The 67,382-nt window shown below is 60.6% G+C and overlaps 4 protein-coding genes across 5 annotated transcripts; 3 read left to right on the forward strand and 1 right to left on the reverse strand.

Moving 5' to 3' along the window:
* Positions 1 to 493: 493 nt before the first annotated feature.
* CALR (calreticulin) lies at positions 494 to 10,284 on the forward strand. The gene is made up of 9 exons (XM_065419169.1): positions 494 to 644; positions 4,010 to 4,111; positions 4,696 to 4,899; positions 5,627 to 5,721; positions 5,823 to 6,032; positions 6,280 to 6,393; positions 7,381 to 7,524; positions 8,012 to 8,104; positions 8,946 to 10,284. The coding sequence occupies exons 1-9, from the start codon at positions 557 to 559 to the stop codon at positions 9,144 to 9,146; spliced, it is 1,251 nt and encodes a 416-aa protein (XP_065275241.1). The 5' UTR covers positions 494 to 556; the 3' UTR covers positions 9,147 to 10,284.
* Positions 10,285 to 11,349: 1,065 nt separating this feature from the next.
* RAD23A (RAD23 homolog A, nucleotide excision repair protein) lies at positions 11,350 to 28,138 on the forward strand. Of its 2 annotated transcripts, none has more exons than XM_065419280.1 (9): positions 11,350 to 11,514; positions 16,033 to 16,194; positions 16,543 to 16,745; positions 18,282 to 18,337; positions 19,290 to 19,417; positions 19,840 to 19,915; positions 20,259 to 20,389; positions 20,736 to 20,900; positions 25,051 to 28,138. In XM_065419280.1, exons 1-9 carry the CDS (start codon positions 11,443 to 11,445, stop codon positions 25,162 to 25,164), a joined length of 1,107 nt encoding a protein of 368 aa, XP_065275352.1. In that variant the 5' UTR covers positions 11,350 to 11,442; the 3' UTR covers positions 25,165 to 28,138. The 2 variants fall into 2 exon arrangements, with proteins under 2 accessions (XP_065275352.1, XP_065275353.1); XM_065419281.1 differs by having other exon boundaries at positions 11,354 to 11,514; positions 20,259 to 20,314.
* Positions 28,139 to 30,350: 2,212 nt separating this feature from the next.
* LOC135891744 (tetratricopeptide repeat protein 39A-like) lies at positions 30,351 to 50,851 on the forward strand. Its single transcript, XM_065419397.1, is given in 19 exon segments — positions 30,351 to 30,376; positions 34,441 to 34,542; positions 34,810 to 34,941; positions 35,516 to 35,586; positions 35,939 to 36,006; positions 36,338 to 36,402; positions 37,573 to 37,672; positions 38,489 to 38,554; positions 39,072 to 39,180; positions 39,374 to 39,441; positions 39,809 to 39,868; positions 40,456 to 40,617; positions 40,976 to 41,067; positions 42,207 to 42,327; positions 42,784 to 42,895; positions 49,257 to 49,371; positions 49,955 to 49,989; positions 49,992 to 50,016; positions 50,734 to 50,851. Coding segments are annotated over 19 exon segments (1,647 nt in total).
* Positions 50,852 to 57,178: 6,327 nt separating this feature from the next.
* GADD45GIP1 (GADD45G interacting protein 1) lies at positions 57,179 to 58,945 on the reverse strand. The gene is made up of 2 exons (XM_065419521.1): positions 58,602 to 58,945; positions 57,179 to 58,152 (listed from the first exon to the last, which is right to left on the reverse strand). The coding sequence occupies exons 1-2, from the start codon at positions 58,943 to 58,945 to the stop codon at positions 57,825 to 57,827; spliced, it is 672 nt and encodes a 223-aa protein (XP_065275593.1). The 3' UTR covers positions 57,179 to 57,824.
* Positions 58,946 to 67,382: the final 8,437 nt, after the last annotated feature.

Consider the following 67,382-nt stretch of genomic DNA (forward strand, 5'->3'; position numbering starts at 1 on the left):
ATGTCACGGCGCCGTATTGTGTCACAACGCGTGGCATCACCGTGACAATGTCACCAGGTCCCCTCCTTCCCCCACTTGGGTTATTTTATCACCTCCCCCCCTGGTGGTGGTTATGGGGTGGGATTGCCCCCCGCACTGAGCCAGGGTGGTGGAGAGGAGGGGGAACGAGCCTCAGCACAATAACTATGTGCTGGCCCTTTAAGAGAGGCCGAAAGCTCACGTGACCTGACAGGCGGCGGTGACACAGCCAGCGAGGGGAGGGGGGCGTCTCCCCCCGAACGCGTGGTCGCTCCTGATTGGCCGAGCTCGGCAACCAATCGGAAGCGGCCATCTGGGACGCCAACGTTCGGGGGCGCAGCCTCACTCGTCGGGCAGGCTGCCGGCCAATGGGGCCGCGCGTCGCTAGGGCTCGGGCCAATGGGGCGGCGGCGGGGGCGGGCGCTGGGCCGGGCCGGGTATAAGTGCGGCCGCCGTCGGCTCCGCGCCCGCAGTCAGTGTCTTGGGCGCCGTTGGGTCAGGTCGGCACCTCCCGGGGACTAGCGCGAGACCCACCGCGATGAGCCCGCTCCTGGCGCTGTGCGGCCTGCTGGGCCTGGTGGCGGCGGGGCCCGCCCAGTACTTCAGGGAGGAGTTCGGGGACGGAGGTGAGGGGGGCGGGGCGGTGGGGGGCCATGGGGGGAGGTCTCCATGGGGTCAGGCTAGCCCTGCAGGAGATGGGGGGTGGGAATGAAGTGGAGGTGATGGGGGTCTCCATGGGGTCAGGCTAGCCCTGCAGGAGATGGGGGGTGGGAACGAAGGGGAGGTGATGGGGGTCCCATGGGGTCAGGCTAGCCCTGCAGGAGCTGGGGGGTGGGAATGAAGGGGAGGTGATGGGGGTCTCCATGGGGTCAGGCTAGCCCTGCAGGAGATGGGGGGGGTGGGAATGAAGGGGAGGTAATGGGGGTCCCATGGGGTCAGGCTAGCCCTGCAGGAGATGGGGGGGTGGGAATGAAGGGGAGGTAATGGGGGTCCCATGGGGTCAGGCTAGCCCTGCAGGAGATGGGGGGTGGGAATGAAGGGGAGGTGATGGGGGTCTCCATGGGGTCAGGCTAGCCCTGCAGGAGATGGGGGGTGGGAATGAAGGGGAGGTGATGGGGGGTCCCATGGGGTCAGACTAGCCCTGCAGGAGATGGGGGGGTGGGAATGAAGGGGAGGTGATCGGGGTCTCCATGGGGTCAGGCTAGCCCTGCAGGAGATGGGGGGTGGGAATGAAGGGGAGGTGATGGGGGTCCCATGGGGTCAGACTAGCCCTGCCGGAGCTGGGGGGTGGGAATGAAGGGGAGGTGATGGGGGTCCCATGGGGTCAGACTAGCCCTGCAGGAGATGGGGGGTGGGAATGAAGGGGAGGTGATGGGGGGGGGTCTCCATGGGGTCAGACTAGCCCTGCCGGAGCTGGGGGGTGGGAATGAAGGGGAGGTGATGGGGGTCCCATGGGGTCAGACTAGCCCTGCAGGAGATGGGGGGTGGGAATGAAGGGGAGGTGATGGGGGGGGGGTCTCCATGGGGTCAGACTAGCCCTGCCGGAGCTGGGGGGTGGGAATGAAGGGGAGGTGATGGGGGTCCCATGGGGTCAGACTAGCCCTGCAGGAGATGGGGGGTGGGAATGAAGGGGAGGTGATGGGGGGGGGGTCTCCATGGGGTCAGACTAGCCCTGCAGGAGCTGGGGGGTGGGAATGAAGGGGAGGTGATGGGGTCCCATGGGGTCAGGCTAGCCCTGCAGGAGATGGGGGGTGGGGCGGTGATGGGAGTCCCCTGGGGGGAGGTCTCCATGGGGTCAGGCTAGCCCTGCAGGTGGAGGGGTTAGTCAGGGTTGACTAGTCTCTGGGCTGGGGGTGGGGGTGTGCAGTGAAGGGCAGGCTCTGAAGAACAGCTGTGATGGGGGGTTCCCCAGGGTGAGTGTGGCTCTGAGGGAGGAGGGGTCAGTGTAGATCTGCTGGGGGGGGGGGGGGGCGTTGGAGTGAAGGACATAAGGTTTTTCTGTAGTGCTCACTGTGCTGTCAGGCTCATGGTTGGGGCTGGGGGTTGGCAGGGAGGATTAAATAGGGTTCAGATCTGTGAGGTTACAGAGTTGGGGTGTCCTGGTTTCATGAACATAGGGGTGGTATCTGTAGGGAAGATTAATGGTGCAGTGGTATAAATGGTCCCTGCAGAACCAAAGGGAACTCTGTGGGGAGGGGGAAATCATAATAGGATCAATTGAGTCCATATAGAACCAGGAGGCCGGCCACACTCACAGTGGGGCAGAGACTCCTGTTGGGAGGCAGGAATTCTATTTCACCCACAAAACATTTAAATCCTATGCCCTAAAATCCTGCTTTGGCTGGTCAGGGCTCTGCGGGATTTGGGATTGTGGGTTGGGAGTACTGAGCTAACCTGCAGCTGTCTCTCATTACAGAGAGTTTCATTTGCCATGGGCTCAAGATAGCATTAGGATGTCAGTTTAAAGCCTTTTCAAAAGAGGCTCTGAAAATATTTGAGGGGGTGAGGAAAATCTGCCTCCCCCTCCCCAAATCAGTACATAGCAGTTCAGATTTAAAAACTCACTTGGTAGCAGTTCAGTAGCTGAAATTGTAAGAGCCTCTGAATATACAGCCTGTTACAACACAACCTGAAACCAGAGGCCTGGTATCTTCCCATGCTTCTCGAATAAACTCAACCTGGAGAGGGCCTATTTGCCTCCTATAGGCAGCAGCCGGTCTTCTGTGTTTAAGGGCTTATAGAGGGGAGTTTCCTTCTCTAGAAAGGAGGCAGGGCCTTGGGGGTGTGGGTGGGTGGCTGGAGGCCTTTTTAGTTTCATAATTGCCTCCCTGTGTAGTCTAGACTGAAGGGGCAGTGGGGAATCGATAATTAATTATTGGGCCCTGTGGGGATGAGTGTCTGTTCTATAAGGACTGGGGGTTGAACATTTTGGGGCACATGCCGACCATACAGCCCTATGGGGGTTGGGCACCATGTGCAGGTCTGAAAGCAAAAATCCGCCCTAGTGGATGGCTGGGTGCAAAGTTATCCGGCTCCGTAGATCTCAGAGCAGAGCGCTTCCTGGCCTCAGCTCAGTCCCGCTGTGCCCGGGTGAGAAACGGTATAGATACAGTGTGCATCTGGGGCGTGCACGGCAGCTCGTGGCCTGCTAAGCTGTTCTCGTGTGCAGCTGTGACCGAGCCAATGAGTTCGGAAGCAGGTGTTGTAACTTGTCTGGGAAGCTGGTGACTCCTGCCTGAAGGGCTTAGGTGAGCCTACGGCTCTAAAGGCTGTGACATGGCCCCTTCAGACAAGGCCTCTGCTTCTGGTCCATGATGCAGCTTGCAGTACTAAGGGATGAGAGGCGGCCGGCCAGCCACTCTAGATGGATGTTGGGGCATGTTGATCAAAGCACTAACAAGCATTATAAGCTGCCAATGCAGGATTGACTGTTAAACAGCTGCCGTATTCCACCCCAGAGGAGGCTGCATTTCAGCAGCAGGTGACAGTCCTTGTGTGTTGCCTGTCCTCTTCATGAGGACTCATGGGGGAAGAGAAATGCAAGATCCTGTTCCACACTTAATCCTCTGCCACACACTTACATGGTCAACTTTCGCTCTGCCTGCTGGATGAAGCAGGCCCATCATTGCATATGGGGTGGGGGAGTGTGGTCTACTGGCTGGCTGGAACAGAGGCACTGGGAGTCAGAACTCTTGGGGCGGGGGGGGGGGGGGGGGAGGAGAGAGACAGGCTCAATATGACCTTGGGCAAGCTGCTTCCTTTCCACCTGCTGAAAATGAGGCTCTTGCCTCTGGCTTCATGGGTGACTGGAACACTAGCCAGTGATTGGCTTCGAGAGCTCTTCTCTGGCCTGTGATGTCCTAGCGAGGTGGGGCCTTCCTCACTCAGTGACCAAGGGTGGGCTGGGTCTGTAGCCCACATGCCCTCTCCTGAGTGTGTGGTGATAGCGGGGCGGCTGTTAAAACTTCATGCCTGTGTCTTTTCCCCACAGATGCCTGGACAAGCCGCTGGGTGGAGTCGAAGCACAAGTCGGACTATGGGAAGTTCAAACTGACGGCGGGCAAGTTCTACGGGGACGCCGAGAAGGATAAAGGTGGGAAATCGTGTTCCTGCTGCATTGTGTTGTGTCCCCCAGGATGCACTAGGGAGATCGGGGCCTTTGCTCTTTGCCAGAGGAGCCAATGGGCAAGATGGTTGAGTTACTACTTGCCTATAAATCACCCAGCACTTCTATAAATACCCTAGTGTCAGCTCAGCCCAGTAAATCCTTCCCATCCCATTCTGGCTGTAATGGGTTAGTCGTCTGGATTGTGTGCGCTTTGGGACAGGGCTGCCTCTTAACTGTCTGCACAGGTCCATGACACTACCACGGTCCAGATAACAGTGCATGGCAGCTGACAGCCACTGATGCCTGACCCCTGGTGAAGCTGGCAAAACCCCCATAATGCACCTGTGTACATGGCTGGGGGGATAATCCCTTGCTGGTTGCCACCTCGTGCCCTGAAGCATTAGCTGTAAGATGACCAGCATGGTGCCTGCATACAATCTCCCCTGCTGGGGAGCTGAGAGCAAACAGGCCTGTTGCCCGAATGTGCTGAGCTGTGAGGCCAGCTACTGAGGGATCACGCTCCCCCTCCCTGCTGGCTCTTGACTGTGTTTTCCCCCTCCCCTTGCCAGGCCTCCAGACGAGCCAGGACGCCCGTTTCTACGCCCTGTCTGCCCGCTTTGACTCCTTCAGCAACAAGGACAAGACCTTGGTGGTGCAGTTCACGGTGAAACACGAGCAGAACATCGACTGCGGTGGTGGTTACGTCAAGCTCTTCCCCTCGGGCCTGAGCCAGGAGGACATGCACGGGGACTCGGAGTACAACATCATGTTTGGTGAGTGCCTGCGGGGTGGGCTCTGCTAGCCATGGACTAGCTGCAGGGGCCCAGACTGTGGTAGGGTCTCATGCGAAGCAGGTGTCTGGAGGGGAGCTCTCCAAACCCCCAGGAGTGGGTGGGTGACTTAGCAGGGGATGCTCATTGGCCCAGCATGGCACTAGGGGCTGCTGGGGAACTTGTCATGAGTTGTTGGGGCCATGTCCTGGCCGGTTCCAGCTTGGCTAATACCGCTCTGCTCTCCCCGGATTCACCCACAGCTTCAGCTGCCAAAGCTGGTCTAAGCGGTCATGGGCTGTTGCTGTGCTCCACCCCAGAGGTGGATGAAGGGACTTGGGGATTGCACCTAAAATTCAAATTCTGTCCCCAGATTCCCTGGAATCTAGTGTCCTGACAGGCCTGGAGACCAGCCTGCCCTAGGACCCATCATGAGCAACAGAAGGGCAACCTCTGTGTTCCCCCCAACACTGCCCCTCTGTTGTTTCTGGTGGGTGACCAGCAGGGGGAAGAGTCCAGTCTGAGCCCCATTCAGCCCATGTTCTCTCAACTGAGCCTGCCAACAAGGCCAGTGTACGCCCCAGTGTGGGGATGTGCTTGTGGTGAGCTAGTCGCTGGTCCTGCTGGGGGCAGAATTTGCCAGCTCTCCACGCTGGAACAAGGTGACTTTCAGCCCCTCCTGATGCAGGCTGGGTTTGCTCCTCTGAACTGTAGCTTGTTTCCAATCCAGGCCCTGACATCTGTGGCCCAGGGACCAAAAAAGTGCACGTGATCTTCAACTACAAAGGGAAGAACGTCCTGATCAACAAAGACATCCGCTGCAAGGTGAGTCTCCTGGCTGCCCCCGTGACATGGGCCTGGAGTGAGATCTCCTTGGCCCTGAGCTGAGAGCCTTCATCTAATCCCTGGCTCCTTCCCTTGTCCAGGACGACGAGTTCACCCACCTTTACACCCTCATTGTGCGGCCTGACAACACCTACGAGGTGAAGATCGACAACAACAAGGTGGAGTCGGGCAGCCTGGAGGAAGACTGGGACTTCCTGCCTCCCAAGAAGATCAAGGACCCGGAGGCCAAGAAACCAGAGGACTGGGACGATAGGGCCAAGATAGACGACCCCGAGGACACTAAGCCAGAGGTGAGTTGGGGGCTGCAGATCTCGGGCTGGGACAGCGTATGGGGATGGGCAGAGACTAGCACCATAATGCTAATCATTTCCCCCCGCCCGTGTGGCCAGGTGGTGGGGGATAGCGGCTGTAGCTCTCGCTGTGTGTGGCGCTGGCTGGTGTGGCCGGGGTAATGGAGGGCAGGATATCCATCAGAGCGAGGAGTTGGTGGAGAATCAATTCCTGACATCTGCCTGGTTCTCTTCCTCTGCCCCTCAGGATTGGGATAAGCCAGAGCACATTCCTGACCCTGATGCCAAGAAGCCGGAGGACTGGGATGAGGAGATGGATGGGGAGTGGGAGCCTCCGGTGATCCAGAACCCAGAGTACAAGGTAAGGCTGGCCCACGGGCTGGGTCTGCAGCAGGGGTCTAGAGTGCCTGATTGCAAACTTGCATGAACGTCGTGGCCTTCTGTCGGTTGAGGAGCCGCAGCCCTGCTGCAGTCGGTGCTGAGTATCTGTGTACCCAGGGGATGAGGCCTGACACTCACCAGTTACTGCCTTGGAGTGATAAATGCACCCCGTTAAGGTTTCCTGCCCTAGAGAAAGGCATGAACCCCCATAACACCTCTGTGCAGTGCCAATGAGCATTCCCTTCTTGGTGCCGCCTCCAGCCCTCTGCAAGGGGATGGGCTTATGCCCTGGAGGGAGGAGATCAAGACTCTGGTAACTCCAAACTATTGTGGCAACACTGCGCCAGTCTAATCATCTTCACGCTGAGCTAGTCCTGGGTAAGGAGGGACTCTGGGACCTTCCAAGGGCGGGCTGGGGAGCAGAGATTGAACAGGCACGTTCCCTGGTTCTTGAGTTGGCACGTGGCTGCTCAGTCATAGATACCAAGGCCAGAGGGGACCATTGTGATCCTCCAGTCACGTCTGACCTCCTGCCTAACACAGGCCAGTGAACTGGCCTGCAGTAATTCCTAGATCAGAGCTTCTGGGGAAAATCCCCAGTCTTGATTTTAAAAACGGCCAGTGATGGAGAATCCACCATGGCCCTTGGTTCAGGGTTCCAGCATGTCGTGGGAAGAATCCATGGCATGCTAGCACTGGGCTCCCTCGATGGCAGCCTCAGCCCAGTCCAGCTGTAGGTGAGAGCCCTTGTGTTCCAACTCCCCTTAATAAAATCTGGGCCTGTGATCCTCAGGGTGCCGTGTGCACCGAGGGAGGCTGCCTGTCCACTCCTACAGCTGCAATAGCTTCTGGCAGCGCTGGTGTCCCCAGGCCAGGCCTGTTCCCTAATCTTTCTCCCCCTGTAAGACCAGCTGTAATCCCTCTCCCCACTCGCTGGTTTCTCACCTGCTGTTCTCCTGCTCCCCAGGGGGAGTGGAAACCCCGCCAGATTGACAACCCTGACTACAAGGGGAAGTGGGTGCACCCTGAGATCGACAACCCGGACTACACCCCCGACCCCAGCCTGTACTCCTACGACAGCTTTGGCGTCATCGGCTTGGATCTGTGGCAGGTGCGCTCCTCCCGAGAGGGCTGGCGGGGAGCAGGACTCAGCAAGCTCTCTATCGCATAGACCGTGCCACCTTGCGCTGGGGTGGGAACTCGCCTTTAACTGGGCTCTGCTTCAGACTGAGCCCCCGGAGCCCCAGCTGCATTAAAGTGCTGGGGTATCCAGTCTGATGGGACGGGGGCCTTGTGCCTGGCTGTGCTGCTGGCAGTGCTGCCCCCTGTTGGCAGATACCGTAACTCTCCCTCAGGGACTCCTGGCTCCTGTATGTCTGAACGCTTCCCAAGCCAAAACAGATGCTTATCTCTTGCCCAATCGGCCTCAGCCTTGGCTGAGCAGCAGTAAGTTCTCTTCTGGGCAGGACTTGACTCTCTTAACCCTTGTCTTGCTGGCTGACACCCCCCTCCCCTGCGCTTGGGGGGACGTGGGCGAAGTCGCCTTGGGGCACCTGGCTGCTCCCTGCTGCGCACTCACTGGCTCGCTATCCTTTCAGGTGAAATCTGGCACCATCTTCGACAACTTCCTGATCACGGACGACGAGAAGTTCGCAGAGGAGTTTGGCAATGAGACCTGGGGAGCCACCAAGGTAATGACTGCCCCTGGGGAGCGCTCCTGCTCCTCCAGAAGAGATTTCCCCTGCCAGGACAAGTCCTCCTCCCTTTGAGTCAGCATGGGGGGCACCACTGCTCTGAGCCAGAGCCCATGCTGCTGTCGGGCAGTGCGGTGACTGAGTCACCCCCTGAGCCGGAGGAAGGACCCGCAGCTGTTCAAGGGGCTCCACTGGGAATCCTAGTGCAGGGAAAGGCAAGCTGAGTCCAGGGGCTTTGCTGCATCTCTTGTGCTGGGAGGGTGATGGGGCTGTTCAGTTCTAATGGGGCATAGAAACACCTCAAACAATCTGATGTGGAGGGGGAGAGGCCGGACAGTCCAATAAATGTTCTGAAACCTAAACCCTCTAATCTAATGGCCGCCCATCCTCTCCGAGTGGAAAGGGGCTGTCAGGACGGGTCTATGGCTGAAGCAGGACTCCTGGCCTCTTCCACTGAGGTGCTGGGTACATCCCAACCGCTCCTGGCCTGAGTTTCCCCATCTGAAGTGAGGCAAATATTCTTGCCAAGGCATGAAGGTTTAAGGTGGTCTGAAGCTGTTCAGAGCGTTGAGTAGAGTCCAGCCTCCTGGCCTACTCCGTTCCTTGCAGCCTCTCTCCTTCCTCCAGGTACTTATCTGAGCCCCTGGCCCAACCCAGCCCAATGGCAGTATCCTCCCCCCTCGTGCAGATGGGGAAACTGAGGCATGGGCTTGCCAAAGGTTACCCAGGGAGTCTGGTAGAGCAGGGAATTAGAACCTGGGGCCCAGGCTAGCGCCCAAACCGCTTGCACCATCTTCCCGCTCCCTTTCGGCTGACTCGTGTTGTCGTCAATCTCCAGGATGCTGAGAAGAAAATGAAGGAGCAGCAGGACGAGGAGCAGAGGAAGAAACAGGAGGAGGAGGACAAGAAGCGGAAAGAGGAGGAAGGGGACGAGGAGCCCGAAGGGGACGATAATGAGGAAGAGGAGGATGATGATGACGATGAGCCAGAGAAGGAGGAAGAGGAGGAAACGGAGGGACCGCTGAAGGACGAGCTGTAAAAGGCCGTTCCCGCAGCACCGCTCCTCCGCTGAGCCTCACCTTTGGCCCACACCATGGGGCTCGCTTGGTTAAACCCAAATAAGGAGAGGGGGAGGGGATACAGTAATGTCTCTATGAGACTTGAACTTTTTTTATTGGTGTTTTGTTTGTGGTTTGTTTTTTATTTCACATGCCCCCAATGCCATCAATGATCCAGTCATGTGAGTCCAGGTCTGGGCCCTGCAGTGTATGAATGTATGCTAAGGTTAACTGTAGAAACGTAACCCTTGGCTCAGACAGGAACAGCAGCAGCAACTACTCTTAATGGTGGCTGGTTTCTCTACTGGCTCCTGTCCTCCAGATGCTCTGCAAAGGGATATATAGGAAGCAGCGACCCACTTCCCCTCCTTCCCCAGTCACCTGCCCTGCCCCTCCCTTCTCACATGAAGCAGATTCCAACCCCTGCTCCCATGTCAGTGACCTGAGTGGGCGGGATGGTAGGGTTGGCTTTTCCTCCATCCTAGCACAGCTTTGGTGAACCAAGGGGTTGGAATCTACTAGACTGCAGTATTACGCCTCATTTTCAGCAGTCTGTTCTCACAGGGAACTGTCCAGCTGTGGGGAGAGCTGCTTAAAATGAGGGGATGGATCCATTTCCCACTATGTGGCTGCTGCCTTGTTTTTGACAACTGAAGCGGCTGTCCAAACTAGATCCACAGTTGAACAGAAAGTGCTTTTAACAGCTCAGACTAAGTGGGATGTGTAACTAAGCATTTTCCTCCCCTTTCTTTGGACTCTAAAGCAAACATCTGTAGTTCCTTGATCTTCTGTAATATGCCTGACACCTCAGGAATCCCCTTGGAAATTGCATAGAGCTATTGTGGAGGGGAAATGGGGCACGGGCTAGAATGAAGAGAACGTTGTCTTGGTGAGGGAGGTCACAGAATGCTGGGGTGGGGGGAGCGTGGTGGACAGAATGGGGGTTGGTAGATTGTAAGGGAGCAGGATATGGAGTCCAAGCTTCTAACTACTCTGAACTGTATTGTGGGTGGGAGTGAAGGGCAGAGGTAGGGGTTCAGAGACTTCTCATGTTCACACTTGAATGTATGAATGATTGAAGAAAATTTCTATTAAATTAAATTTCATGTCTAGCCTCTGGCCTGGTTTCCGTGGGGTCTCTTTTCCTGGCATCTGAGTGGTGTGCAGTCACTTCCGCTGGGGGGAACCAGAGTAGTAGCTAAACCAATCACGTAATATACTCCAGCAAGGATTTTTAGCTACCTGGCAGAGGTGTAGCAATAGCTGCCCCCTTTGTAAAAAGAGAGCAATGGTCTCAGGTGCAGGCCCCCCCGGAGATACACCATCCCCATTCCAAGTAGGAAGACACAGCCCCACTCTGCTTTGGCCCATCTGCCCTCTAGGGCTGGAAGGACTAAAGGGAGTGGTGGTGTGACCCTGCCGTGTGCACCAGCTCACAAAACTGCTTTGTGGGCAGGAGCTTGATCGCTTTCGGGGGCCCAAGGGGGCCAGTCGGTGGGGAGAGGTGCAACAGGCTGCCAGTGAGCCAGGTGCTGTCTAAGGAAGGAGCCAGGCCCACCCTCAGTCCTGCTGTATATTTGTAGGATCCGTGCGGCTTAGCCCGCTGCTTCTCATGGGTGGCTGCAGGGGCCACCGCTCTGCTGAGAAACTTCATGACAAACTTCAAAGAGATGACAGGTACGGCTCAGGCTCGGCCCGGGTAGGGTGACCAGACAGCAAGTGTGAAAAGTGTGTGTGTGGGGGGGTGGGTAATAGGAGCCTATATAAGAAAAAGACCCCACCATGGGGCCTGTCCCTAGGACATCTGGGCCCCCTCGTCCCCCTATGAACTATCCCCTGCACTGTATGGGGGGGCGCAGGGCCTGGCCTGGAGCGGGGCGCCCGCTCCCTGGCCTGCGTGGGACGGACAGGCGCTTCCTGCCCTCCCCGCCAGGGACACGCGTGGGAGTCACGGGCCGCGCTGCCTGCTGGGAGCGGCGGGGCTCCCGGGCCAAGCGCTCAGCCATGTTAGCCCAGCGGGGCGGCCATTTTGTGTCCCCCCCGTCACGTGATCGCCCCCGTTCCCCTCACGCGGTTGCCTCAGCCCCCGCTCGGCGTCGCGGCGCCCCCCGTCACGTGATCGAGGCCCGCGCTTGCCCCTGTCACGTGCCGGGCCCGCTCCCTGGCCGGGGCCGGAAGCGGCGGGGCGCTAAGATGGCGGCGGCGTGAGTTGCATGTTGTGGGGCTGCCGAGTCCGTTGGGAAGAAGCGTCCGCCCGGCGCGCCCCGCCCGCCCGCCATGGCGGTGACCGTCACCCTCAAGACGCTGCAGCAGCAAACCTTCAAGATCCGCATGGAGCCCGAGGAGACGGTGAGGGGGGCGCGGCCCCAGCTCAGCCCAGCCCCCACCCCACGTGGGGGGCAGCCCCCCCGGCCCCGCCCCTCCCCCCGCAGGTAGGGCGCCCCCCCCCCCCCGCACAATCCTAGCTCCCTCTTCCCGTGTGGGGCCAGACCCCCCCCCCCCCTGGTCCTGGCCCAAATCTCCCTCCCCATTTGGGGCCAGCCTCTCCCCTTCCACATGGTCCTGCACCAATCCCCCCCCCCCCCCCCCGCTCCACATGGTCCTGAACCAATTGCCCCACCACCCTGGCAGCTCCACGTGGGGCGGTCCCAACTCCTCCCTGCCATGTGGGGCAGCCTCCCTACCGTTCCCCCAAAAGTGTAACACCCCCCCTGCCCACTCATGGGATGGGCCCTAGTCTGCGTGGGGCACTCTTCCCTTCCCGGGAGTGAGATGCACACAGTAAGAGTATCAGCTTTAAGGGGTATGGGCAGGAGCGTGGGGGGGGATGGATGAGATATGGGGTGAGAGTGCCAGAAGGGCAGGGGATGGGGCATGGGAGGAGGGGTGGATGGCTCCATGTGGGTGGGGGTGGGAGCCTCAGAAAGGAGAGGGGTGAGGGAGCCAAGTTGCCTGTGTGCCCCTGTACTGGGGTAGTAGCAGGTGGTACATCTGGGACTCTTTCAGCAAGTCCCTATTAGCTCCCGTTGAGAAATGTTCCAGGGCAGGCAAAGCTGGGCCTGGTGCATGTCCCTGGGGCCTGGGCGGTCACTGCTGGGCATCGCCTGCCTGGCCCAGAGCAATTGGGGGAGGGGGGGAGCAGGAAGACAAGCTGATCCCAGCTGGTGTGTCTCCCCCCACTTCCCGGTTCCGATGGAGTGGAGGGGCGGGGGGAGGAGATTTCACAGTGGGGTCTGTCCTGCTCCTGTTCCCATCGGCCTCTCTGCCTGCTTCCCCCACTGGGGTGCAAACCCCCTGCGTCTCTCTCTCTCCCTGACCCTCCTCTCAGTCATAGACACCCTTGAGATGTTAGAGGTGAAACCTTAATACCTTCATGATCCATGTTCATGTGACTCATGTCAAAGGTGACTGGAGTCCCCTGGAGGAACCGAACCCACTATCTTGTGGGGCTAATACAGCCTAGTGGTTAGAGCATTGGACTGGGACTCAGGACACCTGGGTTCAGTTCCCAGCTCTGCCACTGGTTTGGAGGGTGACTTGGCACAAGTAATTTCTCCTTCCGAGCCTCAATTTTCCCGTCTGTAACATGGGGAGAATCATACTGACCTCCTTTGTAAAGCCCTTGGCGACCAATAGATGAAAAGTGCCTTATGAGAGCTAGGGATTATTATGAGAGCTGGTGGCTGGGAGACAGGACTCCTGGGTCCCGTTCCAAGCGGTTAGTGCATAGGGTGTGCTGTCAATCGGATCTTCTCCCTCCAAACATAACGCTGAGTTCAGACTGAGGCTTTAGTGGGGAGCGGAGTCCTGCACTCAGACCTGTTTCCTTTGTGCTTTAGGCGTCACTGATTTTAAGGGGCCCTTTATTGGGAGGGTGGGGGTCCAGAATTTAGGGTGCGGGTATGATGCATATAAAAATAAACACTAGCAATCCAAATCTTACTATCATATTTTTTTTTTAGTACCATTTGAAATATCCCCTGTCACTTTTGCAGCTGAGAAACTTCCCAGGAGGGCAAAGGGATTTCAAATGTTTTTCACAGCACAGATCACGTTTTAAGACAGAAACTGTTTGCTGGACAGCTCCCCTCCCGTTTATAGCCAGTAAAGTCCCTGTGGTGGGACTGAAGATCTGGGGTTAGTTCCCAACTCTGCCACAGACTGCCTGTCTGATCTTGAGCACGTCCCTTCATTGTTCCGTGCCTCAGTTTCCCCTCCTGTATAATGGGAGGGGCTTCCCATGTCTTGTCTGTTCAGCCTGTGAGCTCTCACTCCGTGTCTGTGCAGCGCCTGGCACTGTGCGCCCCCAGTCTCTGTTGGGCCTTCCCCAGATTATGAATCACATGCTTAGGATTGTTGGTGTCTTTATTGCAAACTAGCCCCTGGCAATAAGCAGGCCCAAGCCGCCGCCAAGGAAAGCGCTGGCTGCGGAGCCGGGCCCATGAAGCTGAGTGAAACTGATTAAACACCAAGGTGAAACTGCTGCGCCTGCCCTCACGGGGCAAGCTGAAAGGCAAAAGGGGATTGGGTGACGTGCACTAGGCCGGCCTTAATGCTCTCAGGAGGCGAAGGTCAGAGGCTGGGTTTTTAACTGACTTGAAGGCTCCCTGTCTGATTGTAACTCCCGATCCCTTCCCAGCTAGGGCTGTGTCTGCGCCCCTGAGCCCCTTGTAGATGCAGCGCAGACCTTATCTGCTGCTCCCCGGCGAGTTAGCTCTACCGATAGCTGCAGCTATGCTGGGCCTCGTGCCGGCACGGCTCTGGGCTTGGCCGTTACAATTCCCTTGCTGGCTTTGTAAGTGGCAACTCCTGCTCTGCGCGCTCTCCTCTCCCTCAGTACTGGGACGCTGGATTCACTTCCGTGTCGGTATAAACAGCCCACCCGGGAGGTGGCTGCATCTCCACACCGGGCGAGGGACCTCGGTATAAACAGCTGCCGTGCTCCACCGCAGAGGCAGCCGCACTTGGGTAGTGGGTGATACGGTTTTGTCGCCTCGCTGATCCAGACGGTCGTGCCCATGGGAGGAGACGGGTGAGGCAATGGTTCCTTTTTTAAATAGCTGGAGTCCCACATGCTTTTCACAGGGCGTCAGGCTTCGTTTTGGCTCAACCCAGCAGCCGAAAATATCTCTTGGCTCCTACTCACTTGTCTCACAGGGCTCTGCAGCTGTTCCGACGGGTCCCCGCTGGGACACCATTGTCCTCCGGGGTGCAGGAGAGCGTCTGGTGCGAAGGCTCCACGGCTTGGCCGTGTGGGGTGTCCTGGAGGGGTGGGGGGATGGGATACATGCTTGCAGAAGCAGTTGCTCAGTAATTCTCCCAGAGGGCCTTGCAAACCGGAATGGGTTGAGCCTCATGACTCTGCCCCCTGCCTGCAAGGACCAGGGAATAGTTCCCTGTCTTACCAACGGGGAAACCGAGGCAGAGAAGGCATGAGTGGTTTAGTCACCCAGAGACCAATGCAGACGCATCCAGGACCAGTGGGACTTTCCCAGTGGCTGACTGTGATTCCCAGGGGACAGCCAGGCCCTGTTTACGCTGGGGGTAATGGGTGTGTTCAACATGTGTGGAAAATCTTGGTGTAGATGAGGCTTTTCTGCCATGTGTCCGTGCTGCCCGTGTTGTGGCACTAGGGGGCGCTGTGCTGCAGGGAGCAATGGGGGAGGGGCTCAGCAGGGGGCACTTTGCGGGTAGTGCTGCCCCAGTGCAGCAGTAGGGGGCGCTGTGCTGCAGGGAGTAGCTCTGGGGGGTGCCGTAGGGCCCTCACGGTCAGTGCTGGCTGCAGTGTGGTGTTGGCTGGCCAGGGCGAACCCTAGTTCCAGTGTGTAGAAATACAGCTCGGATCCTAGTGACCAGACGTCCTCAGTCCCCAAGTGTCCCGCGGGGATCCCCCCGAGCCCTTAGCTGCCCCCAGGAAGGAGCCTCCGGCTTGCGTTAGCTGCAGTGGCAGCTGTCCCGGTTCCCCAGCCCCTCCTTTAACCCAGGGCCTCAGCCTCAGCCTCCCCTTCTGAGAGCTGCTGCTGGCCTGTGTAATCTGGCCTGGCCCTGCCCTGCCGGGAAGCTGCCTCCATCACGAGCACAGCATGTGTCCCAGAAACACCCCGTGCTGGGTAGAGGGGTGCCGGGGGGGCCAGTGTCTGCACGTGCCCCTCCCTGGTCTCGGTTGGCACCATTCAGCTGTAATTGGTGCTCTGGGCGATCCTGGCAGCCGGGGGAGAGTCGCAGCTGCAGCTTGGCCGGGGGTAACGGGCACACGTGAGCCCAAGACATCCCATGACCTGCCCTAGGGAGCGCATCCGGTGTCTTTCGTGTATATTACTTAGTTAGATTACAGTGGTGGCCAGGAGCCCTGATCGTAGCCCAGGACCGCACTGTGCTAGGCGCTGTACAAACACCCAACAGAGACGGTCCCAGCCCCAAAGAGCTTCCAGTCTACGCAGCTGTGAGGTTATCTAGAGGCTTCAGCCAAGATCAAGCCCCATCAGGCCAGGCGCTGCCCACACACAGTGAGAGGCTGTCACCATCACAGCGAGCCCAGATGCAGGGTGGGACTCAGGTGCAGCATCTGGGCAACAGGTTGGCAGCTCAGAGCCAGAGAGTTGCCCCGGGACACCCAGGGAGTCGGCGGCAGATCCAGATTTCCCGAGTCCCAGGTCAGGGCCTTTCCCGCAAGACCAGACTAGGGTGTAGAGAACCAGGGCAGGAACAAACCAACCTGACCCGACACCTCCTTAATCCTCCCGCCTAATATCGGCGCTGGAGCCCGGCCGGGGGCGGGAGCGGGGTGGGGAAGGAGAGGGGTCCCCCTCCCAGCCATGCAGGGATCTGCATACCCAGCTGACGGGGCCGTCTCGTCCCGCCCGGCAGGTGCGGGTCCTCAAGGAGAAGATTGAGGCCGAGAAAGGCAAGGAGGCCTTCCCCGTGTCGGGCCAGAAGCTGATCTACGCCGGCAAGATCCTGAGCGACGACGTCGCCATCAAGGAGTACAAGATCGACGAGAAGAACTTCGTGGTGGTCATGGTGACCAAGGTACGGCCGGGCCCTGCTCCCGCTCATGGCTAGGCTGCCGGGTCAGGGGTAGGAGCTGCCCCTGGCTGGGATGCTGCGGAAAGAAGGCAGCTTTTCACACCCGCTCCGTAGGAGGCGCTCTCCCCTCGCTGTCGGTGCTGACCCCAGAGTGGCACTAGGGGGCGCTCTCCTCTCACAGTTAGTACTGATTGTATAACACATGCAGTCAGCCAGGGCCAAAGGGCAGTTCCTTCCCGCCCCCCTTCACCGCAGCTGCTTCCCCAGGGGTTGGGAGCTGATCTCGCATGTGGTTGGGGAGCGGGGGGCAGAGACCCCAGCTGCACCCTTCAGCGCTGCTTGTTTCCTCAGACCAAATCCAACTCAGGCGTCCCGGCCCCCTCATCTGGTGATGCTGGGCTGGCCAGTGCCCCGGAGCCAACCCCATCGGTGGGGCAGACGCCGGCGCCTGCAGCCGGTGCTGATGCTGTCCTGCCCCCAGCACCCGCGGCGCCAAGCGAGGAGAAGCCTCCGGAGGAGCCGGCTGCCGTCACGCTGCCCGAATCCACTGCCGGGTAAGCACAGAGAGCACGTGCCCCCTCCCCGCGCCTGCCTGTCTATGTTCATAGCTCAGTCACTCCAGGTACCCCGATGTCATGCCCCAGAGAATGGGGGGAGTGTGGGCATAACGTTCCTTTGTGGGAACTTGGAACATCTTTAACTTGGAGGAGTGGGGTCTAGTGGTTAGAGCAAGGGGGCTGGGAGTCAGGACTCCTGGGTCCTAGTCCCAGCCCTTCCACAGATTCACTTTGACTGGCTCAGTCACTTTGCAGCTCTGTGCCTCAGTTTCCCCATCAGTGCAGTCGTGCCTTCTTCCCTGTGGTGTTTGTTTTTTTAAGGGTAACGTTGCCATGTGGCTGTTAAGCAGTTGCCACCTCTCACCCCAGAGGTGGTTACACTGCAATGATCCCACACGCAGACTGCAGCGGATGAATGGCCGCGTCCCCGGGGTGTGGGGACAGGAAGGGGCTGCGGGGGGCACCGAGCTTGCCTGTGAAGCACAGAATGAGCCAGGCTGCTGGCCGAGAGCTCGTCCCCACGAGCAGCGGGGCTGGTTTGATTTCAGGGCAGATCGAAAAGCCGTTTAGTTTCCGTTAGTGACCTGGTGCCCCTTGAGATGTGGCGAAGACCCCGCGTGTCTCCTGGGCAGAAAAGACGAGCGTGTGTTAGAAATAGCGTTGGCAAGAAGACACCCCTGCTCTCAGAGATCGGCAGGTGCAAATTTGTGGGCTTGGGTCACGCCAGGCATAGCCCCAAGAAAGTTAACGTGGCAGTGGGGTGGTGGGTCCTTCCAACGGGGACGGCAGCGAGGCGAGGGAGAGCCGGCCTGTGGCAGGATCAGGCAGGCTTCCAAAAACTCGGCTGTGAGGTCACCAATGTTCAGACATTGTTACCCCAGGGTGGACCCTGATTCCGCTGTCAGGGCTGGGCCTGGTGGGTTAGCTTCAGCCCTTTGGGAACAGCATCACCCGAGCTGAAACAATAATAATTCCTCAGTAGATCTAAAGCACTTGGTCAGGAGCATTATCCCCATTTTACAGATGGGGAAACTGAGGCACGAGGCGTGACTTGCCCGTGGTCACCCAGCAGGGCATAAAGGCCTCCACCCTGGGGTCTGCACCGGCTGAAAACAAAAAATCCAGCTGAACTTGAAACCAGAGGGATTTTCTGCCGTAGACACCATCTGAGCCCTCGGATCCTGAGAGTGGCTAGCGGCTATTAGTGGTATTACGGTAGCGCCAAGACCCCGCTGTGCCAGGCGCTGCACGAACACCGAGAAAGGGAGAGCGGGGACCCGCTCGCAAACTCCAGAGACTCCAAACGCGCGGGCCATGTCCGTGGGATTTCGAACACGTGCGGTGACGTTCAGAACCACGCTGCTTTCCTAGCGCAGGCAGGGCTGGGGTCAGATCTCAGGGAGAAGGGACCTGCGGATCCTCCCAGCGCTGGGAGCCCGGCCCGGCCCAGCGCAGTGTTGGCCCCTGGCGGTTTGCTTGTTGCCCGGCTGTTTGGAAGGAGCCAGCTACTATTCCTCTCTTTTAAATTTGCAGCTCTGTTCCCTCTTCAGGTAGCGTGGGGCACCCAGACGACGCGGCTTCCACCCTGGGTAGGTGAAATCCCCTCGCTGGGGCTGGGGCAGGCGGCCGGGGTCCCTGGGCGGCAGCAGAGAGCGCCTGCCAGCACCCCGGGCCGGCTGCTCCATGGCTCCTGCAGCATGAGCTCGTGGGGTGGGGGCGCCCTCTGGTGGCCGTCGCTGGATAAAACAACCCCCTCTTCCTGTTGCGGGTGTACGGGGGCCGGGAGCAGGACCCCCCTTCGCAGCGTTACCCCTCCGTCTGCGGGGGGTGGGGGTGATGGCTCGGCTGGGGAGGGGGGAGCTGCCTCCCTCATCGTGATCTCAGGTTTCAGTGCAGGGCGGGTTCCAATCCCCGGGTTGTTCGGTGCCCTGTGTGATGAGTTGGTTGGGTCTCCACTGCCAGCCGCTCTGGGGCAGCCTGGGCTGTCTGTTCCAAGGATAAAAGGCGACCGTCTCCAGGCATTCGTTAGCAGAGGGGCCACGTTAGGGGAAAAAAGCCGGGGGGGAGGGGACTGGTAGCCAGGACTCCTGGGTTCTCTTCCGAGCTCTGCATGGGGAGTGGGGTCTAGTGGTTAGAGCTGGGGAGACAGGGCTGGGAGCCAGGTCTCCTGGGCCTTCTTTTCCCAGCACTTGTGGGCTGGATTCCATCTCAGGCTAAGGTGGACATGAGGGGTGCGTGGGTGTTGTTTAGCTGTATTACGGTAGTGGCCAGGAGCACTAGTCATGGACAGGGTGGGGTGTGGAGCAGGGAGCCAGGACTCCTAGGTTCTAGTCCCAGCTCTGCCCCTGACTCAGGGTGACTTTGAGTCACTTCCCCTGCGGGGTTGGGGGGGCCGATCCCGTGCTGGGAGATGTTGGCGGAGGGGGAAGGGCTGTGTTCGTAGCCAGCACCTGCCCCCCTTTCCCTTGGCGAGCGTGTGCTGGGCACCCCAAGACTGCTGGCTCTCCCTCAGCCCGGGCTGTTGTCCCCTTCCGCCCGCAGTGACCGGCTCGGAGTACGAGACGATGCTGACCGAGATCATGTCCATGGGATACGAGCGGGAGCGGGTAGTGGCCGCGCTCCGGGCCAGCTACAACAACCCCCACCGAGCCGTGGAGTACCTGCTGACGGTAAGGGAGCACCAGGGCTTGGAACAGGTCGAGCGAGGGGGGCAGGACTCCTGGATTCGATCCCCAGCTCGGGGAGGGGAGTGGGGTCTAGGGGGTTCGACCGGGGGGGCCCGGGAGCCAGGACTCCTGGGTTTCATTACCATTGACTCGCTCTGTGACTTTGGGCAAATGATTTTTTTCCCATCCACATCTGGATGGCTTACGGGAGTGGGACCCGTAAGGACACCGGTTCTGATCCAGCCCAGGGGTGCCCGCATTGCCTGAGGCTAGCTTGCCCCCTCGTTGGCAGGACATGGGGTGCCGGGCAAACCCCAGAGACTGAGTTCCTTTCGGGCCCCTTGCGGGGTGAGCCCCGTGGGGCAGGGGCTGCTGTGGGGGGAGGGGCGCTAGACAGCACTAACAATGCCCGTTTGACTTCACAGGGCATCCCGGGCACCTCCGAGCCGGAGAGAGCCCCGATCCAGGAGAGCCAACCCACAGAGCAGCGAGCACCAGAAGGTTAGTGATGGTCCTCCCGCTCCTATGTGAGACGTAGGGACCGTGGTGGGAGGGGGAGACCTGGGGCGGCCGGGCCAGGGGCTGGAGCTGCGTGGGAGAAGGCTCTCGCGCTTGTGGAGCGGGGGCTATGGAAGGCCGCTGAGAGCATGCAGCCGGGGGAGGCAGATGGTGACCCGAACTGGTCCCTCGGGGAGGAGGGGGTGGTTCCAGGCCCTCTCCCCCTGGCTAGATACCCCTCTTATCCTGTGATCACCAGTGCCCCACCTGTGTGGGGCATGGCTCAGGTGGGCCCTGCCCCTTCAAGGCATGGCCTGGCTTCACCCTGCCCACTCCTGCCCCGCAGGCGAGAACCCGCTGGAGTTCCTGAGAGACCAGCCCCAATTCCAGAACATGCGACAGGTGATCCAGCAGAACCCAGCCCTGCTCCCGGCCCTGCTCCAGCAGCTGGGCCAGGAGAACCCCCAGCTACTGCAGGTAAAGGGGGGCAGGGGCTGAAAGAGGCCATGGAGGAGGAGCCGGAAGTAGCACTGGGAGGGGAGTGTGTCTGGAGTGGAGGGAGGCAGGACTCCTGGGTTCTGTGCCTGGCTCTGGGAAGGGAGTGAGGTCTGATGGGTTAGAGCAGGGGGTTGGGGGGGGGACCCAGGACTCCTGGGTTCTAACCCTGGCTCTACCAGTGGGTTGCTTTGTGACCTTGAACAAGACCCTGCCTCTCTCTGTGCCTCAGTTTCCCCGCTGGGAAAAGGGGCTGTGGAGGCCCTGCTCTGGGAGGGGAAGGGCGTCTCTCCCTAAGCCTGACTCCCTCCCCCCCTGCCCTCCCCAGCAAATCAGCCAGCACCAAGAGCAGTTCATTCAGATGCTGAACGAGCCGCTGGGCGAGATGGCCGACATCTCTGACATCGAGGGGGAGATCGGGGCCATCGGAGAGGAAGCTCCCCAGATGAACTACATCCAGGTCACGCCTCAGGAAAAAGAAGCCATAGAAAGGGTAAGGGGGGGGGCTGGCTGTGCCAGGAGCCACCCTGCCTGCTGGGGTGCCCCGGGATCCCTGCGCTGGAGAGCCCCAACAAGGGTGCAGTGGGGTCTAGAGGCTGGGAGCCAGGACTCCTGGGTTCTATCCCCAGCTCTGTGCCAGGAGTTGGGGTAGAGTGGTTGGAGCGGGAAGGGGGCGAGCTGGAGGCCAGGACTCCTGGAGTCTGTTTGTCTGTCCCTGACAGCTCCAAAAGCCTGATCTGGTCTGATGCTGAGCCCCTTGAGCTGGGAGTTGAACAAGAACTGAGTTCGGTTATTAACATAAAGGCCAGGTTGTAGCCTTGACCACACGGGGGGGTGGTTGAGACGGGACAGAGGCGCCGGGGGGGGAGTAGACAGCTCTGACTTTGCAAGCAATGGAGCATAACTAATTTGGTCCTCCCCCCCAAATGGGCGTGGTCCTCCCTGATGGGGAAGGGCAGCGCTGCCAAGCTCCGCCCACAATATCCCAGCGGAGCTGGATACCTCTGCTGAAATGTGCGTCAAAGTGGCATCATTAGTCTTCAGAGTGAACAGGGGAGTCTTCCGAGTCTTTTCCACCTGGTCAGATCCAGAAAGGGCCATTGCTGGGTTCATGGCGACCTCCAGAGACTCATGGACTTTAAGGCCAGAAGGGTCTGTCCTGATCACCTAGTCTGACCTGCACATCTAAGGCCACAGAACCTCACCCACCCCCTCCAGGAACACGCCCATAGCAGCTGGCTGAGTTACTGAAGTCCTCAAATCTTGACGTAAAGACTTCAAGTTACAGAGAATCCACCATTTGCTCTAGTTCAAACCTGCAAGTGACCCAGGCGCCGCACTGCAGAGGGAAAAACCCCCAGGGTCTCTGCCCGGTCTGACCTGGGGGAAAATCCTTCCCAACCTCAAACCTGGTGATGGGTTAGACCCTGAGCACGTGGGTGAGACCCACCAGCCAGACACCTGGAAAGAATTCTCCGTGGTAACTCAGAGCCCTCCCCTTGGGAGATTGTTCCAGAACTTCCCTCCTCTGATGGTTAGAAACCTTCATCTAATTTCAAGCCTAAACTTCCTGATGGCCAGTTTCTAGCCATTTGGGCTTGTGCCAACGTTGGCCCTTCAATAAGTCCTCTCTGACGTACAGGAGCGATCAGATCTCCCCTCAGCCTTCGTGTGGTTAGGCTGAACGAGTCGGCTCTCCAGTCCTCGGATCATCCTAGTCACCATTTCTAATCTGAATTGGTCTTTCTTCCACATGGGAGCCCAGAAATGCACCCAGTGTTCCAGGTGAGGTCTCACCAGTGCCTTGTATAATGGCACTAACGCTTCCCTGTCTCTACTGGGAATACCTCGCCTGATGCATCCTAGGACAGCATTCGCCTTTTTCACAGCTGCATCACGTTAAAATGTTCGATAACATTGGTCCCTGACCGACTCCTCTAGTAGCCTCCCTCCAGCCTGCATTCACCTTTCAGCATGACCTGATGTAGTCTTCCCTTTAACCAGTTCCTTTACCCGCCTTTCGATTCTCCTATTGATCCTGTAGAACTAATTTCCCACATGGGAACTGTATCAAATGCTTTACGGAAATCCGGGTTGGCTAGACCTGCTGCACTTCCTTTGTCTAGCAAATCAGAGATCTTCTCAGAAACAGAGATCAGATTGGTCTGTCAAGATCTACCTTTTGTAAATCCATGTTGTCTTTATTCCCAATTACCATTTACCCCTGTCCTTAATTACTCTCAAAATTTGTTCTAAGACTTCGCATGCAATTGAGGTCACACTGAAGGGCCTTTAGTTTCCTGGATCACTTTGTCATCCCCCACCCCCTTAAATACAAGTATTGTGTTGGCAATTCCCCAGTCGCAGGGTACGACCCCCGAGTTTACGGTTCATTACAAATCCTTGCTATTGGCCTTGCAATTTCACGTGCCAGTTCCTTCAATATTCCTGGATGGAGATTATCTGGGCCCCCCGACGTGCTCCTATTCAACTGAGTTTGGTGTCCACCTTGGATGTGGTCATTTCAACCTCTGTATCCTCATTCCCATCAGCCACCCTGCCACTGTCCCCAGTTAAAAACTCATCACCGTTATGAAAAACTGAGACACAGCCTTCGTTTAGGTGTTGGGCCAGGCCTAGATTATCTTTAATCTCCTGCCCATCTGCAGTGCGGAGCGTCCCACTTCTTTCCTTGTTTTCTTTTTTTTCCCCCTATGGCTAAAGAACCGTTTCCTGGTGGGTTTAATTTCCTTGGCAAGCTCCAGCTCTGCTTGGCTTTTGGCAGTTCTCCCCTAGAGGTCGTGTTCTTTGCTGATCCATCCCACCTTCCGTTCCTTGTAGGTTTTCGGCTCTCTCAGTCCCCTGGTTGAGATGCTTGAGGTGCAGCCCTTCCCTGTGATTCCCCCGCTGGCTTCAGGCTATTTCTGCACCTTTGGCTTAAAATAATGCCACGCCTCCTCCACATTCAGATCCTTGAGTTCTCCGGGCCAGTCCGCTTCCCAAACTGCTTCCCTTCACTTTTTTTAAGTTGCCCTTTTGAAATCCAGGACTCTCGATTCAGACCTGACCTACTTTATTTATCCTTCCATTTACGGTGAATTAGCTCATGAGCTCTCGACCCAACCAGCTCTTCTATGAGACCTTCGCTTCTTACCAACACGAAATCTAACACACCATTGGCTCTTGAGGGTTCGGTGACTGGTGAGGAAATCTGTCGGCTGTCCCATCAAGGAACACCTGGGCCCTACCATTTATGAGATACCGTTTGTCCTGCAATCAGTCTGGGAGATTAAAGTCTCCCGTAATCGCAATTCCCAGTCGTGTTGAGTTCGTTAGAGGTCTCTCCAGATCCTGAGGGTCCGTAACAGAGCCCAAGCACCATCCCAGCAGAGCCTTTCTGAGCTTTCTTCCCCAAAGTGGTTGTGACCTAGATAGGTTCTGTTTTATCCATTCCGTCACTTCTCATTTCTCTCCACTCTCCCTTGTCATTAACATCCAATGCTGCACCTCTTCCCTGCGCGGCACGTTCCCTTCAGTCCCTCCCCGTCTCTGCTTTCGCTTCCTGTCCCTCCATGTTGTTCCCCAGGCGCCTCGCGGAGCTGGAGAGACGTCTTCGTTGTCTGCTCAGCTTCGGCCACGTTCCTCACCCGATTAGGGACAGTCATTCTACTGCAGTGTCCCCTTCCCGACTGTTACTGTCAGTGGCGTTGGGACCTTGTCGTCCTTTCTCCCTTGCCATATCCTCTTGTACTTGACTTTCCTCCTGCTCACTGTTAGTCAGATGTGGAGATTACGCCTGCCCTGAGTCCCTAGTTTCAATTGTGCCAACCTCCATCCCAGACGTCGGTCGCCCTCCCTGCTCAGGTGCCATCTGTCCCCAGAGAACAGTCCTCTGCCCGTGACTGCCTCCCAGTGATAGCATCACTGCCTGAGCCACGTGTTGATCATCGTCTTATCTTGCCTTCAGCCTCCTCTTCTAGGGCCGGGTAGAATCCCACTGAAGATCACCTGAGCCTCCCGTTCTTTAAGTGCCTTCCCCAGCCTGGCGTAGTCTCCCTGGCTGCGTCCCCGCGAGAATCTAGCAGTGCCATTTGTTCCCGTGGATTCTTTCCTCCTCCTGTAGGTTCAGGCTCGGGTCCACATCCCGTGTCTTAGCTCCTGGCAGCCAGCACACTCTTCCGTGCTCCAGAACAACTCAGCTGCAGCTCTGCTCTGCCAGCACTTCACCCCCGCCCTGCGGCGGGTTACAGCTCCCGGCGCGGGGACCGCGGGTGAGGTGGTCAGGCCTCCAGGAGATAGCACGGACCTGGCGGGCTGGGGGCCGGGGGGAGAGCTGGTTTTAAGATAACAGCCCTGTCGAAGTCACAGGCCTGCTGGGGTGCAGTGCAGTGCCTCTGCCCCTGCACGAGGGGGTCCTCAAAGACACCACGGCCGTCCTCCACAGCGCCTGTACTGGGGGGAATTTTTCCCCAGCCCCCCAAACCTGAGGGGTTTACAGCCCCTCTTTCACCCCCGCATTCAAGCGTCCCAAGTGGGCTCAGGCACTCTGCTCCGGAGGGACTCGGTTCCTGAGGGCGGCTGGGACATAACAGGGCGGCAGAGAGGCAGGGTCCTTTGACGCGTCTCCCTTTGTGTCCCCTCAGTTAAAGGCCTTAGGATTCCCGGAAAGTCTGGTCATCCAGGCTTACTTTGCTTGTGAGAAGAACGAAAACCTGGCTGCCAATTTCCTGCTGAGTCAGAACTTCGATGACGAGTGATGCAAGGAAAAAGGAAGAAAAAAATTTTATATATAAAAAAAAATTCTCTCTATATCTATTCCTGTCTATTTAAGGGGTATGTGGGAGAGACCCCAAATCCCCCCCAACCTGCCCCCCATCCAGATTGAACCAGCCCGGCCTTCTGGCTCGAGGAAATGCTCTTTTCCCTCCTCCCCATGGAACTGGACAGCTGGGGATTGAGCAGCAGAACCAGCCCCTAGTCTCAGCCCCCCTCCCCCCAGCGCCCGTGCCGTGGGTGAGTTCAGCTGTGCCCCTCTCCTGCACGGTGCTCGCTCTGGGGCGGGGAGAAGGGATTTGGAGCTGGTAGAGGGGGGTTTGTGGGCTCCTCTCCCAGCGCAGCCCAGCCCAAAACTTGTGTGCAGACAGATTGCTTTGTTGTGGAGATGACCAGCCCCTGTGGACAGGCTGAGGTACTCCGCTTCCATCCATCACCCAGTCTCCTTTAATGTCCCTTCCCCAGCCCCGGTTTCTGCCACTGTCCAGCCAACAGTCAGTGTTAGACCCTGTTTATCCCCCTTCAAACCTCACAGATCACAGCGGGCCCACCCCACTCCCCAGCCTGTTGTGTTAGGGGTTGGTTTTGCCTGCATAGATGAGGCTAAACCATGTCGCTAGTCTGGATCCATGCTGAGCAGAGCACGGATCCCTGCTCCTAGCCTAGGCCGTGTTTAAACCAACCGCCCTCCGCTAGCAGTTCGCTCCAGCTCCCTTTTAATCTCTTGGGTACGGTTTGACGATCAGGGAGGTTTGAGAACTGGCTTCCTGGGAGCCCAACCTATTTTTAAGAACCCAGCTGCTCTGGCATTCGTCCCGCCCTCCCTGCGAGGCGTGCATCGAAACTCTGCGCTAGCTCTCAGCCGCGCGGCGGAAGGCGAGAGGTGGGTGCTGCCTTCGAACAGTCCACACTGAGCCGGGCCAGGGCTGCCGTGAAAAGACAGCGCTGAAGCAATGCTGACAGCGAGAGCAGGGTTGCGGTGTTTTGCCCTCGGACGTCGGCGCCTGGGCTGTGCCGAGGGAGATGGAAAGCCATTAAAACCCTGCCTGCCCTTAAAGAATCTTTTTTAAATTACCCCTTTGAAAAGTGCTGCAGATCAGCCCTTTCCTCCGCTTGTTTTAAGCCCTGTTTCCAATTGTATTGTAGTTTTAAGGGAACCAAAAAATAGGGTGTCTTTAACCTTGATTTTCTCCTCCTTGTGGGATTTAAAAAATACAGATTTATTAGATCAAAATCTATTTATTTGAAACAGGGCAACTTTTACCCCCTTCACCCTGGTAATTTAAAAATCCGATTCCACTCCCCTTGAAATGCAGATGTGCTCTGACCCACCTCCCAAAAAATCAGATTAAAATCCACCATCATCCCACCTCCTCCCTGCTATTTTAATGCCAACGAGATGGTGTTTAATTAAACGCCTGAAATGCCCAATTTACTCTTGGATCTAAACATCCCTGCAGCTCTGGTGTATTCTGGCTTGGCTGATTATTCTAGATCATCACACCCGTTTCTGCGTCCCTATTTCCTTCCCTGTCTCATGCCCCAAAAACCTTGACGCCCCATTGAAGTAACTCCTGATTTTTCTGAGCCATTCTGTTGCATACGAATCTTGGCTTGGGCTCGCTTTCCCCAGCGTGCAGTTGCAAAGAGAACAGAGTATTTGCCTCTAAAGTAAATCCTGAAGCCATAAATAACTTCTAAGTTCCATGATATTGCAGAGTAGCTGTGACTTTAAGGGGGTGGGAACATGGGTTCCAAAGTGGGTGGGGACAAGCGTTTGATAGGCCCACAATCTTAGCTACGCCTCAAGTCAATAGCGTCCATTGGTTAGATCCAGGCCTTGCCTTGTGGCCACAGTTCCATCTTAAAGGAGCAGTGTCCTAGCATTTGCAGTTTATTTTGAGGTTGGTTTGTTTTTCTTGGTTGTACTTATAAATGTTCCTAAGCAGCCGCTGGGTCTGTGCCTGCTAACCAGGGGCCCGATCAAACTCTGGGAGTGGAGATGGCATAGGGGATAGATTTGATGGCGCAGTAGGTAAAAAGGGGAGGAGTGGGGGTTGGGATGGAAGGATTACATGCAAATTTAAAACCAAAAGAGGGTGGTTCTTACCCACCCACTTTGTGGGGTGGGGAAAGCGGGGCTGGGGTGGGTTCTGGAATTTGGCCTCCACACCACACCCCAGCCTCATCAGTCAGACCTGCCGTTTTGGGTGGCACTGCTCCCCCCTTGCCTGGCACCGCTCCTACGGCAGCTTTGTTGCGCCTGTTAATTTAGCAGCAGGTTTCGAGGCCCCAGGGGAGCCGCGGGAGGCTGGCCTCGAACACTGGGGCGGGGCTGGAGTCTCAGGCTCCGTCTATGCTGAAAACGCTGCTCGAGCGCTTCAGAATAGACTCTCGCTCCAGCGCTGGGAGTTAATCCACTTCCCGGAGAGGCGGCAGCTTGGCCCGGGGCAGGATTCGTCCACAGGTCGAGACCCCGGCTCAACTCTGGCTCCCGGGGGCGTGGGTTTTTCATTCCCCTGCGAGATGTAGGTGTGGCCATGTAAATTGTCAGCATAGACCAGCCCTCAAGGCCCCCATGCTGCTGATTTAACAGAATGCGGGGGGGGGGGGGGGGGGGTTCCCTAAATTTCCCAGCAGCCTTAGGGGAAGGTGCTTCGGCTGGCTGGTCAAGCTCGGGGGTCCGGCCTCATTTGTTTCAATCTTGAGCTGTTCAGCTGTAGCCTGAACTGAGCGGGGTGATGGGTAACCAGGCAGGGTCTGGGGAATGAAGCAGGCCTGGCCCCTGGGTGTAGATTTCCCCCCTAGCTTTCAGTCCCCCCAGGCGGCCGGCCTCTCCCTGTCGAGGCTGAAACCGCTGTTTCACACCCACTGTTTTTGGGGTGCTATGAATGGAATGTGAAATAAACGAGCTGCCCCCGCCACTCGCTGACGAGGACGGGTCGGAACCTCCCGAAAGCTACCGTCTCCGGCCTGTTCTTTCTAACCCGCGCCTGGGGGAAGCTGTGAGCGGCCGGGGGAGGGGAGAGCTCTTTTAACCCGCAGAATAATTGAGTGTGGATGATTAAACATGCCTGTGCTGGGAGGGGACGGGTTGGCCCCAGGAGTGTGGCTCTCTTCCCTAGGGCCAGCTAGCTAGTCCGGTAGTGCCCGTGTGCCTCGCTTCACTCTGTGTGTGTGTCCCTGGGTTGTGTTTGTGGTTGCCAGGGACGGGAGGAGCTTGGAGACCGTTACCGCGGGAACGAGGCCTGGCTCCTGGGGCTGGAGCTGTGGGACAGGCTAATAGGGTTTTCTCTAGCGTTGTTCGCCCCTCAACGCATCTTACAGCAGCCTGGCTGGATGGCTTCGCTGGCTGCTGGAACGCAGCTGCCTCGGGGTGGGGTGCAGGGAGCCCTCGCCCAGGGCTGAAATGCAGCCACCTCTGGGTTGGGCCTGGGGGCTGAGTCATTTCATGCACCCTGGAGGCAGCTGACTTGAGCCAAGGGCCCTGGCTAACCTACGATGGACTAGCCCAAGCCCAGCTGGTTCCGCGCCCGCTAGGCCCCACCAGAGGGGCCTGCTCAGCAGGGGCCGGGCTTGCAGGGCCGGGCAGGCCCAGAAAGCAGGTTTGGCCACATTTGTGCAAAGCAGATGGGGTTGGCGCAAGGCCACATGAGGGCAGCCGTGTCCCGCTGCGGCCTGCAGGAGCTGCTGTCGGCTCCAGGACCGGGGCGCTGGAGACTTTTCCAGCAGTTCCTGTTCCTGGGCAGATCTGCAATGTATTAGTTACACCCCAGTAGCACTAAGGAGCCCCACAAAAATTGGGGGCTCCCCCATTGTGCCAGATGCACAGACCCTGACCGGGATCGGGGCATCCATGGGCCGGGCACTGCCCAGACCCCGACCGGGATCGGGGCCCCCATGGGCTGGGCGCTGCCCAGACCCCGAGTTGGGCCGGGCGCTGCACTGACACCCCATGAGAACTGTCCCTGCCCCATAAACCTCTCAGTCTCAATAGACAAAGGGGGGGGGGAAACTGAGGCACAGAGCTGGGGTGGGACTGGCCCAGGGTCACGCAGGGAGTCTGTGGAGGAGCTGGGACTCAAAGTGAGATCTCCAGAGTCCCAACCCAGGCTCCAGCAGCAAGACCCCCGGCCCCCACCCCCTGCTGTAACCGGCCCCACTCACACGAAGTGCTGCCAAAGCGCTAGGCTGGAAGCGTCTGTGACCCCAGGAAGGGGCAGATTGGTGTAAAGGCCGATGGGCTCTGCCCCCCCCTCCCCCCCCGAGCTCAGGCTGGGGGATGACAGGTGAGTCCCGGCAGCCGGGGCCAGATCCCTGCTTGGGGGGGCCCGGCCAGGTGAGTCCCGGTACCTGGGCCGGATCCCTGCTTGGGGGGGCCTGGCCAGGTGAGTCCCGGTACCTGGGCCGGATCCCTGCTCGGGTGGGGGGGGGGGCCCGGCCAGGTGAGTCCCGGCACCCGGGGCTGGATCCCTGCTCGGGGGGGGGCCCGGCCAGGTGAGTCCCGGTACCTGGGCTGGATCCCTGCTCGGGGGGGGGGCCCGGCCAGGTGAGTCCCGGTACCTGGGCTGGATCCCTGCTCGGGGGGGGGGGCCCGGCCAGGTGAGTCCCGGCACTGGGCTGGATCCCTGCTCGGGGGGGGGGCCCGGCCAGGTGAGTCCCGGCACTGGGCTGGATCCCTGCTTGGGGGGCCCCGGCCAGGTGAGTCCCGGCACTGGGGTCGGATCCCTGCTCGGGGGGGGGGGCCCGGCCAGGTGAGTCCCGGCACTGGGCTGGATCCCTGCTCGGGGGGGGGCCCGGCCAGGTGAGTCCCGGTACCTGGGCCGGATCCCTGCTTGGGGGGCCTGGCCAGGTGAGTCCCGGCACTGGGGTCGGATCCCTGCTCGGGGGGGGGGGGGGCCCGGCCAGGTGAGTCCCGGCACTGGGGTCGGATCCCTGCTCGGGGGGGGGGGGGCCGGCCAGGTGAGTCCCGGCACTGGGGTCGGATCCCTGCTCGGGGGGGGGGGGGCCCGGCCAGGTGAGTCCCGGGGCCGGATCCCTGCTCGGGGGGGGCCCGGCCAGGTGAGTCCCGGCACCTGCAGGGCGGAGCCGCCTCCTTCCCCGCCCCCGCCGGGCCCCGGCCGCACATTCCTCCAGAGCCGCTTCCTGCTCCCGGCCGGACCGGACCGTCATGGCCCTGGCGGCCGCTGCGGGCAGGTGAGAGACCCCGGGGCTGCTGCCCCCCCCCCCGCTCCCCTCCCTCGCTGCAGGCCCCCCCCCCCCCCGTCCGCTGGGTCTTTCCGCTGCGGGCTCCCCCTGGAGAAACGCATCTGCAATGCGCCCCCCCGTGCCTGCTCCCCGGGGGGGTCCAGGGCACGTAGGTGCACCCAGCCTCCTTCCCTCACTGGGTCAGTCCGGGGGGGTCCTCCTCCTCCCCCCCCGGCCAGCCAGGATCTGGGGGGTCCCTGCTGGGTGACAGGTGCTGGGCCGAGTCGGGAGGGGGGGGTCCCGGAGAGCAGAGGGGGCTGGGTCAGAGCTACGGGAGGGGAGGTTGGGTTTGGGGGGGAGCACAGAAGATGGGGTGTGTGGTGGGGGGAGTGTTGGGGGAGGGGAGCAGGCTGGTGTGGGGGGAGTGTTGGGAGGGGGGAGCAGGCTGGTGTGGGGGGCATTGGGGGGAAGAAACCTTACAGGGGGGCCGGGCCCCTCCCCCCGGACCGTTGTTCCTCCTCGCTCAGGATGAGCCCAATCGGGCCCCCGGCTGGAGGTGCCTCGGCCCCACCTCCCCCAGGGCACGGTGGGAATATGCAGGTTTCCTGGGGTGCAGCCATGCGTTCTGGGGGTCCCCGGGGGGCAAAGCCCGGGAGCCCCGTGTTTGCCAGGAGCTGAGCGTGGCACCAGGCTGGTGACCAGGGCTGTCTCCAGCTGGGATGGGATCCCAGATCCCATGGGGGGGGGCTCTACAGGAGGCTGGGGAGGTGGGAGGGGGCGGAAGGTCCCTGCCCGCGAGGCCGTTTGCCAGTTGAGCCCAGTACCCAGCCCAGCCTGGCACCCACTGGCCACAGCCTCCCCTGCCCTCGTGGAGCCGCGGTGGGGGAGGGGGCCCGGCCCAGCCTCCGGGCCCGGCCCTGTTTGGTGAAGGTGGGGTGGATGCGCTGGCAGGGCCTTGCCAAGCCTGTGTTTGCTCAGCACTCCCGGGCACCGGTTCAGCTGAGCGCCACTGGCTGCGGCCTTCGGCAAACACAGCGCGAGGCTGGCCACGGGGAGAGGGGGCCTTGGCCTCGGCCCGGGGGGCAATGGGGGCTGCCAGCTGGGGGAGGGGGAAGTCAGGCCATGTTCATAGTGTGTGTGTGTGTGGGGGGGGGGGGGGTTGATTGGTGCTGGCCCTAGGGAGAGAAAAGTGCTGAGCAACCCCCAGCTCTGCTGGTGCCCCTCACTCCCGACCCGCAGCCCCTGCTAGCCCAGCCCTGCCCCCCCCCCCCCAGCTCTGCCAGTGCCCCTCACTCCCGACCCGCAGCCCCTGCTAGCCCAGCCCTGGCCCCCCCGCTCTGCCGGTGCCCCTCACTCCCGACCCGCAGCCCCCTGCTGGCTCTGCCGGTGCAACCCCCGAGCCCTGTGCCCCTCACTCCCGACCCGCAGCCCCTGCTAGCCCAGCCCTGCCCCCCCCCCAGCTCTGCCAGTGCCCCTCACTCCCGCCCCGCAGCCCCCTGCTAGCCCAGCCCTGGCCCCCCCGCTCTGCCGGTGCCCCTCTCTCCCGACCCGCAGCCCCCTGCTGGCTCTGCCGGGGCAACCCCCGAGCCCTGTGCCCCTCACTCCCGACCCGCAGCCCCTGCTAGCCCAGACCTGCCCCCCCCCAGCTCTGCCAGTGCCCCTCACTCCCGCCCCGCAGCCCCCTGCTAGCCCAGCCCTGGCCCCCCCGCTCTGCCGGTGCCCCTCTCTCCCGACCTGCAGCCCCTGCTCTCTCAGCCTTGGGCCCCCCCAGCTCTACCGGTGCCCCTCACTCCCGACCCGCAGCCCCCTGCTGGCCCAGCCCTGGACTCCCCCATCTTTGCAACTCACCGGCCCCTTAACTGCTTCGATGCTACGTACAATCTCTTCCTGCAACAGACCCTGCGGCCCTTGCTAATAAATAAATGTCTGTTCTGTGTTTGGGAAAAAAGCCAGAACACGTCCTTGATGATGATGAAATATTATCTAGTCCAACAATAACTCAGCTGGATGTTAAACAATAGCTGCGAAAGTCAGACCGTTTCAAATCACTGGGGCAGGTCACTTGCATCCTAGAATTTGAAAAGAGTTGGCCAAGGAGTTAAGCCTTGTAACAAGGGGACATTCCCAAGGACTGGAAGAAAGCTAATGTTGTGCCAGTCTTTAAACACGATGACCTGGGTTATTTGAGTCCTGTCAGCCGCCTGACAGCCCCAGGCAAGATACTGGCGAGAGGGATGCTGTTAATAAAGGATTAAAGGCGGGTAATGTAATGATCGATAGGGGTTTATGGAAAATAGATCCTGTCAAAGTAATGGGATAGTTTTGAATGAGATTACAAATTTGCTTGATAGAGGCGATAGGGTGATATCATCTACGTAGATTTCCGTGACTTGACGTTCCAATTGCAAAAACTAGAACGGTCCCAATTCAGTGTGGTCCAGGTGAAGCGGATTATAAACCGGGTCCTGAGAGGGATCGACATGTAACTGCAAATGGAGAATCAGCGTTGGGCGGGTGTGTTTCTAGTGGGGTCCCGCAGGGACCGGGTCTTGGCCGTACGATTTCTGACATTTTTATCAACGGCCTGGGAGAAAACATCAAATCACCCACGGACAGAGCGTGCGGACGGCCCAAAGAATGGGAGAGTGATAGATCATGAAGAGGGCAGGTCACTGATACGGAGCGACCTGGATCGCTCGGCAAACCGGGCACAAGCAAACAATCTGCATGTTAATTCGGCCAGCGTAAACAGCTAGGAATGAGGACTAGGTTGTACTTAGCGGCTGGGGGGGCTCGTCCTGGGGGGCCGTGACTCCGACAAAGATTTGGGGGCGTGGCGGAGCATCAGCTGAACACGAGCTCCCAGTCGGGGACTTAAGTCCCCTGGTTCGCACTGGGGCCAAAAGGGCCGGTGCGAACCAGGGGACTTAAACAGGGGAATCTGGAGTTGGAGCAGAGAGGTGCTGTTACCTTCTGTGTCTGGCCCTGGAGTCACAATGTCACTCTATAAAGCCACGGTACGGCCACACCCCGAATGCTGCCTGCAGTTCTGGTCGCCCCAGCCCAAAAGGGGTGTATTAGAATTGGAAAAGGTTCAGAAAAGGGCAACAAAAATGATTCGGGGTGTGGAACAGCTTCCGTACGAGGCGAGATTAATAAGGCTGGGACTGTTCAGCTTGGAAAAGAAACGACTAAGGGGGGATATGATCGAGGTCTATAAAATCTTTACTGGTGTGGAGAAAGTGAATAAAGACGTGTTATTTACTCCTTCTCCTAACACAAGAACCAGGGGTCACCCAATGAAATTAACAGGCAGCAGGTTTAAAACAAATACAAAGAAGTATTTCTTCTCACAACGCATAGTCAACCTGTGGAACTCCTTGCCAGAGGATGTTGTGAAGGCCAAGACCATAACAGCGTTTAAAAAAGAACTAGATAAATTCATGGAGGATAGGTCCATCAATGGCTATTAGCCAGGCTGGGCAGGGATGGTGTCCCTAGCCTCTGTTTGCCAGAAGCTGGAATGGGCGACGGGATGGATCACTGAATGATTCCCTGCTCTGTTCACCTGGCACGGCCACTGTCAGAAGACAGGACGCTGGGCCGGATGGACCCTTGATCTGACCCAGTCTGGCCGTTCTTATGACAGCTGCTGGACTCGTGTCCACAGTTCAGGAAGGACGTTGGTAAATCGGGGCGGGATCAGAGAGGAGCCACGCAGAGGATTAAAGGGTCGGAAAACCTGCCTTAGAGCCAAAGGGAAGGCGAAGGGGAGCCAGCATGTAACAGCCGGCTCTGGGGTGCAGGAGATGGAAGCTGAAGCTGGGCGGGAGCGAAGGTGCAGAGTTTAACCGGGAGGGCGATTAACCCCTGGACCCATCGCCCCAGGGCTGTGGTGGATTCGCCACCGCAGGGGATTTTCACCCCGGGATGGGAGGTTTTCCGAGATCGGTGCGATTTCCAGACGGCCGTAACTCAGGGCAGGTCTCTGGGGGTCAGACTAGGGGGTCCCCCTGGTCCCTTCGGTTGGAATCTGACTCTCTAACCAGCCCCTCTTTGCTCCCCGCCCACAGCCCCCCGCCTGGCCTGGCGGCCGCCCTAGACGACTGCATGGAGGCCATGAACGCCTTCCTCTGCAACCAGTTCAGCGAGAGCCTGGAGAAACTGCAGCCCAGGTGGGTGGAGGAGCTGCCCATGGTCCCTGGCCCCGATCCTCGGTGGGCCGAGGGCTCCCGGCATCTGCAGGGTGCATGTCAGGGGAGCTCGCCCTGGCCTGGGGGGGGGGGGTGTCCTTCGATCCTCCCCACCCCCAATGCTGCATCCCAATGGGCATCAGGGGCCACGCCCCCCCCAACCCTGGGCATGGTGGGGCTCCTTGGGACGGGCGTGGCTGCGGGGCTGGGGGGGTCTCTCTCCTGTCACCTGCCCCCTGCTCCCGGCAGGACCAAGGAGAGCATGTACCACGCCCTGGTCTACGCCACCATCTTGGAGATGCAGGCCATGATGACCTTCGAGCACGAGGACATTGTGCAGGCCGGGCAGACCATGAAGGAGGCGCAGGAGATTTGCCAGAGGTGGGTGCGGGGGGCGTGCGGGAGGTGGGGGTGGGGCAGCCAGGGAAGGGGGGATGGGACTCTGGCATCGGGGTGGGGGTAGCAGGGACTGGGGAAGGCCCGGTGAGGGCGGGGAGCTGGGGCCCAGGAGCTGGTGAGCCGCACAGGGGCTGGCAGTCGGATGGGGAGTGACAGGGCGTGGGCGGGAGTCTAGCCTGGCAATGGGACCCCCAGGCCGGGCCCCATGGAGGTCTCTGGGCTGGGGGTGGGAGGGGAGGGGGCACTATTCTGCACCAGTACCACTGCTTGGTGGAACGGACCCACCCATCATGTGTCATAGCCCCGCTGCCCAGCACAGGGAGAGTTTCCCAGGGCTCGGGGGAGCCAGAGCCAACCCCCCCGGGGGAGCTGGGGCCTGGGAGGCCGTGGGGCGAAGATGGGGGAGCCCCTCCAGTTACAGCCTCCTCGCTGCGGAAAATCCCCCCCCCCGGCGGTTACTGACCTTGTGGGTTGGGCGGGGCTGGGGAGGCCTGTAGGGGGAGATGGGGGGGGGGGTGTAGCTGCCCCACCCCAGCCACCTTCCTCCCACCCCCAGGTTTCGGAGGAAATCCAGCGTGACTGGCTCCCTCTCCGGCCTGGTCAGCAAGGCGGATTCGTTCACCGAGGGTAAGAGACGCAGGGCATGGCCACAGGGCGTCGGGGGTGGGGGGTGAGAGCAGCGGGCCGGGAGCCAGGACTCCTGGGTTCTACCCCTGGCTCTGGGGAGGGGAGTGGGGTCTAGTGGTTATAGAAGGGGGCTGGGAGCCAGGACGCCTGGGTTCTATCCCTGGCTCTGGGGAGGGAGTGGTGTCTAGTGGTCAGAGCAGGGGGCCGGGAGCCAGGACTCCTGGGTTCTATCCCCAGTTGGTGGGGGGAGAGGTGGTTCAACTCCGGGGAGGGGGCTGCGGTGTTGCTGGAAGGGGGCGGGGCTTGGGGATGAGCAGGCCCCGCCCCCAGTCCCTGTCGCTCTCCCTCACAGTGGAGCTGCACGCCGAGGTCTGCTACGCGGAGTGTCTACTGCAGCGGGCGGCCCTGACCTTCCTGCAGGTACTGGATCCCCCTCCATGCGGCTGGCACGGGGCCAGGGGGCCAGGACTCCTGGGTTCCGAGCTAAATCCCAGGGGCTGCGGGGAGTGGGGTGGGGGCTCAGCAGGGGGCGCTCTCCCCTCGCAGTCAGTGCTGGCCCCAGTGTGCCACTCGGGGGCGCTGCAGGTCACTCCCCAGGGCACTTCCAAGGATTCGCCTTCGTTTCCTGTCTCAGTGTTAGACAAAGTTGCTATGTGGCTCCCCGCGGCCCACCCCAGAGGTGGCTGCATCTCAGCGCTGGGCGAGGGGCCCTTCCCTGGGGGTTTGTTCATTTCCCCCCTTCTCCCGGCAGGACGAGAACATGGTGAATTTCATCAAGGGGGGGATCAAGGTGCGGAGCAGCTACCTGATCTACAGGTGAGTGATGTCACCGTGGTGGTGCCGGGGGAGGGGGCCCCTGGTCAGGCTGCTGCCTCGGGGCCAGCTGGGGAGAGAGGGGGGCCCAGATGGGGCCCTCAGCCCCAGAAGGGCTTTTGTATTGTGAAGGTGGGAAATGTGATCGTTTTCCTGGGCACTCAATGTGGTGTACTGGTGAGAGCAGGGGGCTGGGCGCCAGGACTCCTGGGTTCTATCCCCGGCTCGGGGAGGGGAGTGGGGTCTAGTGGTTAGAACAGGGGGAGCTGGGAGCCAGGAATCCTGGGTTCTATCCCCAGCTCAGGGAGAGGAGTGGGGGCTAGTGGTTAGAGCAGGGGGCTGGGAGCCAGGACGCCTGGGTTCTGTCCCCGGCTCTGGGAGGGGAGTGGGGGCTAGTGGTTAGAGCAGGGGGGCTGGGAGCCAGGACTCCTGGGTTCTATCCCCGGCTCTAGGAGGGGAGTGGGGGCTAGTGGTTAGATCAGGGGGGTCTGGGAGCCAGGAATCCTGGGTTCTATCCCCAGCTCAGGGAGAGGAGTGGGGGCTAGTGGTAGAGCAGGGGGGCTGGGAGCCAGGACTCCTGGGTTCTATCCCCAGCTCAGGGAGAGGAGTGGGGGCTAGTGGTTAGAGCAGGGGGCTGGGAGCCAGGACGCCTGGGTTCTGTCCCCGGCTCTGGGAGGGGAGTGGGGGCTAGTGGTTAGAGCAGGGGGGCTGGGAGCCAGGACTCCTGGGTTCTATCCCCGGCTCTAGGAGGGGAGTGGGGGCTAGTGGTTAGAGCAGGGGGGCTGGGAGCCAGGACTCCTGGGTTCTATCCCCGGCTCTGGGAGGGGAGTGGGGGCTAGTGGTTAGAGCAGGGGGGCTGGGAGCCAGGACTCCTGGGTTCTATCCCCGGCTCTGGGAGGGGAGTGGGGGCTGGTGGGTTAGAGCAGAGGGGGCTGGGAGCCAGGACTCCTGGGTTCTATCCCCGGCTCTGGGAGGGGAGTGGGGGCTAGTGGTTAGAGCAGGGGGCTGGGAGCCAGGACTCCTGGGTTCTATCCCCGGCTCGGGGAGGGGAGTGGAGGCTAGTGGTTAGAGCAGGGGGGCTGGGAGCCAGGACTCCTGGGTTCTATCCCCGGCTCGGGGAGGGGAGTGGGGGCTAGTGGTTAGCACTCTCTGACTCTCCTGTTTCTTTTCCAGGGAACTGAGCAGTTTCATCCAGTCCAGTCACTGCACAGCAGGCGCTGCCCACGTACACTTAGAGGGAGGGGTGGCACTGGGCATCGGCGCCTTTAATCTGGTGAGTTACTACTGAAGGGGGTGGGGAACGGACACAGGGCCTTTCCCCTCTAGGGGGCGCCGGCTCTGCTCCGGCTCCAGGGCGCGGACTGGCTGATGGGAACGGGACACGGGGCCTTTCCCCTCTAGGGGGCGCCGGCTCCGCTCCGGCTCCAGGGCGCGGACTGGCTGATGGGAACGGGACACGGGGCCTTTCCCCTCTAGGGGGCGCCGGCTCTGCTCCGGCTCCAGGGTGGGGACTGGCTGATGGGAACGGGACACGGGGCCTTTCCCCTCTAGGGGGCGCCGGCTCCGCTCCGGCTCCAGGGCGCGGACTGGCTGATGGGAACGGGACACGGGGCCTTTCCCCTCTAGGGGGCGCCGGCTCTGCTCCGGCTCCAGGGTGGGGACTGGCTGATGGGAACGGGACACGGGGCCTTTCCCCTCTAGGGGGCGCCGGCTCTGCTCCGGCTCCAGGGTGGGGACTGGCTGATGGGAACGGGACACGGGGCCTTTCCCCTCTAGGGGGCGCCGGCTCTGCTCCGGCTCCAGGGTGGGGACTGGCTGATGGGAATGGGACACAGGGCCTTTCCCCTCTAGGGGGCGCCGGCTCTGCTCCGGCTCCAGGGCGGGGACTGGCTGACGGGAACAGGACACGGGGCCTTTCCCCTCTAGGGGGCGCCGGCTCTGCTCCGGCTCCAGGGTGGGGACTGGCTGATGGGAATGGGACACAGGGCCTTTCCCCTCTAGGGGGCGCCGGCTCCGCTCTGGCCCCAGGGCAGGGACTGGCTGACGGGAATGGGACACGGGGCTTTTCATTCCTCTCTTCCCTCCCCAGACGCTCTCTCTCTTCCCTCCGCGGATCCTGAAGCTGCTGGAATTCGCTGGTTTTTCGGGGGACAAGGTAACCCCCTGCCTGGGGCTCCCGTCATCCCTTGCAGGGAGGGGCTGTCCCGCTCAGTCTGCAGGTCCCCATGATGGGGGTTCCCCTGGTCACTGCTGAGAAGGGGGGCTCTGTGGGGGTTCCTGCCAGGGGAGAGGGTCTGGGGGGCTAGCTGCGGTGTGTCTGGGGGGCAGGAATTGGGGTATGGGCCTTCCCTCCGTCCCCACCCCCATTGCAGCCAGAGCCCCACAGACTGAGGTTGTGCAGTGCCCCTCAGCCAGAGGGAGACGCTGACCCCCACACCCCCAGCTCTCGGGGCTGTGTTTGGGGGGGGCGGGCAGTGAGCATCTGCCCCTCCCCCCAGCTCTTGCTGGCCTGGTGGACTGCAGCTGCCCCCAGAGGGCGCCGTGCCCTGCCGTTGTGTGTGGCAGTGGCAGGCTGCGCCGCCCCAGAGGTGGCCGCATCAGGCGGTGCATTGGGACTCTGTAAGGGTGAGGGCCCCCAATGACCCCCCACTCTGCTGTGTCTCTCTGCCCAGGAGTACGGGCTGCAGCAGCTGCACGAGGGAGCGACCACCCTGAACCTGCGGGCCCTGCTCTGCACCATGCTGCTCCTCTGCTACTACACCTTCCTCACCTTCATCCTGGGTAGGCCTGCGGCACGCCGGGGCGGGCAGGGGCGGGACTGGCTGGCTCGGGGGGGCAGGGGACAGGGCCTTTCCCCCCCAGGGGGCGCCAGCTCTGATCCGGCCCCCCATTCCCATTCAGGGGGTCCCCGATCTCTCTCAGACCCGGGAGCGGTGGCTTCGCCCCAGGCTCACCCCTCCTTGCACCCTCGCAGGGATCGGGGAGGACGATTTCACGGAAGCTGAGAGCCTGCTGAGACCCTACCTCCTTCGCTACCCCAAGGTACGGGGCCGGGCGGCGGGGCCCTTCCCCCTGCGGGGTGGGAGGGTCGGGGGGGGTCTGTCCTCACTGGGGAGAATTGGGGCTGCCCCAGGTGCCCACGCTCTGGCCTCCTGACGGGGTTTGCTGCCCCGGCTAAAACTAGGGAGTGGAAAGAACTGGGCTCCCCCCACCCCAACCGGTGCCCCTCACTCCCGACTCGCAGCCCCCCGTACTGCGATTGCTGTATGGAGGCGTGTGGGACCCCCCCGATCACTGGGCTGAGACCCCCCCAACTCACTTCCTGAGTGATCCCAGCATCCCCCACGCTTTGCCCCCTCCTCAGGGACCCTGCCCCCCACCCATCGGCTCCCTTCTCTCCCCTCTGCAGAGCGCCATCTTCCTCTTCTTCGCCGGCAGGATAGAGGAGATCAAAGGGAACATCAGCGAGGTAAGAGACCCCTCGCCTGGGGGACCCCCTCACAGAGCCAGGCTATGGGACAGGAGGTGTCCTGAGCCAGCCAGTCCCCTGCCCCGGGGCCGGATGGGAGACGGAGCCCCCTAGAGGGGAAAGGCCCCATGTCCCATTCCCCACACCCCCGAGCCAGCCAGGCCCTGGGGCCAGATAGGATCCAGCGCCCCCTAAGGGGGAAAGGCCCCATGTCCCATTCCCCACCCCCTGAGCCAGCCGGTCCCCCTGCTCCAGGGCTGGATAGGATCTGGCGCCCCCTAGAGGGGAAAGGCCCCATGTCCCATTCCCCACCCAAGCCAGCCAATCCCCTGCCCCCGGGGCCGGATGGGAGCCGGCGCCCCCTAGAGGGGAAAGGCCCCATGTCCCATTCCCCACCCCCTGAGCCAGCCAGTCCCCTGCCCTGGGGCCAGATGGGAGCCGGCGCCCCCTAGAGGGGAAAGGCCCCATGTCCCATTCCCCACCCCCTGAGCCAGCCAGTCCCCTGCCCCGGGGCCGGATGGGAGCCAGCGCCTCCTAGAGGGGACAGGCCCCATGTCCCATTCATGACATGCTCGGCCTCGGCACAGGCTATCTGCAGGTTCGAGGCGGGCTGCTCGGCCCAGCAGGCCTGGAAGCAGTTCCACCACATGTGCTACTGGGAGCTGATGTGGTGCTATGCCTACAAGGGCATGTGGAAGATGGCCTATTTCTACGCCGACCTGCTGAGCAAGGAGAACCGCTGGTCCAAGGTGAGGGGTTGGGGCCGTGCCCTCTCCAGGGACTACAGGGCTTAGTGGGGAGGGTCTGTCAGTGCTCCGCACAGCGCCCCCTAGTGCCGCCCTGGGGCATAGGGGCCAGCACTGACTGCGGGGGAGAGCGCCCCCTGCTGAGTCCCCACCCCCCCCTCCCGCTCGCGGCAGCAGTGGGAGGTTTTCTATAGGGTCTCCCATATGGGTCCAGAGCTGGACATCTAACAAGGCCGGATGGCCTGGCTGTCTGCTCTGTGGCTGCTAGTTCTGGGCCCGTCCCCGTCCCGTTGGGGGGCTGAGCCCCCTGCCCCCAGGCGTGCGGGTGGGGCTAATGGGTCAGGCCGGTGTCTCTCTGCAGGCCATGTACGTGTATATGAAAGCCGCCTTCCTCAGCATGCTGCCCCCCGAGGAGCCCCGGCCCTTCGGGGAGAGCGAGGTGGAGCTGTTCAGGTAGGGGCCGTGGGCGGTGCTGGTACGGGGGGAGGGTTTGGTGCCAGACAAGGGGGGTGGGGCAGGAGGGACACCTGGAGATCTGGGTTCAGGCCTTGCAGCACAAGGAACATGAGTTTCTTTTTGGGGGTGGGTGGGCAGCGGGTCGGGAGTGAGGGGCACCGGCAGGGGTGGGGGGAGAGCAGGGGGCTGCGGGTCGAGAGTGAGGGGCACCGGCAGGGGTGGGGGGAGAGCAGGGGGCTGCGGATCGGGAGTGAGGGGCACCGGCAGGGGTGGGGAGAGAGCAGGGGGCTGCGGGTCGGGAGTGAGGGGCACCGGCAGGGGTGGGGGGAGAGCAGGGAGCTGCGGGTCGGGAGTGAGGGGCACCGGCAGGGGTGGGGGGAGAGCAGGGCTGGGAGACCACTTCCTCTCCCCTCCTATCCCAGCTGCAAAGTGTGTAGGGGAGTGGCAGGGGCTACCTACAGAGACAAGACGGACATGGGCGTAGGACAGGACTCCTGGGTTCTCTCTCCAGCTCTGGGAGGGGAGTGGGGTCTAGCGGTTAGTGGAGGGGGGGGCTGGGAGCCAGGACTCCTGGGTTCTCTCCCCAGCTCTGGGAGGGGAGTGGGGTCTAGTGGTTAGAGTGGGGGGGGGCTGAGAGCCAGGACTCCTGGGTTCCCTCCCCGCTCTGGGAGGGTTCATGTTCCGTGGAGCTAAATTTTGCAGTCTCAGCTGGAAACGCGGTGCCGGCTTCAGGCAGATCTAAACGCCGGGGTCGTGTTAAATTAAATTAGATCATTCACAGCGTGAGAGCAGGATCTGCCTGGGTCGTCTGTGTCGATACCAGCTGGACCTGATTTTTGCTCTCGGCATAGTTTGAGCTGCCGCACATTTGTATTGCCAATGCCTATGTGCAAGCATTAGGTTCCAGAGTTAACAGGCTGGAAGCTGAACCAGGCACTCTCCGAGCCATCGTTTCAGGCTGCCTGCAGACTCAGGCACACGTTGCTGGGCTGTTTTTTGGCAAACGGGTCGGCTAGAACTGGAATCTTCGCTTTCGATGCCCGTGGAGATTCTGGAACCCAATCCTGGGTCCAGGGGACCCCCAGTGCGCCCCCCCCACCCGCAGATCGCAGCCCAGCTGTCTCTCTTCCCCTCAGGCAGGTGTCATCTTTTAAGCAGAAGATCGCGGGCAAGTCTCCCCCCACGGAGAAGTTTGCCATCCGGAAAGCCCGGCGTTATAAGGGCAGCCGCCCGGTCCCTTTGCCAGTGCCAGCCCTGGTGAGGGGGAAGGGGAGTGTGGGGGAGAGGGTTCGAGGGGGGAAGTTGTGCTGGATGCTGCTTGGAAAAGCCGTGACTCAACTGGTGCCATCAGCCGGGATCTGCCGTGCTGGGGAATGGGAGGGGCTGGGAGTCGGGACTCCTGGGTTCTCTCCCTGGCTCGGAGAGGGGAGTGGGGTCTGGTGGTTAGAGCCAGGGGGCTGGGGTCAGGAATGCTGGGTCCCATTTCCCGTCTTTGCCACGTGACCTTGGATGGGTTGTGTCCCTCTCTGTGCCTCAGTTTCCCCACTTCCCATTGGCTCTGAGTGCAAGCGGCTAGAACCTGCTCAGGGCGAGGGGGGCTGGGGACACTGGGAGGATTAGTTACTGTCCAGCGGGGGATGTGGGGGCTGTTCTGAGGGTCCAGATCCTCCTCTGCAGGGTGGGCAGCCTGACCCCCCCCCCGTCCCTCCCCAGGAGATGATGTACATGTGGAACGGCTTCACTGTGCTGGGCAAGCAGCGGGAGCTGCTGGAGGGGACGCTGGAGACACTGACGCAGGCCGAGAAGAAGCTGCAGGAGTCGCCAGGTAACAGGATGTGAGGCCTGTCCCCTCTAGGGGGCGCTAGCTCCTATCCGGCCCCAGGGTGGGGGACTGGCTGGCTGGGGGTGGGAATGGGACACGGGGCCTGTCCCCTCTAGGGGGGCGCCAGCTCCCATCCGGCCCCAGGGTGGGAACGAAGAACACGCATGTGGCTGCATCGTGTTTGCTGGGTCTCAGCCCCAGTGGAGAGACTGGGCCCCCCATCTCTGCCCAGAGCCAGTGGGAGGTAGAAGGCACAGCTGGGGGGGCTGTGTAGGGAGTTGGGGGCTGGGTATGGGGTTTGGGGGGCTGTGTAGGGGGTGGGGGCTGTGGGGGGTGGCACACCGGGGTGGGGGCTGTGTAGGGGTTGTGTGTATGGGGGGGGGTTGGGGTGCTGTGGGTGTGTGTGACACACCAAGGTGGGGGGGGCTGTGTGGGGGTGGGGGCTGTGTGGAGGGGTTGGAGGGCTGTGGGGGGGGGTGACACACCAGGGTGGGGGCTGTGTGGAGGGGTTGGAGGGCTGTGAGTGGGGGGTGACACACCGGGGTGGGGGGGCTGTGTGGTGGGGTGGCTGGGTGTGTGTGTGACACACTGGGGTGGGGGCTGTGGGGGGGGGTTGGAGGGCTGTGGGGGGGGGTGACACACCGGGGTGGGGGGGCTGTGGGGGGGTTGGAGGGCTGTGGGAGGGGGGGGACACACCGGGGTGCGGGGGCTGTGTGGTGGGGTGGGCTGTGGGGGGGTTGGAGGGCTGTGGGGGGGTGACACACCGGGGTGGGGGGCTGTGTGGTGGGGTGGGCTGTGTGGGGGTTGGAGGGCTGTGGGGGGGTGTGACACACTGGGGTGGGGGGGCTGTGTGGTGGGGTGGGCTGTGTGGGGGTGTGACACACCGGGGTGGGGGCTGTGGGGGGGTTGGAGGGCTGTGGGGGGGGGGTGACACACCGGGGTGGGGGGGCTGTGTGGTGGGGTGGGCTGTGGGGGGGTTGGAGGGCTGTGGGGGGGTGACACACCGGGGTGGGGGGCTGTGTGGTGGGGTGGGCTGTGTGGGGGTTGGAGGGCTGTGGGGGGGTGTGACACACTGGGGTGGGGGGGCTGTGTGGTGGGGTGGGCTGTGTGGGGGTGTGACACACCGGGGTGGGGGCTGTGGGGGGGTTGGAGGGCTGTGGGGGGGGGTGACACACCGGGGTGGGGGGGCTGTGTGGTGGGGTGGGCTGTGGGGGGGTTGGAGGGCTGTGGGGGGGGTGACACACCGGGGTGGGGGGGCTGTGTGGTGGGGTGGGCTGTGGGGGGCTTGGAGGGCTGTGAGTGGGGGTGACACACCGGGGTGGGGGGGGGGACTGTGGGGGGGTTGGGGGGCTGTGAGTGGGGGTGACACACCGGGGTGGGGGGGCTGTGTGGGGGTTGGAGGGCTGTGGGGGGGGGGGTGACACACCGGGGTGGGGGGCTGTGGGGGGGTTGGAGGGCTGTGTGGGGGTGTGACACACCGGGGTGGGGGCTGTGGGGGGGTTGGAGGGCTGTGGGGGGGGGGTGACACACCGGGGTGGGGGGCTGTGTGGTGGGGTGGGCTGTGGGGGGGGTTGGAGGGCTGTGAGTGGGGGTGACACACCGGGGTGGGGGGGCTGTGTGGTGGGGTGGGCTGTGGGGGGGGGTGACACACCGGGGTGGGGGGGCTGTGGGGGGGTTGGAGGGCTGTGGGGGGGGGGTGACACACCGGGGTGGGGGGCTGTGTGGTGGGGTGGGCTGTGGGGGGGTTGGAGGGCTGTGAGTGGGGGGTGACACACCGGGGTGGGGGGGCTGTGTGGTGGGGTGGGCTGTGGGGGGGGGTGACACACCGGGGTGGGGGGGCTGTGGGGGGGTTGGAGGGCTGTGGGGGGGGGTGACACACCGGGGTGGGGGGCTGTGTGGTGGGGTGGGCTGTGGGGGGGGTTGGAGGGCTGTGGGGGGGGTGACACACCGGGGTGGGGGGCTGTGTGGTGGGGGAGCTGTGGGGGGGTTGGAGGGCTGTGGGGGGGTGACACACCGGGGTGGGGGGGCTGTGTGGTCGGGTGGGGCTGTGGGGGGGTTGGAGGGCTGTGGGGGGGGGTGACACACCGGGGTGGGGGGGGCTGTGTGGTGGGGTGGGCTGTGGGGGGGTTGGAGGGCTGTGGGGGGGGTGACACACCGGGGTGGGGGGGCTGTGTGGTGGGGTGGGCTGTGGGGGGCTTGGAGGGCTGTGAGTGGGGGTGACACACCGGGGTGGGGGGACTGTGGGGGGGTTGGGGGGCTGTGAGTGGGGGTGACACACCGGGGTGGGGGGGCTGTGTGGGGGTTGGAGGGCTGTGGGGGGGGGGTGACACACCGGGGTGGGGGGCTGTGGGGGGGGTTGGAGGGCTGTGTGGGGGTGTGACACACCGGGGTGGGGGCTGTGGGGGGGTTGGAGGGCTGTGGGGGGGGGGTGACACACCGGGGTGGGGGGCTGTGTGGTGGGGTGGGCTGTGGGGGGGTTGGAGGGCTGTGAGTGGGGGGTGACACACCGGGGTGGGGGGGCTGTGTGGTGGGGTGGGCTGTGGGGGGGGTGACACACCGGGGTGGGGGGGCTGTGGGGGGGTTGGAGGGCTGTGGGGGGGGTGACACACCGGGGTGGGGGGCTGTGTGGTGGGGTGGGCTGTGGGGGGGTTGGAGGGCTGTGAGTGGGGGTGACACACCGGGGTGGGGGGGCTGTGTGGTGGGGTGGGCTGTGGGGGGGGTGACACACCGGGGTGGGGGGGCTGTGGGGGGGTTGGAGGGCTGTGGGGGGGGGTGACACACCGGGGTGGGGGGCTGTGTGGTGGGGTGGGCTGTGGGGGGGTTGGAGGGCTGTGGGGGGGGTGACACACCGGGGTGGGGGGCTGTGTGGTGGGGGAGCTGTGGGGGGGTTGGAGGGCTGTGGGGGGGTGACACACCGGGGTGGGGGGGGCTGTGTGGTCGGGTGGGCTGTGGGGGGGTTGGAGGGCTGTGGGGGGGGTGACACACCGGGGTGGGGGGCTGTGTGGTGGGGGAGCTGTGGGGGGGTTGGAGGGCTGGGGGGGGGGTGACACACTGGGGTGGGGGGGCTGTGGGGGGGTTGGAGGGCTGTGGGGGGGGGGTGACACACCGGGGTGGGGGGCTGTGTGGTGGGGTGGGCTGTGGGGGGGTTGGAGGGCTGGGGGGGGTGACACACTGGGGTGGGGGGGCTGTGGGGGGGTTGGAGGGCTGTGGGGGGGGGTGACACACCGGGGTGGGGGGCTGTGTGGTGGGGTGGGCTGTGGGGGGGTTGGAGGGCTGTGGGGGTGTGTGACACACCGGGGTGGGGGCTGTGGGGGGGTTGGAGGGCTGTGGGGGGGGGTGACACACCGGGGTGGGGGGCTGTGTGGTGGGGTGGGCTGTGGGGGGGTTGGAGGGCTGTGGGGGGGTGACACACCGGGGTGGGGGCTGTGGGGGGGTTGGAGGGCTGTGGGGGGGTGACACACCGGGGTGGGGGGCTGTGTGGTGGGGTGGGCTGTGGGGGGGTTGGAGGGCTGTGGGGGGGTGACACACCGGGGTGGGGGGCTGTGTGGTGGGGTGGGCTGTGGGGGGGTTGGAGGGCTGTGGGGGGGTGTGACACACTGGGGTGGGGGGGCTGTGTGGTGGGGTGGGCTGTGTGGGGGTGTGACACACCGGGGTGGGGGCTGTGGGGGGGTTGGAGGGCTGTGGGGGGGTGACACACCGGGGTGGGGGGCTGTGTGGTGGGGTGGGCTGTGGGGGGGTTGGGGGGCTGTGAGTGGGGGTGACACACCGGGGTGGGGGCTGTGGGGGGGTTGGAGGGCTGTGGGGGGGGTGACACACCGGGGTGCGGGGGCTGTGTGGTGGGGTGGGCTGTGGGGGGGTTGGAGGGCTGTGGGGGGGGTGACACACCGGGGTGGGGGGCTGTGTGGTGGGGTGGGCTGTGGGGGGGTTGGAGGGCTGTGGGGGGGTGACACACCGGGGTGCGGGGGCTGTGTGGTGGGGTGGGCTGTGTGGGGGTTGGAGGGCTGTGGGGGGGGTGTGACACACTGGGGTGGGGGGGCTGTGTGGTGGGGTGGGCTGTGTGGGGGTGTGACACACCGGGGTGGGGGCTGTGGGGGGGTTGGAGGGCTGTGGGGGGGTGACACACCGGGGTGGGGGGCTGTGTGGTGGGGTGGGCTGTGGGGGGGTTGGGGGGCTGTGAGTGGGGGTGACACACCGGGGTGGGGGCTGTGGGGGGGTTGGAGGGCTGTGGGGGGGGGGTGACACACCGGGGTGGGGGGCTGTGTGGTGGGGTGGGCTGTGGGGGGGTTGGAGGGCTGTGGGGGGGTGACACACCGGGGTGGGGCTGTGGGGGGGTTGGAGGGCTGTGGGGGGGTGACACACCGGGGTGGGGGCTGTGGGGGGGTTGGAGGGCTGTGGGGGGGTGACACACCGGGGTGGGGGAGCTGTGGGGGGGTTGGAGGGCTGTGGGGGGGTGACACACCGGGGTGGGGGGCTGTGTGGTGGGGTGGGCTGTGGGGGGGTTGGAGGGCTGTGAGTGGGGGTGACACACCGGGGTGGGGGAGCTGTGGGGGGGTTGGAGGGCTGTGGGGGGGGTGACACACCGGGGTGGGGGGCTGTGTGGTGGGGTGGGCTGTGGGGGGGTTGGAGGGCTGTGGGGGGGTGACACACCGGGGTGCGGGGGCTGTGTGGTGGGGTGGGCTGTGTGGGGGTTGGAGGGCTGTGGGGGGGGGTGTGACACACTGGGGTGGGGGGGCTGTGTGGTGGGGTGGGCTGTGTGGGGGTGTGACACACCGGGGTGGGGGCTGTGGGGGGGTTGGAGGGCTGTGGGGGGGTGACACACCGGGGTGGGGGGCTGTGTGGTGGGGTGGGCTGTGGGGGGGTTGGGGGGCTGTGAGTGGGGGTGACACACCGGGGTGGGGGCTGTGGGGGGGTTGGAGGGCTTGTGGGGGGGGGGTGACACACCGGGGTGGGGGGCTGTGTGGTGGGGTGGGCTGTGGGGGGGTTGGAGGGCTGTGGGGGGGTGACACACCGGGGTGGGGGCTGTGGGGGGGTTGGAGGGCTGTGGGGGGGTGACACACCGGGGTGGGGGCTGTGGGGGGGTTGGAGGGCTGTGGGGGGGGTGACACACCGGGGTGGGGGAGCTGTGGGGGGGTTGGAGGGCTGTGGGGGGGTGACACACCGGGGTGGGGGGCTGTGTGGTGGGGTGGGCTGTGGGGGGGTTGGAGGGCTGTGAGTGGGGGTGACACACCGGGGTGGGGGAGCTGTGGGGGGGTTGGAGGGCTGTGGGGGGGTGACACACCGGGGTGGGGGGCTGTGTGGTGGGGTGGGCTGTGGGGGGGTTGGAGGGCTGTGGGGGGGTGACACACGGGGTGGGGGCTGTGGGGGGGTTGGAGGGCTGTGGGGGGGGGTGACACACCGGGGTGGGGGCTGTGGGGGGGTTGGAGGGCTGTGGGGGGGTGACACACCGGGGTGGGGGGCTGTGTGGTGGGGTTGGGGTGCTGTGGGTGTGTGTGACACACCAGGTGGGGGGGGCTGTGTGGGGGTGGGGGCTGTGTGGAGGGGTTGGAGGGCTGTGGGGGGGGGGGGTGACACACCAGGGTGGGGGCTGTGTGGAGGGGTTGGAGGGCTGTGAGTGGGGGGTGACACACTGGGTTGGGGGGGCTGTGTGTGGGGTGGCTGGGGGTGTGTGTGACACACTGGGGTGGGGGCTGTGGGGGGGGTTGGAGGGCTGTGGGGGGGGGTGACACACCGGGTGGGGGGGTTGTGGGGGGGTTGGGGGGCTGTGAGTGGGGGTGACACACCGGGGTGGGGGCTGTGGGGGGGTTGGAGGGCTGTGGGGGGGGGTGACACACCGGGGTGGGGGCTGTGGGGGGGTTGGAGGGCTGTGGGGGGGGTGACACACCGGGGTGGGGGGCTGTGTGGTGGGGTTGGGGTGCTGTGGGTGTGTGTGACACACCAAGGTGGGGGGGGCTGTGTGGGGGTGGGGGCTGTGTGGAGGGGTTGGAGGGCTGTGGGGGGGGGGGGTGACACACCAGGGTGGGGGCTGTGTGGAGGGGTTGGAGGGCTGTGAGTGGGGGGTGACACACTGGGTTGGGGGGGCTGTGTGGTGGGGTGGCTGGGGGTGTGTGTGACACACTGGGGTGGGGGCTGTGTGGTGGGGTGGCTGGGGGTGTGTGTGACACACTGGGGTGGGGGCTGTGGGGGGGGTTGGAGGGCTGTGGGGGGGGGGTGACACACCGGGGTGGGGGGGTTGTGGGGGGGGTTGGGGGGCTGTGAGTGGGGGGTGACACACCGGGGTGGGGCCTCTCCCTGCCACAGCCCCCCTGCGGGGATGCCCAGAGGTGCGGGGCCCCGGGCCCCCCTGACGCCCCAACTCCGCCCACAGCCAGCGAGTACCAGACGGACGACCGGTGCCTCCTGCTGCTGCTCAGGGGGCTTTGCATGAAGCACCTGCAGAGCCCGGCCGAGGCGGAGGCCTGCTTCAGCGCCGTGCAGGGCAGGTGAGCGCCCCCTGCTGGGAGACTCAGCCTGGCCCCCCCCCGCGGATCTGTGGCAGGGGGAGCTCAGAACGGGGCAGTCCCCATCCTGGGGGGAGGGGCGGGGGGACTCTGGCTCCTGACCCCTGCGGACGTGACGGAGGGAGGGTCCTGCTGGCTCTTGCCCCCCCCCCCCAGGTTTGCTGTCCTCGGGGTTACCCCTCCGATGGGCTTTCACAATGGGATAACGCCCCTGCCAGCACATGGGCACTGCCTGGCCAAGGAACTGCATTCTGGGGGTCACAAGGGGGCCATGCTCCATGGGGGGGGTTCCCCCCTCTAAAGATCAGGGGGTCCTGGGTCGGTGCGGGGGGTCGTTCCCCCCTCTAGGGATCAGGGGGTCCTGGGTCGGTGCGGGGGGTCGTGCCCCCCTCTAGGGAACAGGGGGTCCTGGGTCTGTGGGGGGGTCGTTCCCCTGCTAGGGGCCCGGGGGTGTCTGGAGGGCGCCATGCTCTCGCAGGTCTGTCTGGGGTGCCCCTAGGGAAGCCCCTCCGCCATGAATGACCGTCTGTCTGTCTGTCTGTCTGTCTGTCCCGCCCACTGGCAGTGAGAAGCGGCTCCGCTACGATCACTACCTGGTGCCGCCGTCCCGCTGCTGCGCCGAGCCAGGTGGGGCCAGCTACATGAGGCGGGAGGGGGCTGCAAAAGGGTGGGAATGTTCCCAGAAGCCCGAGCGGGTGTGTCCCAGAATGCACTGTGGTGCTGAGGTGCCCTGGGGGGCCAGAGGGGCTGGAGCCCTTTGCCCCCCCAGGCAGTGCCCTGCCTGTGCCGGGGGGCGGCGGTGGGACCAGGCAACGCTTTGGGGCTCCTCTGCCCCCATCCCCCACCTGGCTGCTCCCTTCTGGGGTCCGAATTTCCCATAATCCCGCAGGAAGAGGAGATGGGTGGGGGGACCGTCCAGCTCCGCTCTGACCCCAGCTGGGTGGTTCTCTGGGGCCTCGATGGATCTCTGCACCCGACCCCTGGCCCTGTGGGGGTCACTCCCCCCTCCATGGCAAGGTGGGGGGGTTCTGTGTCTATGGGGGGTCGCTCCCCCCTCCAGGGCCCTGGGGGAGGGGGCTGCATCTAGGAACGGTTGGATGGCAGGACGGACGGCTGGCTGTGGGGCTGATTTGGGGGACAGGGCTCGGGACACCCCCCACTCAGATAGATGGTTCTGGTTCACCTTGTCCCAGGACTGGCCAGCACACCGGGAAGCTCACTGGGGGGGTACTGGGGGGGGGATGCGTATGATGAAGAGACTCTGGCCCTGGCAGGGTGGGGGGCGGGCAGGGTGTATTTGTGGCTCTTTCCACCCAGTGATTAACCCCTCCCCCCCCAATTTAGGAACAACTACAAGAACTATTCCATGGAGTCCCGGACGCTCTTCCGGATCCACGCGGTTCTGTCCCGGCTCAGGGCTGACCAGGAGGAGAACGGCATGGAAGGTCCCAGCTCCTCCTAAAGAACCGCCCCCCCCAGGCGAGAAGAGGGGGGGGCGCGGGACTCTGGGGGGGGCATCACCTGTCCCCCCCCCAGCCCCCACCGAAGGGAACCTGCACTTTCAATGAAGCCAAATTGACTTAACCCTTCCTGGGCCGCTCTGCTCCCCAGACGTCTGGAGGGGGGGGGGCGTCTCTGGGCATGTGCCCACAGCACCAGGGGGTACCACTGTGATAAATAAGGGGCGGGGAGGCAGAGCTGGATCCTGCGGGAGGGTGCCGCAGGGTGAGCCGGCCCTTTAAAGCTGAACCCAAATACCCTTAAAGGGCCAGCTCACCCTGCGATGCCCACCCACGTCCTAGTTTCCTAGGATAAGGGCTAACCACGCCCCCCTCTCCCCCCCCACACACTTTCATTAAACTAAGTTGCGACTAGTCGCTTGGAGGTGCCGATTGCTGTACGGAGCACGGTAAGTGCTGTGCCGTTTGTTTCCTCGCTGGTTTCCCTGGTCCAGCTGCAACCTCCGTAGCCACAGGTCCCTCGGCCCTCCACGGTTCCCCCCCCCCCCCGGTTCTGGTCCTCCGGGACCAGCTGGCTCCATCCCCCCGTGTAGGAATTGGAGACACGGGGGAAAGCTCCTTCCAGCTCCACTCTGACCCAGTGCCTTGCCAAGAGCTGGACGGGGGGTCTCTTGCCGTCAGCGCTGAGATCCTGTTTGGGGACGATCCTGGGGACCCGGGAGCTGTCGCTGCCTCCAGCACTGGCAGGCGATTTTTTTAAATGCAGCTGTGGCCTTGTTTTGATATTTCTGCCTCTTCTCTTTTGGTCCGGAAATTCAGGTCTCCCGCGAAGGCCGTGGGCACAGGAGTCTTGTAGTTAAAAGGGCCGAATCCTACGGCCGGTTCTTAGTGTGTTTTTAATAAGGTGGGCAGCCTCTGATCCACGTCCCCCTTTGACAAATGGGGAAACTGAGGCAACATGGCCTGCAACTTTGAACCAAGGACGCCAAATGGGGAAACTGGGACTCGAACGCAGATCTCTTGCGGCCGGGTGCTTTTAGGTAGAAAATCCTCTGTCACCATTTTGCTCAGTCCACTCTGGCCTTGTCTAGATTAAAGTCCCACCGGTTACACTTTGATCTGAGCTAGCAAAATCAGCGCGAGAGACTCCGGTTTAAGCCGGGTTTCGTTGCGGGGCTTGTCTAAACACAGAAGTTGGGCAACTTTAACCGACATTGGTTTAGTACAACCGGTGCATCTTTGTGTGTAGATGCTCATGGGTTGGAATTGGGTTTATATTGGTCAGTCCCATAGGCTGCAGAGCTGGAGGCCACGGGCCAACCCCTTTCAACGGGGCCACTCGCCCAAATTTGGCCCGGCCAAACCCCCGTCATGCTGAAGGAGCGGCTGGGCCAAACCCAGGCAGCCACACGCATCACGGCTGGGAGCGTGCCAAGGCCAGCACCTGGGTCCTGCTCTGCGTGTGCTGTGGGCCGGGCCCTCATTTGCCAGCTACCGAAGCAGCAGTGATGTCGCTCCGGGCCGGGGACTGGGATAAGGTAAGGGGTGGGGGAGGCAGCTGTGTCACATTCACAGTCCAGCCATCCCAGGCTGAGTCGAAGTGCTGGGGCCTTGCGCACGCAGCAGGACAATGGAGAAGGCTGTTTCCCTGTGCGGCCTCCGTGCTTGTATATTACACGAGAGCGCGATGGACTCTGGGATGGAATAAAGGGGGATCCCCACAATGCACAGCAGCTGCCCCACAAGTCATGTGGCCGTGGGAGGATGCTGGGATGCGTACCCATGATGCACTGGGCTGTTTGCCAAGAGAGCTCTGCTGGGTGGGCAAGGCGCTGGCACAAAGGTGTGAGGTTGAATGCGCTCGAGTGGGGAGGTGTCCATCCAGGAGCCTGCGCTGGTTTCATGACCGATCTGAAATGCACGTCGTTATCCCGGTGCAGTTTTCAGCGCAGACAGAGCCTCAGTGAAACGGATGCAACTGTCCATGTAATCGGGCCTGAGTTCATTAGGGACAGATTTAAGCTAGCGTCCACAAGGGCTTGCATTGGTTTAATTGAATCAGTTGCTTTTAAACCCATTCACAGCTACAAGGGTGCACGTTTGAATAGACAGGCCCTGTTAGGGACAGAGCTGCTACTGAGGGGCCAGAGCAAGTACTGCACGATTTCCCCATGACAAGGAGACAGCTGGTTTTATCCCCACTCCACGTGTGAATGTCTAACCCCAGAACAGAGCTAGCGGGAGAAGAAACACCCATCGCGAGGTGGCTGTAGTCAAGGGGTGATGGGACTTTCTTTACATGAACAATTGGTTAAGTTATGGATGTTTGGGATCTGTACGGAGGAATCTTATTTTAAAATCGAATTGGGCTCCGGCAAGAGTTTTAATACATTTTAATTCTGGAGGCGATGTTAAAAAAAAAAAATAAAGATGTTTAATTTGTATTCCAGGGTGTTGGGTATTTTTTTCTCCCGCTGCAAAAATGTTTGGGGGCACCCTTAAATATATGGAACTCTGCCCCCTGTTGGTTTTATTTAGCACGCAGCTTTGCCCAGGGTCCTGATATTAGGGTGCTGTGTGTGTTTATCTCCACTGATTCAGCTGAATTCAGGCCCATAGGAAATGCCAGGTCAGCACCACCTGCTGTGGAGGCGGGTGCAAGACACCTCCCAGTAGGTACTGATGGGCTATCCAGCCCATGGGGCAATTTCTCCCTAACCCAGCCAATAAGAGGGTCAACTTATGCCTTGAATCTATAACCCTAATGTTTTTGTATCCTGTCTAATGTAACTGCAACTGTTCTTATCCTCTGCATAATGATCACCTTTTTTGCATACTGATAAAATCTTGGGCCCAATATCATGTGGCGGTGGGTTCCGCAGGTCAAAGGCACCTTATGTACAAATAAGTATTGCCTTGGGGGGGGATTTAGATGTGCTGAGCCGGGACGCAGTGTGGTCTAGTGGAAAGAGCACTGGACTGTGTCCTGAGAGAACTGGCTTCTATTCCCCAGCTCTGCCACTGGCCTCCTGGGTGACTTTAGGCAAGTCACAGTCACTGGTCTGTGCCTCAGTTTCCCCACTCTGTAAAATAGGGCTAGTGCTACTGACCTCCTTTGGAAAGTGCTTTGAGACCTATTGATGAAGCGCTAGGGATTATCATACCATGATAGGGTATGATACCTTTATTCCGTTCATTATTTTGTATCCATCTACGGTGCCCCCTTAGGGTCGGGCTTTCAAAAGCACTTTTACTTGGCAAACGTCATCGAGGTTTTTCAATGGGACTGTGCTCCGACCACAGACCTGCTTTACACAGACTGGGTACCGGTATCACCTTCTATTTAAACAGGTATTGTTACTCGTGTCCAACCTCTAGCGGAACTGCAATGACAGGCTTCCTCCACGTCCCACGTGGGAACAGCGATGCTGCTAGAAACACCTTTCTAGAATGGCAGCTGGACTACGGAGGGTTGTACCACTTAAACTATGGTGGGGTATTTAAAGTGGTACAACTTTCTAGCACATTCAGCTTCCATCCCTCCTAAGTCCTTCTCACTAGCAATTCCGAGGGCTTGGCTCCATGTGGAATCGTGTCATAGGCCCAGATCTTCAGGGGTACTTAGGGGCCCAACGCCACTGATGTCAGGGAGCACCTGGGCTGTGGATTGAGAGCTCTTCTCGTCTGACCTCCCGTATAGCCCCGGCCCTGGATGAATTCCTGTTTGAACCAGAGCAGCTCGATTTAAAGCTTACCCCAGCTGGAGAATCCCCCACACTCCGGGGCAAGTCATTCCAATAGTTAATTACCCTCCCTGTTAAAACCGTGCCCCTGAATGTGTCTAGCTTCAACTTCCTTCCGGCTGCGGGCTCTGGTGAGAGAGCGGGAAGAGCCCCTTAGCTGTACGAGGGTGATTGAAATAATTATTATTCCAGGATTGTTTCCCATGTAGCCACTTGTCGGGCGGGTGGGCAGCAAGACTATGGCAGAACAGAGAAGGTTGTAAGCGGTATCAGAAGTGGAGCCCATGGACCTATGAAAAGGCAGGGAGGGGCAGGCAACTGCCCCCCTGACTCCTAGTCTGGAGAAATTGCTGCCTTGGTAAACATCCAACCCAACAGGGGCTAAGCCCTGAGCATTGTTTCTGGGGTGAATCAGCTGGTGATTGCCACACACAATCCCCTATAAGCAAACAAAACCTCCCTACAGTGAGGTTATAACTGGGCTTTGAGTCACTCCTAGCGGTCCCCATGGGAAGCGCACCCCTGCCGGCTGCGAAGCTGCCATTCAGAGCGTGATTCCTTGCTCTGCAGCTGGGCCCTGGCTCGCCCAGCTGCTACCCGCGAGGGAGGATTTTGTCTTTCAACCGTGCGAACACCTGCTCTGCGTGAAGAGGGGTCTCCCAAGCCAGCAGCCCAGCTGCCGGTGTTGCGAGGAAACCAATTTTGCTGTTTGATCAGGAGAGCTGTCCCAGCTGTGTGAAACAGCTCCGGAAATATGCCAAAGGGATGGGGGCGGGGGGGAGTGAAGGGTCTACACCAGCTCAGAGCGTGGGGAGGAAAACCTCTGTCCTCGGAGCTGTGAAACGCTTTCGAAATAGTCACCAATTTCAGTTCCCAGCCACCCCCCTGAGGCAGCGAGAGGGGAAGTAACTTGCCAAGGCTACGCAGTGACTCAGGAGGGAAGAGGAAATGGCTTGGCAATTAGGGCATGAACTCAGCACAGGAGAGGTCCATGTTCAATTCCCTGCTCTGCCTCAGACTGCCTGTGTGACATAGGCAACTCAATTAACCATGCTGTGCCTCAGTTTCCCCATCCCTAAAACAGGGATCCTAGCACTGCCCTGCCTCACAGGGCCATATGTTAGGATAAATACATTAAAAATTGTGAAGGGCTCAAATCATAGAATCTCAGGGTTGGACGGGACCTCAGGAGGTCATCTAGTCCAACCCCCTGCTCAAAGCAGGACCAATCCCCAGACAGATTTTTACCCCAGTTCCCTAAATGGCCCCCTCAAGGATTGAACTCACAACCCTGGGTTTAGCAGGCCAATGCTCAAACCAAAATACCTCAGGGATGGGGCCCTGTAAGTACCTAATATAGGTAGAACCCAGGAGTCCTGGCTCCCAGTCTTCCCTACTCTTACAATATGAGGAAAGGTTTTTTTTTTTTTAAAAAAAAAGGGGGGGGCAGGTTTAGTCTCAAGGAAAGAAGAATGAGGGGGACTTGACAGTCTTCAAAGCTGTTCTAGAGGGGAGAAGTTGTTCATGTTTACTGAGGGTAGGACAAGAAGTAACAGGCTTAATCCGCAGCAAGGGAGATTTAGGTTAGATACCAGGAAAAATGTCCTGCCTCTTGAGTTAGTTATGCTCTGGAATAGGCTTCCAAGGGAGGAATCCAGTCTTTGGGGGCTTTTAGGAATGGATTGGCCAAACACCTGTCAGGGCCAGTCTCAGTTTATCAGTTTACTTGGGCCTACCTGAGCTTTTTTTTTTGGGGGGGGGGGGGGATCTAGCGGTTAGAGGAGGGAGCGCAGGAAGTCACCGCCCAGGCTCTATTCCCACTTTAACGTGTTTGCCCTCTCTGCGCCCCATTTCACTTGCCCGTATTTACTCAGGAGTAACAGTGCTGCCCCAAGCTGGCGATCGGGGAGCAGGACTGCAGGGGACGCTCTAGGGAAGGACAAGCATCCGGTTACACCCTTGCCATGTACGAGTCAATCTCCAAATTTGGAAGAAAGTGCAACTAGGTGCAGAGAGTGCAGGGAACTGGCCATGGACAGGTATTTTACCTGTGAAAGATCAGTGAATCTCACCCCTTCCTAACAAAATTGTGCTGCCCCTTGAGATAGGAAACGGAGGCTAGTGGATAGAGCACAGGCCTGGGTGTCATGAGACCTGGATTCTAGTCCCTGACCTGCTGTGTGACTTTGGGCAAGTCCCTTCTCCTCCCAATGCCTCGGTTTTCCCATCTGTAAAACGGGGGTAGCGATACTGACCTCCTTTGGAAAGCTATTTGAGACCTACCGACGAAAAGCCCTAGCTAAGAGCGATTTTATACACACACGTCACTTGCCCACTGCTGAAATGCAGCCACCACTGGGCTGGAACGTGACTGCTGTATAACAATACATAGCAACAGCTCAAGACAAAGTTAAAAGGGCATCCTAGTGAAGTAACCCCACAGGGGGACAGATTTGGGGGAGGGGAAAAGCAAGACATCTCTTAGAAGCACCAGTGGTCTCTAAGGCACGTTTGTGGTCAGGAGAGACATTAGAACCTTCTGGGATCAGAAGTGGCTGATAAAGAAAAGTCCCATGTAGCCAAGGCCCTGCTCAGAGCCTTTAATTTCAACATACAAAGTACAGGGATCTCAGGTTGCCGGCTTGGTAGGGGCAGAACTGGCTGAGAAAGGAGCCTAGTGGTTACATTGCTAACACAGTCACCATGCGGTCATCACCCTCTCTCCGATAGCAGCATTCACTTGGGAGCCCCGGGGCTCTGTAAGGTAATGCCAGCTCCTCCACAACGTATCATTCCCAATCTGAAGTGGGGGGAGGGGAGCCTAGGGCTTGCGAGCAGGACCTTCCAATGACCTCCCTCTGCCCTACTCAAACTCCACGAGGTGGCCCGTGCACAGATCTGAGTCCAGCTGGGGGTGTCTGAAGAACCCAGGCTGAGCTGGCTGGTTGTACACGCAGGGAGGGAGGCTGCCCGCACCCCCTGCCACACTCCAGGGGGCAGCTCCTACACTGGGGCTGACCTTGCAGTGCAGTGCCCATTGACCCAGCGCTTCACCCTCCCCCCCAATTAGAGTAACTGGTGGTATTGACTTGCTGCTCTGAGAAGCATGATTGGCATTCCAGACCTGAGCCAGCTCCCTGCTCAGCCCCCGTCTAGCACGCACTGGGAACAGAATTTAGCTCAGTGACAACCAGCAGTGACCCAATCTGAGGCTCCTAGATCATGTGCCCCCCTAGGCTGGTTCAGCCGCCCCAGCTGAGACAGGAACAGGTTCTGGGTCAGCGGCGGCAGCAGCAGCTTTCTTCTTTGCCTCCTCCTTGAGCTGTTTCTTCTTCAGCTTGAGCTCCTTGCGCTGTTTCTTCTCCATCTCCTGCACCAGCTCCTGGAATTTGGCACTGCGGTGGTCCACCTTGTGGCCAAAACGCTCCTGGGCCTCAGCCAGCAGCTGCGCCCGCCGGGCCTTGGCCTCCCGCTCCTTCTCTTTGCGTGCCGCCTTCTCCCGCCGCCAGTCCTCGATCATCTGCGGCATCTTGGCCATGTTGGCGGCAATCAGGTTCTCTCTGCCAGGAGGGCAAACAACAAGCCAGCAGTGAAACACCCACCACCACAGGGGGGAGACTCTTTGTATCTCTACTGCCACTGCTGCCCCCAAGACTTGCACTGTAATTTGGGTGGGTGACAGAGGTCACCATTCCCTTTGCCTGAGGGCGGGTCTTGGGCCCGGAGACCTTGCTCATAGGAGTGGGGCTGGAGCATTTCCTAGAGCAATGTGTTTGGGGATCACACCCCAAAGAGGGGGTCATCATCCCAGGACTAGGGTTAGGTTCCAGCATCTCTCCCACCTCTGGAGTAGAGTCCTCCCTCCCCAGGAACTGGGTCAAGTTTTGGGGTCCCTGACCCCTCCATGACTAGGGTCCTCCCTCTTCCCAGGAATGAATCAAGTTTCAGAGCCCCTCCCACGGTAGTCAGGACCCAGGCCTCCATCCCCCAGGTCTGGCCCCCTCCGCACCTCTCCACCCGCTGCCTCTCCTCCTCCTGCTCCTTCTTGTCCAGCGCCGCCTCCATCTCCCTCAGCCCGGGGAACCACTCCCTCTCCTCGGCCTCCAGCTCCTGCAGCTTCTCGGGGCTGGGCCAGAGCCGGGCCGGGTCCACGCCGGAGGCCGAGCCGTGGCGCCCGTACAACTTGGCCTCATAGGCGGGCTGCAGCTGCCACACGGGCGTGAGGGGATCGTCGGGGTCCGGCCGGTACACGCCGCCCGGCTTGCGCCGCGGGGGCGGGGCGTGATAGGAGCGGGCGGCCGGGACCGCGGCCCGGAGCAGCCCCTGCCACGCCCGCCGCATGGGCGCCGCCATCTTAGACTGTCACGTGACCTCATAGGGCGGGTCCTGCTAGCAGTAGCTAGGGCTGCCCAGAGAAGTGCCTGACACCCCGCCCCGCTGACCGGAAGTGGGGAGCTGGAGGCCGGAAGTTGGTTTGGGGGAAGGCTAAGAAAGACCGGAAGTGGGCATTGGGGACCGGAAGAGGGGTATTTGGGAGTCAGTGGGGACCGGAAGAGGGGTATTTGGGAATCAGTGAGGGCCGGAAGTGGGGCATTTTTGGGCGGTGGGGACCGGAAGTGGGGCTGAGGGATTCAAGGCGCCACATGTGGGAATTTACCCCCAAACTGAGGTGTCTCCTCACCATGCCCTGGAACCAACGCGCCGTCGCCTAGTAACGTGGTGCTGAGTTGAGACAAAGGGCCATGAGTCAAACCCAGCACCGAGTCAGTGTCACGTCCGGGCGACGTGTCGTCAGGTCACCCACACGTAGGGCGGCCACCTCTGAGCAACAAAAAACCGGGGCAGCCAAGCTGGGCCTGAGCCCACAGAACCGGCCAGCTGGCAGCGTGTGCTCTGCGCCCTCACAGACCTCCCCGGCCAGCCACCGCCACAAAGGGGCGACCCGGGGAAAACCTGGACAAGTGGCAACCCCTCCCCCCGAATGGGTTACATTTACATTAGAACATGGCATGACCTCAGCCCAGGGCACTGGGTCAGAAAGTGGCCTTGGAATGACAGGCAAGCACCCAGACAATGGGATGGCGCCATGACAGGCAAGCACCCAGACAATGGTCTGAATGTGGCATCAAGATGAAACACCATCACGTCGTGGCACAATGGTGTCACAAGAAACAGCATCGGAGGGACACTTTGCAACCTTACGGCCTCATGCCACATCCTGGCTTCGATACACGGTGTCCAGATGAAATACCAGCTCGCTGGTGTCTAGTTGAGTGGTCGATGCCCCACAACAGTGCCTCACGAGACAATGTGACAATGGCACGTTGCAATGTTGTTGTTATCTGACACCCTGCGATGCAAGCTGACAGTATAGTGCCAAAGTATGCCACATCAAGAACCAGCATTTCAGGGTCTGCGATACCGGTGTGTTGGAGTATCCCAACCTCAAGGAGAAATGTGAAGGATTTTAACCTTTATGACCTCACAAAATGTCACTGTGTCATATCTTGTAACCTGATGGATACGCTTGTTTCCCACCCGGGATTGCAGTTCCTGCCATGACCAGCTCCTAGGTGCCACCTCAGCCAGGAAGAAAGAAACCCCCAAGCTCAGCACAGCTGGTACCAGGTTGTCTAAGGAAGTTTACCGGTAAGGTTCCTATTCAGGGAACCCCAGAAAAGTTTTGTGTTGCATTTCTTCTGCCATAACACACAGGACAGATGCACATGCCCCCCCCCACACACACACCTGCCCACACACCCACCCACACAGTTGGGCCTTTGCAAATGGGTCATCAACTCCACTTTAGCACCCTGTGTATAGCATCATTGGAGCTTCATCCAACGCCATTCTAAGGGAAAGTGATGTCACAGTGGCAGCACAAATCCAGTGTGAACTGTCAGGGCGCATCTACACTGGGAAATTTACCGGCATAACTATACAGATATAATTATACTGTTATAGATCTACCCATATAACTCCTGCTTCCAAAGCGACATAGCTAAACCGGGAAAAAATACCCTCTTATTTAGGAATAAGAGTGCCTGCACCGGGAGTTATATGGGGAGAGCTATAGCGGTATAAGTATAAATTAATAGATTATAAAGCCAGATTGGACCTCTATGATCGTCTTGTCTGACCTCCTGTATAACCCAGGCCATAGAATTGCCCTGAATTAATTCCTTGTTGATTTTAGAGCATCTCTTTTAGAAAAACATCCAATTTGATTTAAAAATGTACAGTGCTGGAGAATCCACCACAAGGCTTGGTAAGTTGTTCCAATGATTAATAACCCTCACTGTTAAAAATTAGTGTCTTATTTCCAGTCTGAATTTGTCTAGCTTTTCAACTTCCAGCCTTTGCTAGACCTTTGACTTCTAGATTGAAGAGCCCAATATCAAAGTTTTGTTCCCCAGGCAGGTTAGAGTGCCCAGATGTCCTGATTTTATAGGGACAGTCCTGATTTTGGGGTCTTTTTCTTATATAGGCTCCTATTACCCCACACCCCATCCCGATTTTTCACATTTGCTGTCTACCTAAGGCAGGTACTTATAAACTTAAATGCTGGTAAATTTCCCCAGGTAGACACGCCCTTAGTGTGTTGATTTCCCTTCCTAGATATTTTGTCCTTCGCTCTTCCACTTACTTCCTTTAAGGTTTTCTTCCTTCTCCCTATTATGAAACTAACAATGGAACAATGGCTTTCTCCTCCTCCTCCCCACACCTTATTTTGAGCAGCCTCTGGAAAGCTAGGTCGAGTTTTATGAGCGAGTTTTGTATACATATTGGGCTGTGGGAACAATTATTTCTCGCCGTAAAACGCAGACTGACATGCAGTGGTTTGTTTGCTTTGAGCCTGATGACTTTTAATGAGACACCAGAACCACTGTGCTGGAAAAACTGCGCCTTTCTATCGGAGTGTAATACTAATGATCCCTGTGCTAAGCTGATCCAAACTCAGCCTCCCCCCATCCCCCCGCAGGTCTATAATTAGGGTCTGATCGCCACACAGCCCCCTCCAAGTCAGGGTTAACTCATGTCAGGAATTTTCGCGCTCTCCGTTTACTTGTATTGGTTTTAAGTGCTGGATTAGTTGGGAGGCGGGTGGGCACCCGTGGTTGTTAAATATCCCAGGGCACTTTTCCCAGAAGTCAAGGTGTTAACCCTGGTGTCCTGGCCGGTATCCAGCTTTGGTAATTAAATTCTGCCTCCCTAAATTCCCCCACTGTGGTTTCAGTTGCAAATGGTACACCGCTACCTCGATATCACGCGGCCCGATAAAGCAGTGCTCCGGGGAGGGGGGGGGGCTGCGCACTCCGGTGGATCAAAGCAAGTTCAATATAACGCGGTTTCACCTATAACATGGTAAGATTTGTTGGCTCCCGAGGACAGCGTTATATCGAGGTAGAGCTGTATTGCTATCGGAAGATGTTGCGCGGGGTTGCCGTGTGCAGCTATGTACTGTCTCCACCAGAAGTGGCTGCATTTCAGCAGCTGGTGAATGAGCCCTGCATATGAAGCTTGGCACCTTCAGGTGAAAGATGCTTCAGAATGATACCGTGACAAAAATTGGTGGTTTCCTGGGGCTTTTGGAGCTGTGGCTAAGCCGCACATTGGGATACCATCAGGAATTCATAGCTTGTAAGGCCAGAAGGGACCATTGTGATCATCTGCTCTGCTCTCCTGCGGAACACAGACCAGAGAGCTTCCCTGAATTAATTCAATTAGAGCATCTCCGGTAGAAAAACATCCAATCTTGTTTTAAAAATTGCCAGTGAGGAATCCATCACAACCCTAGGTAAGTTGTTCCAATGCGCTAGTGCTTGGATCCTCCTTGTTCCCAAAGCGCCGATAGCCTGAGCAAAAGAAGTCACTTCATTAGCCATAACAGTACAGGGCATATGACACACGGCAGAACAGTTCTGATTCCATCCAACAGAGGGCAAGAGGCTCAGAGAACTATCCCTGTTGCCCCCTATCCACAGAGATGGGATCTTATTAGTGACTGGAAAATGGATAATAATCCCTGGCTCTTCTATAGTGCTTTTCAGCAGTGGAGATCTCAAAAGCGCTTCACAATTGTTAAAGTATTTATCCTCACAACCCATCCGTGAAGTAGGGAAATATTATTATTCCTCTTGTAGAGGTGGGCAACAGAGGAGAGGCTACATGACATGCCCAAGAAGTCTGTGACAGAGCAGGGAACTGAACCTGGCTTGCCAAAGTCCTGGGCCACTGCCCTAACCCCTGGACCATCCTACCCAACAGCTAGTGGGGAGGACAAAGGCAAATGTGACACTGTTATCCCTTCATCTAGCTCAGCCTCCAGCCCCTAACCTGACACAACCGGAGCAGTTTCCGATGGTGCCATTTCGAGGCCACATCATCTTTTGTTTGCTTCTCTTTCCCCTGCTCTTTATACCCTTCATCCGTCAGCCTCTGGCAGAGCTTTCCCGCCAGCCGTGATCCGGCACCGGCTCCCCAAATAGCGTTTGCCAACTTTAAACGGCCTTTTACTTAATTGTTTCACTGGCATCCCCTTCCCCTTCCCCCCAGAGAGGGAGCGAGCCAGGGAAGCTTAAGAGCCCCACTAATGACATAATGTTCCCTGCCGAATTGCACGTGGCGGAAGAGAATGGAGGACAAATTGCTTTCTTCACTTCTCCCTGGTTCCCCTGCTTGCCCCGGCCTCCCCTGCCCCGGCCCCCTCGAGCCGGGCCGAGCCAGAACACTTTAAGTGAAACTCAACTTCCCTTTTTTCAAGCTAATTAAACGCCTTGGTTCAGATGAGTGGATTTGTCAGCGGCAGGAGCGTGGCCGGCTGGGGCTCTCTTCTCCCTTCCTCCCCTCCCCAGTCCCTCCTTCGCTCGCTCTTGCTCTCTTTAAGCCTATTTGTTTCCTGTCAGTGCCTGTCTTCAGAGACCCCCCTTCTCCGAAACAAGACGACATTTTAATGGCTTCTGGCACCGGCAGACAAATAACAAAACTCACGTCAACTCTTCGCAGACTGCTCCCCCCATCTCCCGCGCTTGACGGGCGTCCCCCACGGACCTTTCTACTGGCTGTGCTCTGGCCTGCGTCACCTCCTTTCGGCCCGAGTGAGGAGCAGCAGGGCCAAGAGAGACAGATAAAAGCCATACGGGTTGGGGCAAGGAGGGCCAGCTTGGCATGGGCTTTGGTCCTTCGTACCTGGGCCTGCCCGCCTGCAGCCTTCGCCTCGGATCCTCTCTCTGAATCTTTCATCAGCCCCACGGCCCCGCGAGATGAAATATTTACGAGGCCTGCGGGTTGATCCGTGGCCAAGCGGCCCCCAATGACAGTGATGGGAACGTAGCGAGGCTGGCTCCTTTCCCCCTAATTAGGGAGTGGGCTGCGTTTCCCAGAACAGGGACTATTTTGGGGGGAGGGGGTATGCGTAACTGCAAGTACTTGGGGTCAGACTCTAGCTTTCGTTTTGTGTGTATGTGTGTGGGGGGGTCTGAGTCCCCTATCCCAGGTCTTCCCGCAACCAGAAAATCCTGCAGCATGGCCCCGAGTTGGGTTGTGGGGTCACACACGTCGAATTATAGAACTATAGGGACCTCCCCTCCCCAGGCTGAAGCAGAACCAAGCAAAGCTATTCTAGACCGTCCCGGACAGATCTTTGTCTAACCTGATTCCCCACGAAAATGCAGCTGAACAGAAAATAGGAGTGGGACTGGGCTCTGGGGGCCCTTTATAAAGGGGAGCTGTTGTCACATGGCTAAGGTCAAGCCTGTGACCTCCAGGGAGCCATTCCTAAGGCTAGTCTAAAGAGCGCTAGGGTCAGGAAGGGGGGCGTTGTAGGAGCCAGCGGCGGCTCCAGGCACCAGCACACCAAGCGGGTGCCTGGGGCGGCAAGCCGCGGGGGGCGCCCGGCCGGTCCCTGCGAGGGCGGCAGCCAGGCTGCGTTCGGCGGCATGCCTGCAGGGGGTCCACCGGTCCCGCGGATTTGGCGGCAATTCGGCGGCAGGGACGCCGAAGCCGCGGGACTGGCGGACCTCCCGCCGAAGGCTGCCTGACTGCCGTGCTTGGGGCAGCAAAAAAGCTAGAGCTGCCCCTGGTAGGAGCTAGGGGGGGGCTGCCCTAGATTCTGAACCTGCCCTGGGGAAAAGGAATGTGGACTTTGGCTTGAGCCTTCGGACTTTTTTTGGATTGCTCCCATGGCTGGACCTGCCCCCAGGCGCCCAAGGAGGAGTAGGGAGGGGTGGGAGGGTGGGTGTATCGGGGCGGCGCGGATGATGGCGCATGATGACTGAGCCCCGCCATTATCCGACTTCACTTTGCACTGGGGTAAATTATTCCTCTGATTCCAGTGAAACTGACTTGCTGTTAATTCCCATCCCCAGCGTGTGCACTCAGAATGGCAGAGCGTACAGGCCTCAGCTGTACGTTGGCAGCAGAAAAGGAGCAGAGGATGATGGGAAAAGATGTCTGTCTGGTTATGGGGTCTGGGAGGCAGGCTCTGATCTGGGGAGGGGGCAGAGGAACAGGTTGTAGAAATGTAAATTCTGGCTCTCCTTGGTTGTTGTAATGCAGCGGAGAATTGGCGCAAGGATCAATCCTAGACTGGCTGAGCCCCTGGGGCCCCTCTCTGATTCTTACTGATTCAGATGCCATCTCTTGGAAGTGCTTGAGGTGACAGGCAGCACGGTTCAGTGGTTAGAGCAGTAGCTTGGGCATCGAGGACACCTGAGTTCTGTTCCTGACTCCGAGAGACTTTGGGCAAATCGCGGCCGCTCTCCTGGGCCTCAGTTTCCCCCTCAATAAAACGAGGGTAACGACCCTTCCCTCCGCTTGGGGATGAGAACCCTCTGGTGTGTGAACTGAAATAAGCGCGGCCATTGTTATTTTATTTACGGACTGACACACCTGGCAGTCCCTTCCCTTCGCCAGTGGCTGGGATGCAGCCTCCTCTGGGGTGAGCCACACCGGGGCAGGAATGCTGGATGCAGCCGAAACGGAGCAGGGGGCATGTAGGGAGACAGGACTGAATTTGGCAACAGCCCTGACTCTTGCCAAAAGTGCCAGGGGATTTTTACTAGTCCTGGGTGCTCAGGGCATGAGCTAACTGGTTACTTGGCAATCGGGGGTGTTGGCATTAAAAGCTCCTTCCCTAGCCCATGAGCAGCAGCCCTGCTGGGAAAGCGGGGTCCCCGCTAGGGGGCTCTCCTCCCCTCTGTGTTCCTGCATGTGCTGGAACGGGGGGCCCCGAGTAGCTTTCGTGGGGATTGGACATGGCAGGCAGCCACAGCGCTGGGCAGGGAGCAGGCCGGGGGAGGCAGATGGTCGGCTCTGGCATGGTAGCCAGGACATTTGGTAACGTTGCAGACTGCACTTTGCATCCCCCCTCCCCTTCCCCTTCATCCTCCAAACAGGCGGCAGCTCCCAGGCTTCGTAGCCGGGAGCCAGACTCAGCCTTCTGGTGCCCCGAGAGAGACCGGATCCCAGCACCTCCTGTGGAGCTCCCTGGTGAGCCAGCCTGCCCATGCTCCGAACCCCAGCTCCCCGGGAAGCCAGCGCTCCAGTGCCCTGGGCTGCCTTCTGCAGGCGAGGCTGGGGCGGGGCGAGAGACTCGGAGGAGCTGGAATTTCCTCATTTCCTTTGCGGGATGGGAGCGTGGCCACTTCGGGGCGCGCCAGAGCTAGTAGTGCTCTCAGCCAGGCACGCTTCTCCTCCCCCCACAATGCGTCAGCCCTGGGGGCGGGGGTTCCGTCTCCGTGGCCCTCACAGTTCAGCCGTACCAGTGTAAGCATCACCAGGCCCTGATCTGACTAAACTCTGCTGTAGTACAGGAGCGCTTAGAGGGCCCGACTGAGATCAGGGCCCCCATTATGCTGGGGTTTGCATAGACCCTGACCCAGATCAGGCCCCCCTTGTGCCAGGCGGGGGCAGACCCCAAAGGAGATCGGGCCCCCCTTGTGCCAGGTGGGGCGCAGACCCCTGGCCGAGCTCAGGGCTGGGCCGTGCTGGAGCTGGAATGGGTCGTGTCCATTCGATAGGGGGCTGAAAGACCCCAGGGCCACTGGATCTGTCCAGGTCGTTACAACCCCTTCACTCCCCCACATAAACACATTATGTTTCCCACGGCGCTTCGGTCAGGCCTTGTTCTGAGCAGCCCGGTGACAAATCACTCCTCAGCTGGAAGTGACGTCACCCTCCTAGATCCTGTGTGGCCCCCTCGCCAGTGGCGTGGGCTCCGAGCCCATGGCCCCATGCCCATGGCTGAGTGTGTTTACTCCCCTTCCCGCCAAGCCATCCAGGCAGGTGTCAAGAGGCCGCTGAACAGAGATGGCCGCAGGACAAGGGGGCGCCGGGCAGTGCATGGGAATTGGGGAGCAAACAGGATCACAGGGAGTGTGCGGGGGGGATGGTTTCATGGAGTCCTGCACGGACAAATAAAGGCCCAGCTGGGGGAGGGGGCATCCGGGCCGTGAGCGGCCCGTCCGGACGGCATCGGTCCCATTGTCTTGGCAGATGTGTTTGTGTGGGCCTGTCCCAGCCCCAATGCTTGTTGTGCTCAGTGTCCTGCTGCTGGGATGACAAGCTAGAGCAGGGGATGGGGTGAGGGGCTGTGTGTCCCAGAGGCGTTGGGGGGGATCTCGGTGGGGGTGGGGGCATTCATTTATAATGAGACACAGGGTGATGGGGGCGGCAGAGTGCAGGGTGAGCTTCTCACTGCAGCCCTGCTAGTGCATCCTGATCCTGACCCACAGCCCACCCCCACCCCCCGCTAGCCCAGCCCTGAGCTCCCCCATACACAGCCCTGCCA

The sequence above is a fragment of the Emys orbicularis genome, chromosome 19, assembly GCF_028017835.1.
Source record: "Emys orbicularis isolate rEmyOrb1 chromosome 19, rEmyOrb1.hap1, whole genome shotgun sequence".
Classification (NCBI taxonomy): domain Eukaryota; kingdom Metazoa; phylum Chordata; order Testudines; family Emydidae; genus Emys; species Emys orbicularis.

Bases quoted from the DNA above. Each gene is read 5' to 3' on its own strand.
- CALR (XM_065419169.1), top strand. From the start codon at position 557: ATGAGCCCGCTCCTGGCGCTGTGCGGCCTGCTGGGCCTGGTGGCGGCG. The intron at 6,033-6,279 runs GTGAGTTGGGGG...TCTGCCCCTCAG, and splicing joins CCGAGGACACTAAGCCAGAG to GATTGGGATAAGCCAGAGCA. The intron at 6,394-7,380 runs GTAAGGCTGGCC...CCTGCTCCCCAG, and splicing joins TCCAGAACCCAGAGTACAAG to GGGGAGTGGAAACCCCGCCA.
- RAD23A (XM_065419280.1), top strand. From the start codon at position 11,443: ATGGCGGTGACCGTCACCCTCAAGACGCTGCAGCAGCAAACCTTCAAG. The intron at 16,195-16,542 runs GTACGGCCGGGC...TTGTTTCCTCAG, and splicing joins TGGTGGTCATGGTGACCAAG to ACCAAATCCAACTCAGGCGT. The intron at 20,390-20,735 runs GTAAAGGGGGGC...TGCCCTCCCCAG, and splicing joins AGAACCCCCAGCTACTGCAG to CAAATCAGCCAGCACCAAGA.
- GADD45GIP1 (XM_065419521.1), bottom strand. From the start codon at position 58,945: ATGGCGGCGCCCATGCGGCGGGCGTGGCAGGGGCTGCTCCGGGCCGCG. The intron at 58,153-58,601 runs GTGCGGAGGGGG...CCCTCCTGGCAG, and splicing joins GAGAGGCAGCGGGTGGAGAG to AGAGAACCTGATTGCCGCCA.